The sequence below is a fragment of the Eubalaena glacialis genome, unplaced genomic scaffold (assembly GCF_028564815.1).
Source record: "Eubalaena glacialis isolate mEubGla1 unplaced genomic scaffold, mEubGla1.1.hap2.+ XY H_4, whole genome shotgun sequence".
Classification (NCBI taxonomy): Eukaryota; Metazoa; Chordata; class Mammalia; order Artiodactyla; family Balaenidae; genus Eubalaena; species Eubalaena glacialis.
In genome coordinates, this window is record NW_026871158.1 from 278,345 (window position 1) to 350,433 (window position 72,089).

General features: G+C 43.0%; 1 protein-coding gene and 1 pseudogene across 1 annotated transcript; one reads left to right on the plus strand and one right to left on the minus strand.

Moving 5' to 3' along the window:
• Positions 1-25,019: 25,019 nt before the first annotated feature.
• Positions 25,020-34,733, minus strand: LOC133083030 (RNA-binding motif protein, X chromosome-like). Its single transcript, XM_061179691.1, has 8 exons — positions 34,625-34,733; positions 33,810-33,916; positions 31,672-31,855; positions 28,337-28,480; positions 27,072-27,186; positions 26,003-26,137; positions 25,842-25,930; positions 25,020-25,321 (listed from the first exon to the last, which is right to left on the minus strand). The coding sequence occupies exons 1-8, from the start codon at positions 34,731-34,733 to the stop codon at positions 25,020-25,022; spliced, it is 1,185 nt and encodes a 394-aa protein (XP_061035674.1).
• On the plus strand, positions 29,050-30,023 carry LOC133083024 (protein SET-like; annotated as a pseudogene).
• Positions 34,734-72,089: the final 37,356 nt, after the last annotated feature.

Sequence of the window (72,089 nt, forward strand, 5' to 3'; positions counted from 1 at the left end):
CCCTTTCTTTGTGAAATATCAAGGGAAGTTGCAGAGGAGGGAATCCTTGGGGCTCAGAGCGGGCCGCCCAAGATATGCTTCACCGGCACGTTGATTATTTTGAACGGAGGCTACCTGGGAAACGGTCAGTGAGGGGAAATGATTGAAAACAACAACAAAAACACTCTGGTCCCCTCCCTTCCCCCAAAGTGGTAACTAAATCCATGTGACGGTATCCTCCCTATGACAGGAGGCTAGAAAGCATCCTTGTCACCACAGTTAGGAAATTCAAGGCTAAGAAAGCTGGATAAACGAACGCTGACACTTCTTCATTAGGCTGCTTGCCCAAGCACAAGCCTCTTTGTTTTGTCAAATGTACAAAAATATTTATTTGTCCAAAACTAAATACATTCAGCCTGCTTTGTTCACTTCAGGCGGTCCCATTTCTATGAGACCTCTGTGTACATGAATTAAATTGGTTTATTTTTCCTGTTAATCTGTCTTGCGTCCACATAATTATTAGGAGAGCCAAAAGGACCTCAAGAGGGGTAAAGGAGAAATTTGTCCGTCCCCGTGTTGCTAGACAAGGTCACACACAATCACGGGCTCAGAAGAGATTTGAGGAGACCCTAAGTTTTCACCTCTGGCTGATCTTTAGTCTCCAAGTGTACTGGGTGGGAAAACTTGGGAAAATGAAAATGGTGTATACAGTGATGAAGCTGTGCACCCAGCCCCAAGGTAATCTGCAGAGCCCAGGAGAGTGGTTTTTAAAATTTGTGTTTTCTTGTTACCTCCCCAACCCCCCTGACCCAGCACCCCGGCGGTTTAAAAAAAATAATAATCTGTTGTGTCCACCCACGTAGTGGAACAGAAACACCAGAGACTACACAGCACACGGCAAAGAAAACCGTCTAACCAAAAACAGTTCGGCATAGTAACGGAGAGAATCAACTACAACCAGCAGCCACAAATGAATACGAGGGAGAAAAACCTCCTCCCCATTTACTGCATTCCAAACTTCAAAATCTCTAGTTTTCAACACCACTTACAAGGCATGCAATGAAACAAGTGTGTATTTGCCCCGTCACAGGTCAGATAAGCAAATTAATAGAAACTGTGCATGAGGAAACCAAGTACTTTAACTTTGTAGGCAGACATTCAATCAAGAGTCATACCTATGCTCACCTGACAAAGGAAACCATGGAGCAAGAACTGAAAGAAACCAGGAGACCAAGGTCTAACGAAAGGGAGACTCTCAACAAAGAGACATTTAAAACAGAAACAAATAGGAATTATGGGGCTGAAAAACCACAGCATGTGAATCAAAACCTTCAGTAGAGACTTCAAAGGAAGGTTTGAGCAGGCAGAAGAATCACAAAACCTAAAGTTAGGTTAATTGAAATCATCCTGGCTGAGGAGCAGAAAGAGAACAAAAATAATGCAGAAAATGGAACAGAGCCTAGATTATTTGCCAGACTCCACTGAGCAATCCGAGGCATATGTAATTGCAGTCCCAGGTGGAGACAGGAGAGAAAGGGGCAGAACAAGTATTTCAAGAAATCATGCCCCTCACACTCTTCAGATATGGCAAAACTCATGAATCTACACATCAAACTTCCCTTTCCTCATACCTCTCTCTTCCTGAAGCCCTCACATTCCTTCAGCACCACCTGATCCTCTGGGTGAGGTGCTCGGTCCACGATTTTCTATTCGGTATGCCCGTATTTTGTTCATGCACCCCCCCTCACTGGGTCAGAGGAGGTCACCGAGGACAAGGATTCTCTAACAACTTTTCTCTTCACAGAAGGACTAGCCCCAATTCCTATCGTCTGGGTGATGCTTTATTAAAAATCATGAAAAAATTGTGCCTACATAATGTCGGTTTAATGACCAACACAAGAATAAAATGGGGAGGAATAAGAGTCAATTTCCTTCGCTCCTGCACTAGTGTTTACAAAACACTAACAAGTCAACCCCAAACGTTCTCCTCCTGGAAGATTCCCTGACAAATGCATTCCCTCAATGTCCTCGTCACCCTCTGGGGGCCCTAATTAATATTCTCACCTCCACCAAGATGTTCTTGTCCGTCGGTGATTTGCCATAAGTGCGTGCCTATTCCTCTGTTTCCAAAATGTGTGTCACTGCTAACTCTACCTGCAATAAAGCATTTCTTGTCGCTCACAAAGATAATGGAACTCACAAAAAAGTCCCAGTTCAAGGTGGTGGAAGCATTTGATGCAGGAATGGAGGAAAGGGTCGAACGCAGGCACAGACCAACTCAGAGACACACACTGTAACAAATAAGTAAGTGAGTAACAGCAACCCAGAGCATGTGTATCGAAACAGGTACATGAAAAGACTGAGACAGCTACAGCAATAGAGGTGTGCATATGGGCACAGGCACGGGTGGAAGATCAGAGAGATGAAGGCATGGGCAAAGCCAGAGGAAGGAGCACCAACTCACGCTCAGGGTGAGAGATCATGGGCAAACACAACACAGACACACAATCTTCATTTTAAACAGAGGAAAACATGAACACGTCCAGAGACCAGGAAACACCAATGCGGCTCAGAGTGACTGAGCCAAAATGCTCATAGATTGATCAGTAATCTGCTGGGCCTCACATGCCCTGAAATTCAATGGAAGAAAACCTTAGGCAACATGTGCAACTGTGCATTCAATCTACTCGCACCTAGATATTAGGTCCCACGTGAAAGCCCTTAAGAGACCGGGTCACACCTACGTCTAAGCTCTGTAGCCCAGGAGGAAACTCAGTAAGCTATAGCCTCTGGGGCACACATCATGCCAAGTCTCCAGAGAATGACAATCAAGCCAACCGTCCACTGTTTACAGTTCCGCTACCTGTTCCATGAACGTCTGCCCCGCTTCACTCCAGGACAGGTCAGACCTAAGCATAGCCTTGGTACCTAAGCACTGGCAGGAGATATTAGGAGTTGGGGGACCCTGTTCCAACCTTTTCTTTGGTGTTTAAGTCCTTTGCAAGACCTTACCAAATGTTCTGAATGTGGATAAATATCCTGGAGTCCTTAGAACAAGCCCCGTCTGAGGTCCCCTAAGACCACGCACCAATATGCTGTCCCACTCCCACTGCAGGGTTATTAGAGCATAGTTTATTTTTACCAGCACCAGGAAAGACAGGGACCAGCAGGTGGGAGCCCCAAGGGTTCCTTGAGGTTTACAGTTCAAGAAGCTGAGAAGACCTGTTTCCACAGTGTCTGTGGGGTGGTTGTGGGGACAGCAGCTGGCAAAGGCCAAGCCTTGCCTTCTAGACCTTCGGATGTCTCCACTGTAGAAGGGGCATAGCTGGGGTGTAGATGTTCAAATACCTGACACTGAGCAGGCGATCTAACTCAGTGCACTTTGAAGGGGACATCCGTGGCTCCATGAACTTTGATTGTCAACCCCTCGTCCTGGAAAGAGCTGGGGCTTTTGGGAGAAGGCTCTTCTACCAAAAGTTGTGGAGTGAGAGCTCAACATGTGGGACGGAAATGGTACTGTCAATACGCCACCCTCAGGGACGCCTGTGTTGGAGCCGCTGTATCTGGGAAGAGAGAAGAACACTGGGGGGACAAACATTGAACATTCCCTGCTCCGTTTGTGGCAGAGTCTGTCCTTTGCCTGGTCCAGAGACAGACGTGCTTCTGGGAAGCAGCCAGCCACTTGGCAAGGAGCACCCGAAGCGCTCACCACTTCCTGGGTGAGCTCAGTATGCTCTAGGTCTTCCCATTGGCCTCAGGGGCACAGAGTGCTGGCAAGGCCCCAGAAGAAGGACAGTGCCTTTGTGGTTGCAACACAGTGTGTCCAGCCATTCAGCGAGGATGGGACACCTCTACCAGAGTGTTCATGAGAAAACTGTTTACTTTTTGGGGACTTGGTCTGAAGCGGGCCTTGGGCAAAGGGCTTAAGCCTGTCTGAAAATAGGGATATTAACCAGTGTGCCGTCACGGGACAGAGAGCACACAGCTGGGTGGCCTGGCACTTGCCTGTTTAACATCCCCAACTCCCCACTCCCCTCACCTCGCACCTCTCCCCGTGTGCCCTTTGTACCCAAACTGAGTCCGCCGGAAAAAAGAACAGAGTTCACGTGAGCTCACTCAGATGTGAGGGAATCTGTTTTTGTTTGCTTATCCGTTTCCCAGCAAAGTTACCTTTTCCCCTGGTCACCTTTGCCAGAGCAAACTAACACCCTCACTGCCTTCCCACCCGTGTCTCTCTCACCTCCCCACATGCCCTCCATATACCTTATACCCCCATGTCCTAAGATGTTGTCTGGAACCCTAGCCCTGAGAGGCTAATTGTCTCAGCAAAAGACCCTGTGTTCATATACACTAGAAGGGCATCTGGTCCAACAGTGAATTAAATGTTAAGGCTTCCTCCCATTGTATCCCATTAAAGTGTCTGATGATATGCAACAGGGAGGTTACATGGAGGACCACTATCCAACAAAATTAACTTCCAGCATTTCAATCTCAGGCCCTAGCTCACCAGCCCCTTTCCTTGAACTTCCACATTTCCCTTGGGAAAATGACAGGCCCCAGTTAACCAGCCCTTCTCTTATTTCTCCTTCCTCCCCAACCCCCATCCCACAGGAAGAACTGCATCCTCTGACGCGATCCCAAAGTATGATTTCCCCCCGCCTCTACAACTCTCCATGGACTGGTAACTCCCAGGCAGCAAACTGAGAAGCCTACCTGTGGCTGATGTATCTACCCAGAGCCCCTGCGCAAACACCACACAAACACATACAACTGATGCTGTTTATTTATCTTCCGGTTTTATTCCAGGTTTACTGGTGTCTCCCTCTCTGTACGTTTCACCACCAGACCTCTCTTCATTTCTTCGTGTGCATGACAACCATGTTGACCGTTCGCCTTCATCTGAAGCAGCTTCTTAGGTCAAGGGTGATGCTCCATCACACGCATCTCAAAATCGGCAGTTCCTTTGGAAACACACACAGACACACACATAATAACCCATCCTCTCTGAACAACGCTAAAGACCGCTTTAACTTTTTAAGGCCCTGCCCAGGAGACAGAGTCACATCCCCTGTGATCTCTTACATTTCCTCCAACCACATATTAGAAACGATTCTTCATAATCTATGCAAGATGGCCGCTGTTCTCACCATAGCCATGGGAGGTGAAGGAGATGCATAAGAAAGTTAAAAGGTGACTGTGATGATCAAAACAGAAAAAAACGAGGGGACAGCGGGGTAAGGCTTTGCCCAAAGGGGACTCACAGACCTTTGTGGAAAGGGGGTGGTGGGGGGAACCTGAGGCAAGCCCAAATTTAAGGGGGCGGTACAGGAGGCCTGAGGGTGGGGTTGACGGCCGTGGAATGACAGTTCAGAGACGTGCACCTTTGAATCTCAGTGACTTTGACTCTCATGCTGCTTCACTTGCCTAAAGCTTCCCTAGTCAGAACCAGTTCTGCACTGCAGTTTTCCAGACGTGCTGTCTCACCCTGATGCCCTCACGCCCTGGTGTCACTGTATGCCTCTGAGCCTCAACTTCTCCATGAGTGAAATAAATGACCCAGCTTACTCGTTTCAGCGCCCAGCCCCTGGGCCCCTCACCTACCTGTCCTCTTCTCACTTACCTGTCCCGGTGGGGCGTTCTTCCCTGGGGTAGTAGCGCAGGGGATTGGGCCACAGGTCCTCGCTGATGATCTGGTAGGGGAAAGGGGCCCGGTCGGGACAGGCCAGGCCAGGCCAGGCCCACACCCCTCCCCCCGAGCAGCCAAACAACATCGCCATTGCTGAGGAGGCCCAGAGGCACCCCACCTCAGCAATCCTGCTAGATCCTGCAAAGCTGTGGTCAGAGAACCAGCTGAAGAAGTCAAGGCTGCTGCTGTGCTGCCTGCGGCTATACGCCTCACTTTCAAAACGCTGGTGCCACTGAACTGGAGTGGAATGAGATGCCATATATCCTGTGGGAAAAGGAGCATGGGAGAAGGGCCTAAATCATGTTTCAAGTTCACCTCACCCCATCTGCCCTCCCCCACAATCCAGGGAGCTGTCTCTTACCAGTGACGTTAATGAGATACTCCTTAACAACCACTTCATTCTGGAAATAGCGGTTGTTCCGGAAAAACAACACGATCTTGCAGCAATCACTGGGATATCTGAGTTCCTCCACCTGATGGGACAAAGTGGAGGAGGAGGGTGAAATCTGTCTCCAGTAGACCTGCTCTTTCCTGCTTTCCGGGATAAATCATTTCCCCTCTCCTCCCCAGCCTCAGCCTCCCCAGCCTGACCTTCAAGTTGGTCATGTAGCTAAGCATGTCTTTATCTAGGTCACTCATCGTGGCCGACATCTGGGGGTGGTTCACAAACTGCTTTACGTCAAGGAGCCTCTAGATGCCGGAGGTGAAAGGCCTACGAGCACAGAGCGAGCCTGGAGAGCAACCTGGGAGTGTCTGATCTCAACTCCCCACTAGTATCTAGTCCTATTCCTTCAATACAGACTGCATGAAGGCACAATGAGCCCCTCGGGGTGTGCATATCTGTGCACGGAAACAGGGAGCCTCCGTTTCTGAGAGGGAGGCCCTGATCTCCATCTGGACAGAACAAGCTTATATCCACACAGCAAACACTCCTGGCTCTAACTAGGATGAGCATTCATAACTCCCCGCTCTCACCCCCATTTCCCTTGACGGTTATTCCAAGGAGAACCTGTGCACAAGACAACTCTTTTGTCTCAAGAGGCCCTGGTACTAATGACAATACCTTTTTGGACCTCTGCAACTAAAGCCCTAGTCTTGTTCCCTGCTATGCAGAAAATCAGCATGCCCCCACAATTTCAGGATCACATTTCCATGAGTGTGCCCACAATGCAAAATCCAATGGATACATTTTGGTACCCAAACGGCCCTCTATGTTAGGTGTCTCTTGCTGTAGCCCAGCCACAACGTGGTCTCTCAACTACAAAATTAAGGATACAACTTTGACCCAGAAGCCAGGGATGCTCTGGATGATGGTGCTTCTGTGTTCTAGATAGGTCTTCCGCCTCCAAAGTGTTCTGCGCTTGGCACGAGAGTAGGCTCGGCGGCATTGCCTATTCAGAGGCTCCAGCTGTAACTGCACGGCCTCCAGCGCCTCCAGCGGGGGCAGGGCGCTCTTCGGGGACGGCCCTGGCTCTTCCTGACCCTCCTCCTGGGGCTTCTCCTCCGGCTCTTCCACCAGCATCTGCTCCTCCTGCTGTTCCTGCTCCTCCTGCTGTTCCTGCTCCTCCTCCTCCGTCACCACCTCCATCTCTTCCATGATGTCCTCCACAGGCAGCCAAAAAACCTGCATGATCCGCGCCAACTCTCCCTACAACCGGGCCGCGCCTTGCAGGCACCACCTCCCCGCTAAAGATGGCGGCCTCCTCGCCGCACCCATCAGCTAGTGCCGGCACCCTACCCACCTCCCGCACCACACCTGGGGACCCGCGGGCCCCTGCTTCCTGAGGACCCCCTCCCACACCTAGGATGACCCAGGGTCCCTGGGCAGTGCCGCCTTCCCCGGGCCCCGCCTTACTGCCCATGTGGACCTGGCTCTGAGCTGGGGCAGTGGCGAAGGTGGGGCAGTTGGAAACTCAGCACGTGGGCGGCAGAGAACGCAGGACCAGCGACTACAGTCACGCTTCCCTGCGGACTAAATCGTTCCCTGGAGCCTCTGCGGTGAAGAGGCCTGAGACGCATGCGCAGGAGCTTTTTATACCAGGCACACGTGACCAGGTGGCAGGAAGGAGCTGCAAGCCATGCCCAGGCCGCTCGTCCCCATCACGACCAATCAGCGCGAGGACAGTGGGCGTCACCCTCGTGTCCGGCAAACCCACCTCTTTGCTAAAGTTGATTTCTTTTGCTCAACAGCAGAAAAGCCATGAAGTGAAGAGCTCCGTCTGAGTGTCTGTCTCCTCTCGGCCTTTCTGTGTGGATGTGTGTGTGTGTGTGTGTGTGTGTGAGTGTGTCTCTGGTCCCTCCCTCCGTGGCCCACTCTCCTGGGAGCTCTGTCCCTTCTGGATACTTAAACTCTCACACAAAGAAAGGTATCTTGCCCGGAACCAAATGACCTCTCCTACTCTATAACTGGCACACATGGGTGCTCGGACTTTCTGCATCCACACGTTTGCATACTGCCTTTTGGATGTTTGAGTGGCGGTGAACATTTGCCGTTCTTCTAGCCAACATAAGGTGACAGGCGTCCCTCCCGCAATGGACACTGACATTGCACGAGACGAAGGGGACTTGGCCATCCTGTCTTTACAGAGATGGACAGAGGGACGACACTGGGGGAACACTCGCAACACTGTTTGGACACCAACACAGTGAGGTGCTGAAGACTGCACCCAGTCAAGCGCCACTACACTCGCACGCAAACCTTCACCACTGCCGACTCGAGGCATTGAAGTCTGCCTACCCCAAGGATGCCCTTTGAAAGTGGTTCTGCTCTTGTCCACCTTCCAAATGAGATCACATCCCAGCCCAGCCCTTTGCCCCAGGCTTGTGGGACAGGGGAGCAGGGGTAGAATCAAGCTAAGCCATCAGGTCCATAATCCTGAGCCACAAAAGTTGTCAGAAAATAAAAGAGTGATGTTTTAAACTATCAGGATAAGTGTGAGGCAGTCGGTTATGCCTCGGTGTGGGTCGGTCTGCCAAGCCTTATCACAAAAAAGGCAAGGTGTTTCTCAAGGGCCTACACAGGCGTGGGGGGAAAGGTTGCCCGTGCACTGGAGAAGGAGATAAAGGTGGCTGTAGCTGGGATGGGAGTGGGGCTGGGGGAGGGGGTGGTCTTTCCTCTTCTGGGCCTGGGCATCGGGCCCTTTATGATTCTCATGTACTTTGCAACCTCCCTGTCCTTCCACAGGTGCTTTCTTCCTCCCTCTAGTCTCAGCCCCTGGTCGAGGGTGCTGGCGAGTGATGCCACTTACACTTTGCTCCAGGGGTGGATCTCTGGGCTGGATTCCCTGGCTTGGGGGCTTCACCTGGCCCACGGTTTATATACATTCTATAAGCTGTTTAAGCTTTTCTATGTCCCCGCGTCCACCCAACGTCCATGCATGCATGACAGTAGTCGTGCCTATCCCTGAGCATGGACATGCACACATGTACATACACACACACACGGGCATGTACCTATGCAGAACTCCACATGTACGTGTCTCCACGAGAGAGGATTTTGGTCTGCGCCCCCTTGTTTACTGTCCCAGTTGCTTTCTGTCCCCCACCTCCCCTCTGTGGATCAAGCCCATGTGCACATTTAGCTCCACGGGTCGTTCTTGGAACGATACAAACACCTGGGATTGCCCTGCCTATGGGACGGTGTGGTTGAAAGTGGGCACAGTGGGAGGCTGAGTCACGTGCACCTGTGTTCTGTTTCCTCCCGGTTGCCTTCGACAGGTTGACCGTGGGGAGCACGCAGGCTTGATTCCATTCCCCGTGCCCCTGTCTGTGGCACCATACAGGAAGACAAGGTGCTAGGGGCCCAGCCGACTTGGGACACGCTTTCCTCTTCCTGCAGCTCTCAGGTTCGTTCGAGTGTCCCCGGGCCGTCTTCTTAGACAGGTGCTCCTGGGCTCCCTTTGCTCTGTAGGTGTTGGCCCTGAGCTGGTTTCTCTTTCCCCCTCAGGCAGCTGTGGGAGGCCATTGGGAACCAGGTCGTGGCTACGTGTGTGCTACAATGTCCTGAAGAAAGTGCAGATGGATCCAGCACTTGGGTGAAGGAATTAGGCTCTGATGGTGAGGCTGAAAAGAGGAGGTGGGCTCCCTTCCCGTCTGCCCTACTGTTTACTACTAAACACGCACAGAGCCCCCACCCTGATGGCCACCCTGGGAATCTTGCCTGCCCCGGGGGCCACAGTCAACCCGTCCCTGGTGCAGAAAGCGGCACCCTCTTCATTCGCCGGGAGGCCCTCTGACCACTCGGGGCCTCACTGACTTCCTCAAGGACAAGGCTACCTTTCCGTTCCTCTCGGTAGCTCCTCTGTGTTGGCTGAGCCTACCGCTCAGCTGTCCCCAGCAGCTTACACACCCCGTGGTCCGCAGACCCCCTGGTAACGGGTTGGCCAGGTGACACTGAAGAGCCTGACTTAGAAGCCGGGGGCCCTGTCAGTGTCACCTGGGGCAGACCCCCTTCAGGTTCTGTGTGATACACAGAGAGAATGTGCCCCCAGCGGCACCGGGCAGAGACGTGCCAGGAGAGAAGGGCATAGGGACCGGAGGATGTGATCGCTTTAGACAGGCAGGGAGGCGGGATATCTGACAGAGGGGCTCCCGGCCACAGTCAGAGAAAGAGACACAAGCTCACGCGCGGAAAGGGCAGAGCCCCCAACACGGGCAGGGCTGAGCTTAGAAGCTGCCTCACAAGGGACAAGGACACCAAGACCCTGGCCGACTTCAACACATAAACCGTCTTCACAGAGACTGAGCCTGCGTGCTCCCTCCTGAGTGGATGAGGGAGATCCCCGCTGGACAAGAAGTCATACGCCTCAGGGCCCCGACGCCCCGATATGCCAAGGGACGATGCGGTGAGGGACAGCATGGAGGAAGTGGGCCCTCCACCTTGAACCACCCCTACAGGGGAAGCCCTGCGTGCCGTGCCCCAGCGGGGCTGACAGGTTTCCACCCTCAAAGCCGAAGCTTTGTACCCCAGGGTGAATCTCAGTGAGGTGCATCCACTGGGTTGGACCACGAGGCCCCGGCGGCGGGCACCCGGGGCCACAGCGGGCAGTGTAAGCCTTCCTTCCCCACCGGAGGAGGGCCTGACCATTTCCCCCACATCATGCCCGGGCAGGCGGGCCGCACCTGAACCCAGCCACGGCGCCTTACGCGTGGGTGGCCCAGGACAAGCTGTGCGAGGACGCTGTCCAACCTTCCCTCCAGCCTTTCATCCTTGCCAGGCCCCTCCCAGCAGCGCCGACCAGGGCAAGAGGGCTCAAGGGACTTGGCCCCGGCTGAGGGTCGGAGGTCCCCCGCTGCCCTGTGTCCCGCGTTCAGCCGCAGGGCCGCTGCACGTAGTTTCCCTTTGCCTCCACAGTAGGGAACCCTAGGCACCGGAGTGTGGGAGCCACGAGGAGGCTCCCTTCCAGCTTAAGGATCACGGAGCTGAGGAGGGACAGAGTTCCTGTCTGTCTGTGTGTCTGTCTGTCTGCCTGAGAGAGGGGACAGCAGCCAGAGCGGGGCAGGCCTTCCTCTCTAGGCCACGGCTGTGTGCCACCCTAGTAGTGTACACCACGGCCCTCAGGGCTTCAGATCGCCGAGGCTGATGCACGGCAGGTCGCAGCCAGTGCAGCTGGGAGGCGAGGACGAGGATTCCTGAACCCGCCCTGGTGCTGCAACCCTCCTCGGCCTTGAAACAGCTGCGGGGGTGCAGTGGGCACGCACGTGTTCTCAGGAGTCCAAACAGGCAAAGGAAGGTCAGCGTGGTACCTCAGGGACAGAGGTGCTCCCCTTGGAACCAAAGTGCAGGCAACGGGGAGGGAGCGCGGGGGCCCACGCTCCACTCTCCCAAGCCCAGCTGCCGCAGAGTCAGTCCCGGACCTTGTGCGCTGGACCAGAGGTGTGCCTGGAAAGCAGCTGTCCGCTCAGGAAGGAGCACTCCCGGTGCCCGCCATCCCTTCCCCTCACCCGCCCCGGGCCACCCCCCATGCCCCACCCCGAAACGGATCCCCGGGCCTCCCGGCCCGAGATCTGTCTGCTCCAGGCCTTTCTCTTTCCCGAGGCCTGGCGCACAGTAAGCTGAGGGCAGCCTGCCACGTAGAGGGGTCCAGACCTGCCGAAAGGGTGTGCGGATGGAGGCTCCCAGAGGACGAGAACTGCTCAACGGACTGTTTCCTGAGGAGAAGTGTGCTCCTCTTGGGCATTAGTTCCGCTAAGCGTCCCACCCCCTCCGCTCCCTAGGGCAGGCTCGGGTAGAGGTTTTTAGCCTCAGTGTAGCAGAGACTGAGCAACAGTTACGTGCTGCCCCTCGGATCGCCGGGGCGGGAAGAAAGGCAGGCGGCACACCTGCGGTTTGGGAAGGCAGGTGCCCTTCAGCCCCTTCCCCTCAGCCCTCAGCCCTCACCTTTGCCCCTCTGCCTGTTGCATGCAAGGATGAGACCCCAGGAAAAGGAAGGGATTCACGGGCGGCCTTCCGCTCACGAGGGAACGGGGCTTCTCTCTGGCAGTTCCTCTCTTCCCCAGTCAGCAGAGCCTGGAAGCCAGCAAGCCGTCTGCCTGCGCCCGCAGGCATCGCTCTCTGTCACTGTCCCAGGGTCCCTGCATGCAAACAGCCCGGCACCCTTCCTTGCCTGCTCGCTCGCTCGCTCGCTCCCTCGCACGCACACATTCACCCTCGCCGCCACCGGGGCACACACCTACACGTCACGCTGGCGTCTGCCTCACGCGTCCTTGGAACGCCGCCCCGCGGGTTGGGCTGCTAGTGCCCCCAAGGATCCCACGCTCCCACCCTGTGTGCTCAACGGTGAGCCTGAGCTTCAGGAGTCACCTGCCTTGCATCGTGCCAGTGTGTGCCAGACGTCCTGGACGCAGGCTGCTGGCTCAGGCACGGAGCCTAGGCGGCACCAGGCCATTAGGCCCCTGCAGGCCAGGGCCCTTCCCTGTCTCCTTGCGCTGCCTGCGGGGCAAGTCTCCAGTTAAGCAGGCTCTCTTTCTTTGCCTCCTCCTCCTCCCAGTCCCTGCCCTGTTAGGAAGGCCCTGGGCCTCTCCGGAATCCCACGTCGTCCTGCCCTCCCCACGTCCTCCACTTCCACAGGCCCGCCATCTCGCCCACAGACAGGGAGGTCTGCAGGCACGGGCTAAGAAGCCCCACACCACTTGATTCACTCGTGAATACTCCACGAACCCCCGTACCTATACACACACACTGAGACAGGAGCACTTGTGAGCGTGTTTATGTCTCTCTGGGTGTCATTCCCGGCACGTGGGGCCCCGCTCTCCGGAACCTTCACCGGCCATCCTTTCCTCGTTTCTCCTCTGGGCACCCGAACCGCGTAGGTAGACACCTCCACCCGTCTCCTGCATCTGTAGACGTCTCCTGCATCTGTAGACGCCTCCTGGCTCTGGTGCTCTTGGCCAACCTCTGAGGCTCCCCCGGCGCCTTCATCTCTGGGTCTGGAGTGCGCCCGACACACAGACGCATGCACACACAGGAGCACAGGGACAGGAACACAAACAGGGAGCACGAGGCCTTTCAGCAGGGGACACTGGCTGTGTCCAGCAATATGAGACATGGCGTTGGTAGGCGGTAGGCCCGGCCCTTTTGTGGTCCCTTGCCATTTCCTGCCCCAGGTCCTCAATATTTTCCCCAGCTAGCCTTGTGCCGTTTCCAGGACTGTCTGTGTGGTGGCGCTGGCAGGCTCAGGGGTGGACGTGAAAATTCAAAGAAGACTCGGGAAAGTCAGCAAACAGGCGGGAGGAGACTCGGAGTGAAGCTCCTCAGCATCTGTAGGCCTTTGCCAGGAGGGAGGGGCCCAGGTGATCCCCAGCTGAGGGCAGGCTGAAGCCAGGGACTGGTGATTCACACAAAGGTGCCTGCTTAAGGAGGTGCCTGCCTCTTTCATAGACACCCGGGGCACTCACTCTGAAAGCTTAGCTGGTTAGAGTCCTGCTACCCCGTGTGCCCTACAGTCCTCCCGGCTCCATTCTCACCTTCTCACCCGCTGCCAAGGCCGGGATGACCTGAAACCCAGCTCCGCCCACAGTCTGCTCTCAGCCTGAGCCTTCCCATTTGGGAAAAGGGAGAGCCCCAGTGTACCCGGACCACACTCGTTTCAGCGCCCAACCCCTGGGCTCCTTACCCACCTGTCCTCCTCTCACTTACCTGTCCCAGGGGGGCCTTCCTCCCTGGGGTAGTAGCGCAGGGGATTGGGCCACAGGTCCTCGCCGATGATCTGGTAGGGGAAAGGGGCCCGGTCGGGACAGGACAGGCCAGGCCAGGCCCACACCCCTCCCCCCGAGCAGCCGAACAATATCGCCATCGCCGAGGAGGCCCAGAGGCACCCCACCTCAGCAATCCTGTTAGACCCTGGGCAGTTGTGGTCAGACAACCAGCTGAGGAAGTTAAGGCCGGTGGGGTCCTGCCTGCAGCTGGGAGCTCCCCGTTCATAATCCCAGAACCAACGGATGCGAGTGGAACGAGACGCCCTATATCCTGGAGGAAGACAGGGGAGATAGGAAAGGATCACAGTCACGTTGGCCCAGCATCCACGCCCTTCCGCAGCCTCCCCTCACCCCCCAGCCCCCCCGGGAGCCCCTCCTACCAGCGATGCTAAGGTGATACTCCTTAAGGATCACGTCATTCCAGAAGTAGGGGTTGTGCCGAAAGAAAAACTTCAACTTGCAGTGGTGCCTCGGATGGCCCAGTTCCTTCACCTGCCATGCCCAAGAGGAGGAGAAGGGCGGGAGCTCTTCTAGGGGTCCCGAGCTTGCCTGCTTGGCAGCCACGAACCATTTCCCCTTCCCTTCTCCTGCTGCTTACACCCAACCTTTAAGGACAACCCCGCCCCCTCCCTACCGGCCACCCGCCTCCACCCACGAGGCCCCAGTCTCTCCAGACTGACCTCCAAATTGATCATGTAGCTAAGCAGGTCTTCATCTTGGTCACTGATCACGGCCGAAATCTGGGGGTGGTTCACAATCTGCTTTAGGTCAAGGAGGCTTCACATGCCACATGTCAGGGAAGGAAGAGCCACAAGCCACAGAGCCAGTCCCCAGACCAGCCAAAGGAAGAGACTGCGGCAGGACATCTGCCAGATCCGTGAGCGCTAATGGCCGTCCGGCCCTCAAAGACGTCCTCAGCCCCTGCCCTGCCATCAGACGTGCTCTTGCCTGTGGCTTCCTTGGGGCCCAGTGCACCCACCCAGGGGAGGGCCTGTTTCCTGGACGTACCTTGTCTCTCCCTGGCCTGTGTGTGCTGGGTGCCGGCATGTCACTTCTTAAGCAGTCTAGATGCGCTGTCGCTGCCTCATGCCTTCTCTTACGCCGTGTGTGCGTGTGGGTATGTGTGCATATGTGTGAGTGCCTGTGTGTGTGTGTGTACGCGCGTGCGCGCGCGCACGTGTGTGTTCACATATGAAGCCTTGGGCCTTTGCCCTGTTTCCTGTCTTCAGAAGGGGCTGCGTGGGTGTGTCTGGAGCTCTGCAGGACTCACAGGGTCCACGGGGAGGTCAGGTGCGTGCCTGCGTGTGTGTCTTCCACAGACTCGAGTGTGCTGGTGAAGGGCCCGTGGAGGTAAGGATTCTTGCCGGCCCAAGAGTGTGTCCGGGGTCCTGGTGTCCGGCCAAGGACCGCTGCCCCTTACAGCTTCACCCTGTGTGTAGGCAGGACCTTGTGCTTTTGCACTGAGGCAGCTGGAACAACTACACGGGCTCTGACTGACCAGGACGGGTATTGGGACTTCGGCTTGTCTGCTGCCAGTTTCCCGGGATAATGCACACTTCCAATAACTGCTCTGTGTGAGGGGTGCTCAGGGCTACTCCCAATTGTGACCTTGCCACGGGCTCTTCCCCCCACCCTGGGGAAGTACTGCTGTGCACGCTGCAGGCCAAGAGCATTCACCCAAAGTTTTGGCTCAGACACCTACAGCTGTGGCCTCAGGCCCACCCTCTGCTCCCGCTGCCTCTTTGGAGCCCCCCATGCCATCCTGTACCCACAGTCCTCAGTCCTCTGGGCCTGCGCCTGCGCCCACCGCTCCCCCTCCCCCACCCCCACCCCCGCTGCTCCTACGCCTGCTCCTCCTTCACCGCAGCCAACCCCAAGGGACCTCTGTAAGGATACGGCTCTGGCCCAGAAGCCAGGGATGCCCTGAATGATGGCGCTTCTGCCATCCAAGTGAGGCTTCCGCCGCTCACAGATCTTGCGCTTGAGCCCAGTGTAGGTCCTGCTGGCTTGGGTATTCAGAGTGCTCAGCTCTAACTGCAGGGCCTCCAGAGCCTCCAGCGCCTCCAGCGGGGACGGGGCGCTCTTCGGCGACGGCCCTGGCTCTTCCTGACCCTCCTCCTGGGGCTTCTCCTCCGGCTCTTCTGCCAGCATCTGCTCCTCCTGCTGTTCCTGCTCCTCCTCCTCCTCCGCCACCACCTCCACCTCTTCCATGATGTCCTCCACAGGCAGCCAAAACACCTCCCCGATCCGCGCCACCTCTCCCTCCAACCGGGCCGCGCCTTGCTGCACCACCTCCCCGCTGAAGATGGCGGCCTCCTCGCCGCACCCATCAGCTAGTGCCGGCACCCTACCCACCTCCCGCACCACACCTGGGGACCCGCGGGCCCCTGCTTCCTGAGGACCCCCTCCCACACCTAGGATGACCCAGGGTCCCTGGGCAGTGCCGCCTTCCCCGGGCCCCGCCTTACTGCCCATGTGGACCTGGCTCTGAGCTGGGGCCGCGGCGAAGGAGCGCAAGCTGCAAGCACAGCACGTGGGCCGCACAGCACGCAGGCCCAGCGACTACAGACACCCTGTGCCCGTGGACTTCCGTGTGTAGGGGGAGGGCGGTAGAGGGCACAATTCCGGCGGGGCGGGGGTGCGTGGGGGGGAGGGGACGCATGCGCAGGGGCATGAGAAGCCGTGCCTGCCTCAAGACTTGGGGGGACGGAGGGTACGAGCTCCGAGCCACGCCCAGGCCACTAGTCCCCAACACCACCAATCAGGGCCAGGGCAGTGGGCCTCCCCCTCGGCTGCCCGCGCCCCTCACCCTGCGGGAACAGGCCAGCCTCCAGGACTCCATGTTCCTCCGAAACAACGCTCCGCCCGCCGGTCTAGCAGCCCAGGTTCCACAGGGAGCTCGCCTCCAGGGAGGCCTCCGGCCTGCCCGGGTGCCCTGCGATACCTATTTTGGCCTGTGTCAGTTGGAACTAGGAGTTCCCGCTTCGAAATCAGAAAATCAGAATCCGGTTTCCCTCAGGACCTTTAACCACTGGGAGCTCTCAAAAACTGTACAAGGAGATGCATGGTGGCCAAAGTTGCTAGATAGTTTTCTTCCAGGGGACAGAGAGCCCGAAGCTCTGTGACATGAGAGGCGAGTGTCCGGCAAACCCAGCTCTTTGCTAGACTTGAATTCCTTTGTTCAAGTGCAGAAAAGCCATGGAGTGAAGAGCTCCGTCTGAGTGTCTGTCTCCTCTCGGCCTTTCTGTGTGTGTGTGTGTGTGTGTGTGTGTGTGTGTGTGTGTGTGTGTGTGTGTGTGTGTCTGCGTTCTTGTTTCTATATGTATCTGGTCCCTCCCTCCGTGGCCCACTCTCCTGGGATCCCTGTCCCCTCTGGAGACTTAAACTCTCAGAGAAGTTTATATGTTGGTTTAATTAATACAGACTCTAAATGTCTTTAGAGTTATCAACACCATGTATAATACTTTTATTGCACTTAGGTTAACTAAAAGTCAATAACCTCATCTAGTCTGTTACAAAATTTGTCAACAACAAAAAATGGTATTGTGATATTTTCATATGTAATAAAATAGAAATAAATGGGATTAAAGCTTTTAGGTAAACTCTTTAAGAATAATTTTGTTTTATGGTAGGTTACTTAAAAATAGTTTCTCCGAACCTTTCTGGTAACTTGAATCTAGAGGTTTTCGACATTACGTTAAATGATGAGAATTCAGTGAATATCCATATAATTTCCAAAATAAAATACTGAAATATTAAATGCCTAGCAAGTCAGCTTACATACTTTTGCCTTATTAGAGAAAAGCTAAAGATGTTTGACGTTATTGGACACATCTTATACCACATTGAGGAAAGAAACTACACTGTGAGACGATGTATGTTTCTAGAGGTGGTTATTGAATATATTCATAAGTTTGCCAGTTAGGAAATGCTGATATGACAGATGGTTACCGATTACTTCTTGGTTTTATCTAGACATTGGAGTTTTAATGGTTAAGAATTTTAATTAATATATGTAATTGGATCTGCTAGAAAATAATAAGGGAAATATATACCTGCTTCTGATAACAGATTGTAAATTTTCTTTACTGTTAAGTAATCCATTTTAAATATCTGTGTTTACCTTTGAAATTTTTCACTGCCACTTTGGTTGAGTAAATAGCTATTGTTTCATAGCAACTTACCATCCTACTTAAGTGTTGTCCCTGCCCTAAAGTTCATTTGTAAAAGAAGTACATTAATGATGTATTTCTGCAAAATAAGAAACTGAGAAATGATAAACTATGAAGGAACAATCCTTGGTTGTATTAGTATGTACGATCTCTATTTAAAAAGATGGTGACACAGGGAATGTATTCACTAAAAGGGAAATTTAAGCTGAGACGAAGAAATACAGGAAACAACTAGGAGTAGGATGGGCATAGAGTGCTGGTAGTTTCCAATCAGACATACATTACCTGTAAATGCCTCATGATAGAACAGAGCATAATTTAAATGCTTTGATAGGAAAGGTATATACAATAATATACAATCTAATGAAAGGAGATAGTTGTAAAGTAGAATATATATGATATGTTTCTCCTTAGTATGAATATACCCTTGGTTTGGGTGTATAATCATTAACAAATATCCTTGGCTATATATACTTCTCTATCTCCATTGCAAGTAATAAAAACCAAAAATTGTCTGAAAAGTACTATCTGGCTCTTCTGGGGCAGACACTGTGGAAACATAATAATTAAATAACCACTTAACCCATTACTCAGAATTCATTATTACCAGTCTTGAGTACTCAGCATATATTGAAGATGTTGGGGAAATAAATTTATCAAATCTTCCTCTATGGTTAGTATCCCAGCAGCCATACACATTTTAGAGATATTAGTAGTTCCTAGGATTTTTTAAAGCCTACAGGTCATTAGGAGAAGAAACTGAAAGAGGTCTTCTTATCTAGAATCACAGGGGCAGGCAGAAGACCTGCCATACAGTAAGATGTTCCTGTCAAATGTGAGATAAGCAATAAAGTACTGGTTCTACAAATCTAATACTGAAATACAGTTACCTAAAAATCATAATACAGAAAATGTTAGCTTCCTTTTGCTGTTGTACGACAAACTTAGTGGCTTAAAACAACATAAACTATCTTATACTTATGGAAGCCAGTCTGAAAGAGGTCTTAGGGGGCTACAGTTATGGTTTCCGCAGTTGCTTCTGGAGGCTCCAGGAGAGAATGTTTGTCTTCCTTGCCTTCAGCTTCTAGAAGATGTCTGCATTCCTTAGCTCATGGCTGCATCACTCCACCCTTTGTTTTGCTTTTCGTATCACCTTCTTTGATTCCCTCTTCCTTTTGTAACAACCCTGAGATGACTTTAGGTCCCCTTGGATAACCCAGGATAAATTCCCATCTCAAGGTCTTTAACCTAATCAAATTGGCAAACCATGTTAGGTAGCATATCCATTCTCATGTTCTAGGGATTAGAATATAAACATCTTTAGGGGCTATTAGTCTGCCTACCACAGGACAGACAGAGATGAAATTTCTGAATCAGTTAGTATAAAGACAAAAAGGAAAATCCAAAATATGCGTTTTTAAGTAGGATTCTTTTCCTCACAGATTCTTTCCTATGAAAGATCCCTAAACACTATTTTGTCCGGGAGATCAAGGCTATCCAGGGTACAATAGGGAAATACAATTTCTTAAAAGTCGTTTTAGAAAGATCTGTGGTTTTAATGCTTTGCATTGGTAGTTTCTTAATCTTATATTAACCATTATTATTGAGCACTTGAGAAAACTATGAAAAGTGTTCCTGTAAACACAAGTTGATCAGTTGATGGTGATCAGTTAGTATTTATTGGGACACTTTCCATAGTCTAGATAGATAACAGCTGTATGCATTATACAAAAGCTGATCTTTAAATCAGGCAAAGTTATAATTGTTCCCTAATTTAGGGGGTTTATGGTTTCTACCTAATATGTAGGCCAACCAGCAGCTTCCAAGCAAGTCTACTGGAAGGGACAAGTTCAGTATATAGGGGGAAATCAAACAATTTTTATTATTTCAATAATTATTGTTTAATATTTTAATCCTGTAGTTGACAGGAAAGAAACACTAGAGAGGAAAAACAATTGATGTTAAATCTCAGACGGTGTCTGAGAAAATGTTACAGAGGTTTGGATATCACTCATTCATGAACAAAATTAAATCTGGCTGTTAAGCAGTAGAGCTAAAAGTCTGTTTCATGCCATAAGTGTGTTTTTCAGTGACTGCAATGCAATTAAAGGACTGTGAGGTTAAGACTACTGCAATTGCTACAGCAGGCAAGTAGCTAGATATGAGCAGAGTAATGGAAGAGGGGCCAGGTGGCAGGAAAGCAAGCATCTTGTAAACAGCAGGGGTCCATGGGCAGACAAAGAAAAACAGGAACCTCCCAGCTGACAGGAAACTGCACATTTTGGGTGGTAAGTGTCCTGAAGGCAGACAAAGAAAGATGAGCAAAGGCAGGAATCTCCTGCTTCCAAATGTAACCTGTTGCTCATTATGCTCTCCTTATAATAAAATAAGCCTTGCAGACAAGAAGCACACACCATGCACTGAGGCCATGACACTTCTGATGAAGCTAAATAAGGACAAAAATCCCTTCTGGAGCTGGAAAGAAACAGGGAATACGACCCCCAAACTCCTGCATCCCCAATGAGTATGCCACCCCTTCATTTGTATGCCCCTCATAACTGACTTGCCAATGGAACCCAGGGCAGCAGCTCCTCACCTATCTGCCTGCTCTCCCTCTGAGAGCGTATTCTTGCTTAAATAAATCCTCACTTTACTTCCTTAACCTCGCTGTCTCATGGCCAAACTCTTTGCATGAGCAAGAACCTTAAATTCACTGGGAACACAATGAGTATTTTACACATGAGGAAGAAAGGAACAAATACATTTCTCTTAAAAACTAGTGGAGAAATACATATTTTCTGTTAATAGGAAAGACTGGGTTACATAAGCAGCCATGAAATTGAGAAATGTTTTAAAAGTAAATCCAAAGATATCTTTTAACAATTTTGCAGCAAATACAACTCAAAGTTTAATTCCTCAGGATGGAGGAAGAAAAAAAAGGATACAGATCAAATGACAAAACTTCTCTTTAAAGGATGGACTATGTAGAAAATTCCAGAGAATCTAAAAAATATTTTTAATAAAGTATCACTTGAATAAATGAACTTTAAAACCAAAAGAACACCTATTCATCAATTATAATTCACCCAAGATTATAATTGTAAAAAGTATCATTCAAAATCTAAACATTAGAAATTACCTTAGGAATGCAGCTAAGAAATGATGTAATAAGGGCCTTTCCAGACAATCTGTCAGGTATTAAAGGTCTGAATATAAGGAAAGATGGGTGGGAAAGCTCAAGACATTGAAGTCAAGTTTCCCCTAATTCATGTATAAATCTAAAGTAATGTCAGTCAAAACTCCAGAAATAACTACGATAAAAATGAACAGTAAACAAATTACTTGCATTAATGTGAAATTCTTAAATTATTTCTAACAATCATATAATGTAATGTGGTATTTGGCACTGTAAGAATGAATAGAATAGGTAGCCTAGAAAAAGACATGTGCATATTTACAAATTAACTTTCACGGTATAAATCAGTGGAAAACTTGGTCTCAAAGAAATGAAAGTGTCTATCTTACAACACAGTAAGAAAAAAGGAAATTACAGATCTAGGTGTAAAAAGCCAAACTTTAAAGTAACACTTTTAGAAAAAATATACAACTTTTAAATTTCAAGATAATCGTTAATTCTTAAAATTCTTAAAGAATTCTTAAATGAATTCTTAAAATTCTTAAGTCCACAGGGACTTCCCTGGTGGCCCAGTGGCTAAGACTCTGCAATGCCAATGGAGTGGGCCCGGATTCAATCCCTAGTCAGGGAACTAGATCCCGCATGCTGCAACTATTATGAGTTCAACTGCCCCACAACTAGAATATCCCGCATGCCACAACTAGAGATCTCACACGCTGCAATGAAGATCCCGTGTGCCACAACTGAAAGATCCCGCGTGCCGCAACTAAAAGATCCCGTGTGCCACAACTAAAGATCCTGCATGCCACAACTAAAGATCCTGCATGCTGAAACTAAAGATCTCCCACGCTGCAACGAAGATCCCGCATGCCACAACTAAGACCCAGAACAGCTAAATTTTTTTTTTTAAAGTAAACTATTGTCTAAAAATGTTGACAAGACATAAAACGGTAATTAAACTGCAAGTGAGAAAGGTTTTCTCTAACATCTATAAAAACACAAAAGTACCAAAGAAAAACAAAATAAGCAGTGCACAAAATAAGCAGTGTATGAGATAATCCCTTTAAGCAAATAAATTTTCACGAACATCGTTCAATCTCTGGCTAAATCATAGGTGATTTCAAATTCACTGTATATGAAACACAGACTAAACATAAATTATGTCCTACTATGTATCCAGAGTGTTGAGTGTCAGCTCCATTAGAAGATACACATCATGAGGTAAGATCTCATTCACTGCCTTTAGGTTTAGCACATGGAACAAAGCCTAGAATACTGACTGCTGAATCAAGGAACAGAAGAAAATTTCCTTGTGTAGGTTTTTCAATGTAGTTTCTGAAGGCAACTTGATATGCTTTAACATTACAAACCAGTTTCAATGACTCGAGTCAACAGAAAAACATTTAATTCTTACAAATTTTTTCAACAGGAAATTTTACATTTTTGGGTTAAGTACCATTTTTCAAAACAAGCCAACTAAGGTAAACCACACATAGGACTAATTTTAAAATTATTTATCTCCCTGTATTACTCTCATATGTAAAACATACAGAGAACTTTAAAAGTTAATATCCTTCACAGCACTCAAATTTAAGTAAACTTATAGTTGGCATTTACTTTTTATTCTCTGTACTGCAAATTTGTTATGTTCCTACAAAAACTTTTAACAGGACAGGCCTTAGCACTGCTTACGATTTTCAGCATTTACTTTAACATGTTCAAATACAGAATTCTTGTTCCAAGGTTGAGGAGAAATTTTATCTTCTAGGTTACTCCTTTCATCTTCTTACAAATATTATCACTATAATAAACAGAATATCTTGTCAAGAATCTTTTGGTTGGAGTTCAAAATTCCTAGGGGCAAGGTATCATAGATGCTATTTCCTGTGTACCTGTTGTTACAGTACAAATAATGCTAGGAAGTTTATAGTCTTCTCATTCAACCCTCACAATCCTACAGGATAGGTGAATGAAAACATGTCTCTGTAAGTTAACTTACAGTAAGGAATTCACCAAAATACCAAAGTTGGCAACCGGTCCTCTGAAATATACTTTCATCCTATTTCTGGTTTCTCAATCAACTAATCTTTCCTGTTCTTATTGGGAAACCCCAAAACCATGACTTGCTTTACTCTTCTGGAACCAAACCCACAATATCCCTGTACTTTTAAGATCACCCAACTGTTAAACATTTAAGAGTTTTATGGGTTTTTCATGAACATGTACTCAGGAAAAGTAATCGGTTCAGTTTTGGGTTCGAAACTTGGTTTGCTTTACCCTTCCTTTTAAGGATTTGATTCATCAACCTGATATGTTAGATACTAAAAGCAAACCTTTGATGTCCAGTAGGATTTTATGAAATATGGTACTTTAAGGCCAGCCAAGAAAAATTAAACATAAAATTCTGTGTTCATTTGGACATCCTCACTCCCTTCCTAATGTCTGCATTACACATTAGCCAGAGTTCCTCAAAGACAGAGTGCCTTCCTGATCATAAAGGTCAATTATTTTTACTTTCCTCTGACACTTACGGTGTAACTTCTTAAAAAGAATACTGTTCTTTCCCAGCTCTGTACTGGGATCATGTTGACTTGCTGCTCACTTTGTACCTGCTTACCCAGACTACGTATCCCTGGTGATCTTCATGTAAAATATCTGTATGTCACTTTGATGTGATACACTGTCCTTTCTCTTCAAAATGTATGTAACTATGCCTTTGACTTCTAACAGGTGGAACAGTCCTCAGAACTTTCTGAGTCTGTCTCCTGAGTTATAATCCTCAGTTTGGCTCAAATAATACTCTCCTTCGCCTTAACTTCATTTTTGCTGTTCCTTTAAAAGGAAATTGCAGATTTCTGTACTAGTTTTGCAGACTCCAATTTGGCTTAAAGTTTTTACACTCAAGTTTCTTCCCAAATTTAAAGCATTACTAATTAAATGTCACCTGAAGTCACTGACAAAAAACCCTTAACCCTCCAGATAACTCTACACTTATGAGTATATTACTAAACCCTTTGTGTTACATCAAGTACGCCAAAATAAAGTTCAAATCAGTATTACTTAAAACGTTTCCCAATGTTTTAAAATCCAGGGGTACTAACTTTCACTAAGATATATAATCAGAAAACTTAACTGGTTCCATTTACATTTAAGTGGAAAATTGGTTTTATTACCATTATTCCCACGTTGGTCATCAGCCACTTGAATATGGATCAGAAAATAGATACTTAACCTCAACATTTCTTAAACTCTTTACAGTCACATGGCTAAATTTTCCTTTCATTTATACTATTGCTTTAAAAGGATAAAGACACATAGAATTTCAGTAATAATGCAAACATTGTTTTTCAGCCTTTTTGGAGACTTCTCAAACCTTTTATACATTTAAGCTTTCAAAAAGGAACATTTAATTTGTTTAGCCTAATTGGAAAACAGTCACAGCTTGCGATGGAGAAATAACACATTGCTTAATTTTGAATACATTCATGTTCAAAGACACACAGGAAAAGTTTAGGCAAACAGCACTATTCACCCTCCAAACAAAAGTTTTATGCTTGTTCAACTCAGCAGTATAATCGACAAGAAATATTTCATGAAATTTTTTTACTCTGAAAATTTTGAACCTTAAATTTTAAATACAACTTCTATTTTTCAATTAATATTAACTACGAAAGTACTTTGAATAATTCCATGTTTTCATTTTGTCTGAAAATTCATAGAGGAAAAGTTAATATATGCCTCTTCCCCCAAACCAACATTTTTCTTTTAGTAGTATTCAAGCATCAATTAAAGAAAACAACTTAAACTTTTCCTTTGTAAAGAACATTCGGTACATAACTGAGTGTTACTTTTAACATCTGCTTTGGCCCTCTCTTTCATATTGGCTTCCCGCATTACCTCCTCTGGAAGCCCCCCAACCTGAGCTACTGTATGACTCACGAGGAGCAAGGTACCCCTTATTCACAGAGGGTGAAAACCCTCGTTGTTCTTTTCTTCCAGGCTCACGACCACTTGAATAAGTATTACTTTGGCTGCTTGAGTAACCTTCCAGACCTCCTCTATATCCATCTCTTGTATTGCTATAATCATAGCAACTGCTTCCACCGTAAGTCACAGGGGCCCTTCGTGCTGCTGGTGCACCATGGGAGACACCTGTGAAGTTAATGATTGATAAAATTTAAACATTACAAATTTTTCTGGTATCATATAACATGACTTAAAGTGCTAAATATTTGAAAAGATAGGCTTTGTCTGTCTCTGCTATGAAAATATAAACTATGTCCCAACAGTGAAGGACTTTCACATTTATTTAAAAGAGCGAGCAATATTTTTCAGCCTAAGTAGTTTATTTTAAAGTAAATTTTCTGAAAATGGACTGAAATTCTGACCTTCACAATGTTCCTATGCTTCATACTTTTAATAGCACTCTGATTATTTTTAAACGTTAAAACAGTTTTTCTGCAATGAGAAAAAAAGATGAGACTGCCAATTTACCCTTCATAGCATTTTATTTTAAGTGAGCTATCAAGAAAATAATTCAAAGATCTTCAACTTATCAAAAAGGCCATGCTAAACACAGTTTTACCTTTGAGGAATCAGAAGTAAAATTAGAGTAAACAATGATCTGGTTAAGTCTAATTCTATGATTTACAAGTTGTAACTGGACTCTTACCGTAACTCTCATATGAATCCCTGTGAGAGCTTCCACTTGGATATTCAGAATAATCTCTATCACGACTTCCACCATAGCCATCACGATCACTAAATTTAAAAGAATGTCATAATTAAGAATTTCAAGAAGCTATTTGATAAAAACACAAAATTTTATATTACCTATGTTCTCTAGAGAGATGATCATTCCGAGAACTTGAATGTCCATAATAACGGTATGCATAGACTCTGCTGGACTCTGGTGCTGGAGCATAATCCTTTTTGTCTCGGGAGCTTGGATGATCTCTGCTTGAATAACTTAAATAAAGCAGATAAAATTTTAAATGCAACTTATAATATCCAGAATATATAAAGAATTCAGACAACAAAAAGACAAAAAATTTTAAACGGGCAAAGGACTTGCATATACTTTTGTTCAAAGAAGATATACAATGACCAACGAGGACATGAAAAGCTGCTCAACGCATTTATTAGGGAAATGCAATTCAAAACCAAAATGAAATATCTACTTTGCACCTATCAGACTGGCTATAATTAAAAAAAAACAAACAGAATATATCAGTGTTGGTGCAGATGCAGAGAAACAAATCATGTATGTGCGTGGCAGAAACGTAAAATGGTACAGGCTCTGTGGAAAAGATTAGCAGTTCCTTAAAAAATTAAAGAATTACTGTATGTCCCAGGAATTCCACTCCTAAGTATATATACACTCAAAAAGAATTGAAAACAGGTACCCAAATGCTTGTACAGGAATATTCATGACAGCACTATGGTGGGAATAACCCACACAGATGGATAAACCATGTTAACCACACAGAAAATGGAATATTTAGTCAGCCAAAAAAAAAAAGATCTAAGGTACTGATTCATGCTACAGCATGGATGATCCTTGAAAACATTTATGCCAAGGGAAAGCTGGATAATAAAGGTCACATATTGTTTGATTCCATTAGTATGATATATTCAGGATTAGATAAATTCATAGATAAGGACACAGATGGGTACCTACCAGGGACAAGGGGGAGAAAATGGGAGTGACTGCTTATGAATTTTATTTAGGGGTAATGAAATGTTTTGGAACTGAACAGAGTTGGTGGTTGCATAACACTGTTAAGTGTACTAAATGTCACAGAATTGTTCACTTTTAAATGTTCAATTTTGTGTTAGGTAAATTTCAACAAGAACAACAAAATTAACCATGACTTAATTCATATACTGTGTTTTTTCTTACCTATCTTTAATAGCATAACCACCATCTCTTGATGACATATAGCCAACTCTCCGAAAAGGGACTGGCTCTCTATGAGGAGAACCTCCATTATTTTTTCTTCCACGTGATTCTGAGCCTTTAATTTAAAAATGCTTATGTAAGTATCTCAAAATTGACAGTAATGTTTCAAAGAAAAATTCAAAAGACTGATATCCTTCCTCTCTCCAAAATCATTTTAAAAAACTACTCCTTCTAAAATTCCATTTATGCACATTTTTGTTTCCCTTTAAATGTTACCACTGAACATTCTATTTTCTGACATCTCCCGTTCCCTATACATTTTGCATAACCTTTAAATTACCAGTAGTAGGGAAAACGTCTCAAAATTTGAGCAAAAAAATAATTTTTGGTAACTACTGTCACATATTCAATCACCAAGTGGTTGGCTCTCTCCTTTAAGTGTACAGCCTTAATTATTGACCTTTTATGATGATAGCAATAGTGACTTCTACTGTTTATTAGCAATACTTAAAGGGCTCATTTGAAAAACACTGTACCACTTCCAAAATATGAAACTATCTCCCATAAATAATGTTCTCTTCATGTGTTAATTCTTATTCCTAATTCCTAGAGGTCAACCTTTCTCTTCTCTTGTTTGTTCACTAGGCTAACCATCTAATAACGGAAAGGGTAGGCTTCTTAGCTTCTTTTGTATTTTGAAGTGAATACCGTGCTACATTTGGTTTCATTAATGTTCTACACATAAAATGGCAATTTGATAATGACTGTTTCAAGTCTGTACCATATTAAGGATCAGAAAACAGTGCTAAAAAAGTTAAGAGCACAAAGTACAGTTCATATGGCAAGTTTCAGTTACTGTTTAAAATAATTAAATAAAAAATCAGGTGGCCAATATACATAGTTAAACTACTCTACAGACCAGAACATTCTCTCCCAGGACATAGTTTTCATGAAAATTCTGATATTGAAACTATGTGATAAAGAAGCCTACTAACCAAAAAGTGTTAGCAGCAACTTAAACTAAGAGGAATTCTATAGCAAACATGGACTTACAAGCAATGTTTTCCCCACTGCAGTGCTAATCACCTACTACATCTATAATTAGAAACTGAAAAATTATTTCCCAACCACAAATCAATAAATAAATTAGTGATCGGTAAACATGTTCATATACTTCTCACTTTCCATTTTGCTTAAACATTCTGTTTAAAATAGCTCACTTTCATTAATAAGAAACAACTGTCTCTGCATTACGTAGCATTTACCTTGTCTTCCCATCCTACTACTGCTTCGTCCTTGAGCAGATCTTTTAGGAGGAGGACCTCCACTTCTCGAAGATGGTCCTCTTTTAACTGGAGAGGGTCCCCTGGAAGAATTCGCCTTGAGACTAGGAGTATGTCCACCACCACCTGTGTTTAAATGAAATCTTTTTAATTAAGTAGAATCAACATTTTTTCATTGGTCAAGTTTCATTTATTGTTATAAATTTTCACTAAACAATTACTCCAGTCTTCAGCTTTCATATTTGTCTAAACCAAAAAGATTGTTTCCTCATATGACACATAAGTTAGTACAGTTCAAAGACTTACCGTAAAAGTCAGTTTGGAAAATCTAGGAAAAAATTCAAGAACCACTGGTATGAAAGCAGTTTGGGGAGAAGGGAGAGAGTACAGAAAAACCTGGATAAATTAAATGTAAAACTGAATTTTTGATCATATTAGGAGGAAGATGGTAAGTTATTAGTTATATAATTCTGGTGTCAAGGAAGCTTTTTAAAAACACAACATCCTAGGTATAAATCACAACATTAAAAATAAAAAATGCATTACCTAAAAGTTAAGTATATACATACAAACAACCCCCTTTGCAGGAGAATATCTGCTTATAACTTTACAGTTGGCCCAGTATCCCTGGGTCTGCATCCATGGATTCAACCAATCTTGGATCACGTAGTGATGTAATATGTATTTATTGATTTGTTAACCATCCACAAGCGTCTGCACTGCGTGGGGAGGAGGATGAAGAGGCGCTGTATTATTTGACAAGACTCAAAGTGACAGAATTTGAAGATACTAAATCAGGTTACAGAATAGATTTGTATTTTGATGAACACCCTTACTTCGAAAATAAAGTTCTCTCCAAAGAATTTCATCTGAACGAGAGTGGTGATCCATCTTCAAAGTCCACTGAAATCAAATGGAAATCCGGAAAGGATCTGACAGAACGTTCAAGTCAAACGCAGAATAAAGCCAGCAGGAAGAGACAGCGTGAGGAACCAGAAAGCTTCTTCACCTGGCTTACTGATCATTCTGATGCAGGTGCAGATGAGTTAGGAGAGGTCATCAAAGATGATTTTTGGCCAAATCCATTACAGTACTACTTGGTTCCAGACATGGATGATGAGGAAGGGGAAGGAGAAGAAGAAGATGATGATGATGAAGAGGAAGAAGGATTGGAAGATATTGATGAAGAAGGGGATAAGGATGAAGGAAGATGAAGGAGAAGATGACTAATGGAACACTGATGGATTCCAACCTTCCTTTTTTAATTTTCTCCAGTCCCTGGGAGCAAGTTGCAGTCTTTTTATTTTATTTTTCTCCTTCTCCTCTTGTGCTCAGTTGCCCTGTTTTTGAGGTCTCTTTTCTCCTTTATACCATGGCTCACAATTTATTTTGGGGGGAAATACCTTGAGCAGAATTCAGTGGGAAAAGAATCTCTACGCCTTTCTGTTCCAGATTCATTTTTATCCCTTCCTGTCTCAACAGAAGCTTTATGGAATCAACACCACCATGGTCTGTGGGAAAAAAGAAAAACCTTCTGCTCCCTTAGCTCTGCTGGAAGCTGGAGGGTGCTAGGCCCCTGTGTAGTAGTGCATAGAATTCTAGCTTTTTTCCTCCTTTCTCTGAATATTGGACTCAGAGATTGCACTGTGTCTCTCTGTGAATATGGACAGTTAGCATTTACCAACATGTATCTGTCTACTTTCTCTTGTTTAAAAAAAGAAAAAAGAAACTTAAAAAAATGGGGTTATAGAAGGTCAGCAAAGGGTGGGTTTGAGATGTTTGGGTGGGTTAAGTGGGCATTTTGACAACATGGCTTCTCCTTTGGCATGTTTAATTGTGATGTTTAACGGACATCCTTGCAGTTTAAGATGACACTTTTAAAATAAAATTCTCTCCTAATGATGACCTGAGCCCTGCCACTCGATGGGAGAATCAGCAGAACCTGTAGGATCTTATCTGCAATTGACATTCTCTATTGTAATATTGTTCCTGTTTATTTTTAAATATTTCTTTTTGTTTCACTGGAAAGGAAAGATGATGCTCAGTTTTAAACGTTAGGAGTGTACAAGCTGCTTTGTTACAATAAAACTAAATGTGTAAAAAAAAAAAGAAAAAAGAAATGCACATTAAATATTGAAAATTTGTTTTACCTTTCTAACCAGAAAGATGTTTAGATATATTCCAATTCCCCTGTATTGCCACAGGCAAGAAAAAATGAGTATTCTTACACATGGGAGAATATGAACTGGTAAACTTTTCTCAAGATCAAGTTAGCGGGAAAAGAACAAAACTATGTTATGTTAAAATGGGCACACCCTTTAACTGAACTTGCAAAAAACATTTCCTAAAATTCACACATCTAATTATCACAAAAAGAAGCTAAATGTTTTATTTCTGAAGACTGGTTATGGTTAATAGATGAAGCAAAGGTTGTTAGATATATGGAAGTTTTTGAAATGCAAAGTGCTTTTCCTCCTTTTCTTACTAAGTAGAAAACTTCTCTGAAAAAGTCCAAAAAATACATTTTCAAAGACTTTCTCCTCTAATACACACACAAAGAAAACATACATATTTCTGAAGCAGAGGTTTTTACTCTTTTCCTGAATCAAAGACACCTTGTAGAATCTAAAGCTCTATTTATTTCCCTAAGGTATTTTCCCAAATGCAAACAACAGACCCAGGTAGAAAAGCCTCATATCAAAATGACAATGGAGAGTTGCTTAGATGTCAAATACTGCAAGGTGAAACCTAAAATATGAAGTGTTTATCCCTGAATTGTGGATATTCTGAGTGACTTTTATTTTCTGTTGTGTAGTTTTCAAGATTCTCTAGTATTTTTTATGATGCAATAAGGCTACTCTCAGAATAAAATTAATCAATGTATTTTTAATAGATTATGAATGAATCATTGATTTAAACTCATATAAAGTTATTGGCCCTAAAGTGAAAAATTCTAATGTATGATCGATAGTAGTAAATTCTGTAGAAAAGTTCTTGGAGAAAAGAAACAATCAGTAATAATGGTAAAAGAGACTGAATTTAGTTTAAAATTTATGCTAGAGACTGAATTTAGTTTAAAATTTATGCTGTTTCCCTGTAAGGTGATTAACTTTTTGCACATTATCTAGTTAAGTCATTTTATAACTACAATAATTCTTTACCACTTAGAAATACTTCTGACTATCAATGTAATTCATCATCTAATAATTCTTAAAGACTACTTTGCTCATAAAGGATGGAATAAAAATTGAGATGTTTCTATACAGTTAAACTATTTTTCGGTCCTATGGCTGCAGCCTTGTATTTTAAAACATTACCCAAGTGTCCTCCACGTGAGGGATGCTCTCTTGCTCTTCCATTTCCTCCTCTTCCATATCTCGGATTTCTCGTATTTCTCAGACGGCCCCTGTTTCTTGCAGGAGGTTGTGGTCTCTGTTTACCACTGCTTTCAAAAGATGGTTTTTTGGCTTGCTCTACTTTAATTGCTTTTCCATCCAAAGACTAAAAAGATTAAGTATAACATTAGTAACATTACATCAAATTTATTTACTACTGCACTAGTTCAAGATCAGTATTTTTTCCCCAAAGCAAACATTTTCTTCTGAAATGACTGTGTCCTTCACCATGCCAAATAAATGAGACTTAATTAGTAACTGCCTTTCATTAAGTCATCCAACACAAAGTGCATGTATTGGCAATTAGAGCGCCCTGAAATGTCCTCTGGTATTAAAAGAAGATTAATACCTCTCACTTATCATGAGAGAATATACCCTTTTATTTTCTATAATGGATAACTAAACTCACTTCATTTCTGTACTTCTACCATTCAAAGTTTTCAGTGCCCCAAGGATATATAAAAGTATAAGCGTCATTTAAAAAATAAAATTATTCAGTTATTTATTCAAAATGGTTATTCCTACTCTAATTATTTTTAGCATTTATTAAAAATTAAGAGAAAGAAAATTTTCCAACATGATTGCTGTTCTGTATTTACTCTACTTCTAATAATTTCCTTGATGTTTTTTTAAAATAGAGCCCTTATTTGGTCCTTAACATTTCTTGCCTTATTCAATTCTTTAAACATGTCCCCAAAGAGTAATTTATTATAACAGTACTTCATATTCTTATGTTTCAGAGATGCTTACATTTCCTAATCTTCCAACAACTTCCTAAATTAACCTTTTATACAGACCAAAGTGATTTTTGAAAACATAATTCAAATCATAATATAATTGCTCTACATAAAACACTCTGTTTCATGTTATTTTTGGAAAACAATTTTAAATGCTGAATTCCTACTAAGACTTCTGGTGGATATGGATGGGCCCTGGCCCAATACAAACAGCCTCAACAGCCATGTGTTCCCACTTTAGGGCCTCCTTTTCTGTCTCTGGATCCAAAATATTTTCCATAGACTTACGAATGGCTGCCTCCCTCCCAACATTCAGGATTTAACATTCTTAGATCTATATGTATAGAAATAGTGTCCACCACTCCCCTTAAGCTCTAATGAAATTACCTACTTTATTTTCCTTAATAGTTTTGCATATGAAATCGTATTTATTTTTACTTGTACGTTTCTTATCTTTCACCCTAGAACACAAGTGTCCAAGAAAATAGGTATTTTGTCTTACCCACAACCATTAATCAATTGCTAAATCAATGCCTGGCAATAAAATATCTGTTGAATAAAGAATTTAAGAATAATGTCTACACAAACTATGCATTCTTGTGCTTGAAAACAAAAAAAAAACGGGGGTGGGGGTATCACCATCAACTATTCTTCATAACACAAATTTATCTCTGCACCCAAAATAAAATCATGAGTCAAAATCAACTTTTAGGTACTACCATACCTTAAAATATGAAAGTAAAGTAAAAACATGTCAACATGTGCCAAGTGCCTGCAGCATACCAGAAACCAAGCTATAGGAAAAAGGGAATTAATGTATGTGTTCCACACCATGAGAACTGAGAAACACTGGAGGTAATTTTAACAATTAACAATTCACAGTATGATGAATATAGAAAGATATTACCTGCAATATGAAATGGGAAAAATATTACCTACAATATAAAAAAAAGTCTTGGAGCAAATATGCAATTAAAAGTATAGTTTTAAGGGACAGATGATTATTTGTAACACTGACACATGGAAGAGTGACTCTTAAGTACAAATAAGCCAAGACTTAAGAGTAACAGTATGGGATATTGGGGAGAGCTGTACAGGCTAGAACTTACTTACTTTTACGTTTGAATGCTAAAACAGGTTTAAAATATATTGTTAAAGCTAATGTTAATTTCAATCTCTTTCCAACCAGACAATCCAGTACTTATGTGACAAAAAGGAGAGTGAAGGCTTATATGGCATTATGTTACTTTAAAATATTAGAAAAAAAAAAATCTAGAAATAGTACTAAATGGAGAACACAAAATATTATTAAAAGACTCTTACCTTTCCATTCATATCTTTGGCAGCCTCCTTTGCATCTGCAGGATTCTCAAAAGTAATAAAAGCAAAGCCTCTAGACTTGTTTGTTTCCCGAGCCTTCATCAAAATAACTGTAAAACACATAAATCTTTTTAATTTAAAATTTCACATAAAATTGAACTTTTCATGTTTTCAAAATTATCAATCCTTTGACAATTTCTCATAAGGCCTCCTTAACTTAATTTGATGTTATGGACACAGTACAGTAACAACCTCCCAAAAGTTACTTAAAAATGAAACAAAAAACAAAAACAAATAAACCAAAAAAACCCTTTTCATTTTATATCACTTCCAGTATTTTAAAAACAGAGTCAATAATTTCAAACATTCTACAATTAGCATATCTCATCCTATTTCATGTCCTATGACCACAGTATATTGAAAAAGCCCTGGGACTTCCCTGGCAGTCCGGTGGATAAGACTCCACGTTCCCAATGCAGGGGACACAGGTCTGATCCCTCGTCAGGCAACTAAGATCCACATGCCGCATGCCACTCGGCGCGGGCTTGATCCCTGGTCAGGTAACTAAGATCCTGCATGCCACAAAGCGCAGGTGGGGGGAAGAAAAAAACGCTGCTTTTTTCCCTTCTCCGTAGTAGGAGACCCTAAGGTGTACACTTTCCCTCATTGCCCAGTGCTTTCCTGATAAAAAATAGAAACTTAAAAAAAAAGTGCTCATGTGTTAAGAATAGAAAAAGCATTTTAACTTAGCTGTTCAATGGTGTATATTTAATACACATTTGCTTTGAATAGATACATATATTGGTTCTAAAAATTACCTTCCGTAATGCGACCATATTTCCCAAATACCACTTCAAGAGAATTTTCCCTGGTGTCAGCATGGAGACCTCCTATGAACAGTTTCCCAGGCTGATCTGCTTCTGCCATTTTTCTGTAAATAATTAAAAATATATCTTTATACATGTAGCAAAAAATAAATTATAAGCCAAAAGTATCAAACTTTATTACACCTGTTTAAAACTCAAGTGAAGTACCCTGTATCAGTGAAAATTTCTGCCGTTTCTTACTTAAAAGAGAGGAAACTTGTAACACAAAGCAAAACAAGCACTGGCGTAACAAACAAATGCTCCATTTTTATAGATATCTTACAAAAACCTGTATGTAAAAATTAGATTAGAAGACAACTATAAATTCTTTTGAGCTGCAGGGTTCAAGACTTCATTTCCAAAAAACAACAAAAAAATAAGCAATAAAAAATGGTCCCAGATTCTACACATCTAACAGTTAATACGTTTTATGAAATGTGCAGAAAATACCTTAAACATATTTTCAAATTTTTCCCATCTACTTACATTTTTCTTGATTACACATCAAATACTGTTTAAAATATTTTTTTTCCACAAACTTTAAAAATGGTAAGTCAAAAAAGCAAAGGAGGGAGTTACATCCTTTATTGAGGGAAATTTAAACTGTGTTTACTTATACTGATATACTTTAAGAAACACTGGTCCAAAGCGAGTAACGTAATTTATATGCAAAGTTAAAATCCGGCGGTTTTGGTCAAGTGAATCAACAGCTTGACATTTGATAACTAAAATTACAAGTTTTAAATCATTTAAGTTAAAATAGTTAGGTATCTTGCCTGTATTGTTCAGTACCTCTGCTTTCACAAAGAAAACCCGTAAGAAAAAAAAAAGTGCACGTGGAACAAAAAGGCACCCCGGCGTCCGCTCCACTACCGGCAAGTGAGAGAAAAAAACCAAGTTGAACAGCAAAGAGGGTACGCCGCTAATCAAAGTTAAACTATCTACTCAGTATTCCGTCCCACAGCATTTCAAACCTATCTCCGCCCCTCCCCCCGCCCTCTGAATTCACGGACAAAATCCAGGAACTTCACGGGCTTTCCATTGCTGCCTGGGGAACTGATTCTCCGGAAGAACAAAAATTAAACGTACTGTTCAAGAACAACTGATAGACTTCTCGAGACAGTGTATATTCATACATATTTATACAAACACAACTTACTCGGCTATTAACTCTTACAGTAAAAGCCTGAGAGAAAAATCAAAACCTGAATTACCATGCTTTCTCTGGCAACAGGAGAAAATATAGGTATCAACTCTTTCTCCGGAGGTATAAATTATTCTCTCCTCCCTAAAATGCCGAATTCCTTACCTTATTTTGTCCTCTTCTTCAGAAGTCTTCCGTCCACGTCTCTTCAGGCGACGGCTAGCTAAATTAACGGTCGAGCGCCAAGTGCTCCACTTATAGAAAGAGGCTAAGGAACCCGGATGTAGCGGTTGGTGGGGGAAGGGATGAGCCGCAGGGGAGGGGGTGCGCCGCCGAGGAGGTAGGGAAGATGGAAGATGTAGCGGTGGGGGAGGGGTGAACAGAGAAACTCGCGAGAGACACTCGCGGGAGACACTCGCGGGAGACACTCGCGAGAGACACTCACGAGAGAAACTCTAAAGAAAACTGGAACAGCCGAATGTGTCCTCTACTTTTTTACTGCATACTTTTCCCAGCTGCTTTAATTTAATCAATACAAAGGAGAAAAGCAAAATTTTACTATCAAGTATTCAGTCATAATTTATTCTGCTCCCAAATGTTGCCGATATGATCGCTCTCACATGGTGTCCGCTTTAGTATTTTTTTAAAACGGGCAAAAGGAAACTAAGTAATAATAAAAGTAAGGAAAAAACAGTAAGAGAAAAGACTGAAAATATTTAAAACATTTAGGAATCCAAAGCCTAAGTATCTTTGAAATAGACATATTTGAAATTTTTAATCTTCACTCTTCTCATTAAGCAAATACGTGTGTTTTGACTAAAAATTCCAAAATTAACAAAATGAACAAATCCACTTAAGACAATTTCTCTCATCTCAATTTATGTATAATAAACATAATTTTTAATTAGTAACCTGAAATAACCTGAAAAAATACTGTATTTGCTGACAGATTATTTTTCCCTACTATAAAATTATTCCTTCTAGGAATTAACTTGCAAACTCAAATCCAATATTAGAATATACATCTAAATAATAACAGAATACAACTAAAACTTATTTTTTCCTGAATTTCTCTGGAATTTGTCTACAGTTTACATAGACATAATATGGATCAATATGTATATTAAAATTCACAACTCTTAAAAAACAATATTATAGCTTCCATTTTCAGTGCTTATATTTTATTTTAACAAACTGATGTCTGCTAATCTTTGTAATATTTCTCCAGTTACGAAGCACTTAGAATTTCCGCATGTACTGTTATAAATAATATAGTGCTGATCATTTCTGCTAAAATATTAATTTATCTTTTTAATAGTTTTCCTTTAGGTAAACAGCTCGGCACTGAAATCATGCACCAAAGGTTAAGCTATCTTAATACATTTATATATAGTTTAGAAAATTGTTTTTGAAATGACACTTACTAGTCTCTTAGCACTGGTATTAATTTCTTGCTGATGAAAACCACTCTAACAATATATCTCCATATTTATCACATTCTTACTAGAAAGACATTACTTTTCTCATGGCTTTGTTGACATTATTGATTACTCTTTTTCATTTTGAACAGGTAAAATGGGCCCTTTGTTTTAATTTAATATCTTTCTGGGAAAATAAATACTATTGATGAATTTTACTGATAATGCAGTAATTAATGCTATAAAAATTGAATGGTGTAATCAATTACAATCAACTAATAATCAATTGATAATCCAAATAAAGAATTAATACATTAACCATTGAGAGGACACCATCGGGAAAGCATTATTGGAAATAATGCATTATTGTAGGTGCCATAAAAGGCATGAGAAAATGCTCCAGTGATTTAAAAATAATACACAAAATAGTGACTGTCACTTTCTAAACAGTTATCAGACTCAATCAGCCATTTAGATAAGAGGTCTACATATATTGTATTACCTAGTTAATTTTTAGAACTCCTATAACAATATTACTATTATGTCCATTTTCAAAAAATGGAACAAGGTACAAAGCTTTAAAACTTGCCCACATTTTTGGGAATCTATTTCCAGAAAAAATGATTTAAATGTAGTAATTTCCCCCGATGTATTGTTGTTATAGAAAACCAACTTTTAAAAAAATATATGGCAAAAACATTACTGAGATGTATTTTGAGCAAGATTTGAAAATGTACTGTTACCTATTTGGCATACTACTTAAGGAACCTGTAGGCTGAGATAACAGTATTTGCAGAGGCCTGGCATTATTAAAAGCAGTGGAGGAGAAGAAAAAGGAGAACAATATACAATGAGATTTGCTGGGAAGAATGTACAGAAATATGTAATGTTAAAAGTAAAAGGCAAATTGGGGGAATAACGTGAATTTCCATATAATCAGTAGGGAGAGTTCAGGGATTTTTTGATAGGTGAAAAATGGGGAGGACCAGATCATGAAGCATTTTGCTTGCTATGCAAATATGCTACTTACTTTATTTTTTAGTGGAACTGTTAAAATAATTTTAACCAGAAAACATGAATGTCTACAAGATATAGTGCATATGGTGATTTAATATGATACAAAGTCAGGCGGACAAAAAATAATCTAAGCTTCAAAATTTAGTAGCTACATGAAACTGGGTAAACTACCTAAACTCTTAAATTTACCCAGTCTACAGAAACAAGATGATAAAGAATTATCAGATAGGGTTATTGTGAGGTTAAATGATGTACTGAGCACATTGAGCACAATGCCTAAAACATAATTCAGGGTTCACAACACAAGTGTGGAAATATTGTAATTACTTTTATATTAAGTGGGAGCCTGAGGTTAATTTGTAATCCTGCCTTTTTTTAGAGACTGGTCAAAATCATGAAACTGGTTTTTTAAAATTATGTTCCTTTGCATATTTTGCATAAAGTAAATTATCATTGTATACTTTCACTAATAATATGCCTAAAAGAGCATAGGAAGACATGACGGAACACACACACGATTGTAGTGAAGAATAATTAATAATAAAAAGAAATGAAAAATAATTATTAGAAATCTTTGGTGGATAACAAATGATTTAACAGAAGACAGTTTACCAATAATTATTCAAGAAGAAGTAGAAACCCCAGATGTAATTTATAGTGAATTCTAGGGGATAGCTGAAATTTTGCTAAAAAGCTAGTATACTGATGATAAACATAAATAAATGCTGTTACTCAGATGACAAAGGTTGTGTGTCAATACTGTTTACAGACATAACCTCTAAAGATAGCATGCACAAAATGTATGACAATACAAATGGTAATGAATTAGAAACAGGGCCACTTCCTTTATGGGAATAAATACTGCAGACTAACTGGTCAAATAAAAATATCTAATAAATATTTTGTGCTGGCTACTATAGAAAGTGCTTCATTTACTTATGAATTTAACTATCTCATTTGATTATTGCCACAATTTGCCACAATCCTATTGACTACTATTCTTATCCTTATTATACAGATTAAAAACTTTTTTTCTCAGGTATGTGCAAGACTTTTTTGAAGAAGAAAACAGTAAAATTCTTTAAAATACATGAAGAATGACTTGAGCAATTGGAGATGGATGTTCTAATATGAGTCCAATATGACCTTAAATAATATGTAAATAATATAAATAATGTGAATGAAAATTATAAGGTTATCATATGTATACATGTATTTAGGTATTTATGTTTATATATGTATATATCTGTATGTATATATACATATTTACTTACATATAATATGTATATACATATTACGCATATTGCATTCTCAATTAGATTTTGAGAGTTTATTTCGAAGAATTAACATTCAGAAATCATTTAGAGAATATTCTAACAAAGGGCCTCCTTTCTGGATATTAAAGAGGATTATAAAGCCATGGTAAATGAAATGATTTAGTGAACACAAAAAAAGTAATAATCAGAAACCATGTCCATAATAATAAAGGAACGGGGCTTCCCTGGTGGCGCAGTGGTTGAGAATCCGCCTGCCAATGCAGGGAACACGGGTTCGAGCCCTGGTCCCGGAAGATCCCACGTGCCGCGGAGCGGCTGGGCCCGTGAGCCACAATTGCTGAGCCTGCGCGTCTGGAGCCTGTGCTCCGCAGCGGGAGAGGCCGCGATAGCGAGAGGCCCGCGCACTGCGATGAAGAGTGGCCCCCGCTTGCCACAGCTGGAGAAAGCCCTCGTGCAGAAACGAAGACCCAACACAGCCATAAATAAATAAATAAATAAAATTAATAATAAAGGAACAACTGGTAATTTTAAAGCATTCTTGATAAAACAGAAGCCAAAGCATAATCCATACATTTTGCTATTGATTTTTTAGGAAATATTGTGTGTAGAGGAACATGTTGAATGAGACTGCATGGATAGATTCAAGAAGCAAAATTCAGACTATAGGAGACTAGATGGGATAATCAATCTGGTTTTATAATAAATTGAAACAAAAATAAAGAATTGAAGAGGAAAACTGTTTTAGAAAACGATTAAAAACATTTGAACAATTGCAAAGTTCAAGCCTTATTTGGATTTTATTTCAGAGAAACTGAAAACATTTTTAGTTTGCCATTTATGAGAAAAATGGAAATTTGAACATACTTGATATTTAATGATATTTTAGAAATTATTAATATCCTTGTGGGTCTTTTTCTAGTAATGTGATGGCCTACAATTGTCCATTACATATATACTGATTTGGCTTGACCAAACTTTAATCAGCCTTCTCTCCTCCTCACAGTGTGCTAAACTTTGACCTGCCCCTCAACTTCGGGGAATCACTAATATACTAAGGTCAGAACATATTCCCTAACAGCTTATTCTGAGAATCAGCTGGCAGAGGAAACATTTTCTGTTAAAATACCCCTATTTTACCTCCTGTTCACCCCTCTGCTTCTGTCCCACTAGGTTTCTGCTAGCCTTGCTCATCCTTTACTCTTAAAGAATACTTTTTCTACTTGATTTTGAAATACTTGCAGATTCTGAAATCAAAGTGTTCTATTCAATCGTCTTTTTGAATAAACTCTTTCCTTACCTAGGTCTTAATTTGTTTTTCAGTTTTCTGGTGCTATGACGCAGATGAAGTGTTGAGAGCCTTTTGATCTTTATCATCCTGACTAACAAGTGCTGCCCAAACTGGAGGGGTTCCAACCCAGGATTTGTGTCTCTCAACTGAAAAAGTGTAAATGTTACTCTTGAGTAGAACTGCACCCTAACTGAGGCCTTAAACTGAGGTGTTCTCTCTCTATTGCCCAGGAGTGGATAGCACCATGAGACAGATAGTTCTTGATAGATAGTTCTTGTTTCCTAAGAACATGGCACCAAGCAGGTGACATCAGGAGTTGGTCAGCTTCTACCCAAGACACTGGAACAAGGTCCCCAGCCTCCAGGAGTTCCTTATCTTTCTACCCTCACCATTTTAACTGTCTTTCTTTGATGATCTTTCATCTCTGTCCACTCCAGCATCACTTTTGCTATCCATATAACTGATCCTATTACAACTGTAGCTCTCCATAATAAGCCTCACACTGTATTACCTATTTTTTAATTAATTTTTCATAGGAGTAGAGTTGATTTACAATGTTGTGTTAGTTTCTACTGCACAGCAACGTGAATCAGTTATATATACACATGTATCCACTCTTTTTAAGATTCTTTTCCCTTATAGGTCATTACAGAGTATTGAGTAGAGTTCCCTGTGCTATACAGTAGGTCCTTATTATCTGTTTTATATATAGTAGCGTGTATATGTCAATCCCAATCTCCCAATTTATCCCTCTCCCTCCCTTCCCCCCTTGGTGTATTACCCCTCTTTATCTTCTTCCTTACATGAGCTGTTTCCCCTGTAAGAATTACTCTGTCCCTCCCAGGAGCCCCAGATGTATAATATTCTTTCACATGATTCAGAGCTAAATCTCACAGTCCTACTTCTGATTGATTTTATCTACCCACTTTCCTTTGGAAACCTGCAGTTTTCCCCAAATTCCCATACTGTCTCAGGTTTAAGGGCATCCTTTGTGTTGACACTTAGTGGGGGGACCTTTAGATTTTCTCTCTAGACTAAAATACTTTTTAGAAAAAGCAATGCATATTTCCACTGTAACATAACCAACAGCGGTTTAAAAGATCTAGGTATTTTAAATTATACTACTTTGCCACCAATACAAATACTTACACTATTATTATGGGGGGGTCAAAGTACATATTCCTTACCTTGTTATTTTAGTACAGTATACTGAGAAGGCCCTAAATATAATTTAACCTTTACTTGGAACTGTGTCCTGCCATCCAAAACTTGGGAACTTTCCTCTTCCAAAATGGATGGGACAATACTTTCATCAAAAGGGTCATATGAACTCTGAAGTATAAATCCATCTGACAACCATTTTCATGCACTCTAGGTAACTCCTAATGAGACAGATTTATGACAACTTTGCATATTAGTATCTTTCTGCCAGATGGGCCGCTATCTGTTATCTAGCTAATTAGTCCCTATCAAATCTTTAACTAGATTATCTTCTTTTCTCACTTTAACTACATTTTTACCTCTGATTTAAGTTTTCTAGGAACTTGATGAATCTACAAAGACATGTGACAACTACAAATTAGGTGCAGAATTCCACCTAACCATGGATGTGACCTTTCTTGCTCAAGAGGTTCTCAAGAAGCCTTAGAAAAAGAGAGTAAGAGATTGAGAGTTAACTTTAAAAATTGACTATTGCAGGCCCGCCGGAGAGCGCCGGAGAGCGCCGGACGGCGCGGAGTCGCGACCGATGCCACATTAAGGAGCGCGGATCCCGGGACACCGTCAGCGGCGGCCGCGGCCGGACGCGGCGTAGCTGCGCGCGGACGAGGCGGGCGCGGCGCGGCGGGGCGTCAAGAGAGGCGGAGCCGGCGGGCGAGCGGGGAGCGAGCCAGGAACGGAGTCCACTCGAAGCAGTACGGACAGGGCCATACCAAGCCCTGCTGGCCACCCCTACAGCTGCCAAAATACAAGGCTTTACTCCTTGGATCCATATGTCACGACTAAAGGCAGCCCCTCCTCCAGGGGACAAGAATCCTCAATCCAGCAGTGATTCACCAGATGCCTCGTGGTTGCGAGCCTTTGGACAGCTTCCGCTTTCTCTTCAAAAGACAGGTGATGCCCCCCCCAACCCTCAAGCCTCCATAGCCTGATTTTTTAATCTTGTCACCCTCCTTTTCTTTTTCTGGGCTTTTTCCCTCCCATGGGTTATCCTATTCTACTCCTGTGGAACTGCCTCTTGGTATTTTTGTCTTAACTCAAATATCCCAAAGGTGGTATAACTCTAATTCCACCTACACCATCCGCTCCTAATTTAAATGTGCACTATGAGTCAACTCCTCAGTCTAACCTTTTCGTCGTCTCCCTCCGATTGGCCTCGGATTTCTGCCTCAGCACTCTGCTTTTACTGCTCCTTATTACAAGATATAAACCTCCAAAACCCCCATCTATTGAATCTAACCCCAACCCAACAACGACAATACATATATCAGTTAGCATGGGACAAAACCCTCCAAGGAGACTTTGAAGATTATACCCTGGACCAACTTTATCAATACTTAAACATAGCCTCCTAAAAACCGTTCTGATTCTTCTCCCTTTTTCCATTCCTGTGCATACATACAGTCGACACCCATATTTACCGCCAGTTCAGGAAGCCCTCAAACTCCTCAACCAGTCTTCACCAGGTTCATACAGAAACTGTTGGATATGTACCACTGTCTCCCGTCAGTACGGCCTAAAGGCAATTCCCATTCCGCCAGATGAATGGAACCAACTTGAATCCTATTTAGCCCCCTCATATTTCAATAGACCAGGATGGGCCGTCAATTCTAGAGTAATACCTGCAGTGGACCATATACTTCTCAACCGCATACATCAGAGGCCTCACTATAACCTTCAAGGGCCCATATTCTCCTCAGTCTCTGTGGCACAACCGGCTCCTCTATGTGTATCCTCTCTCTCGACCAGGGCCCCCTGTAGGTAAATTCCTCAGTATTTCCCAGGCCTGTAATCATACATTCGCTCTTTCCCCTACTCAAACATGGGTTTCCCTCGTAACTGACGACAAAACAAACTATCCCCATACTTACTATTTTGATTCCCCTTTCTACAGCATGTACTTCCCAAAACCTCCCAATGTCACCACCGATTGGACACAGGCTAGCTATTTTGGGACCTCCATCTGCCCCACCCCATCCCCAAGTTGTCCCTATCAGAACCACAATTTTTGGTTCCAACCCTCTAATATTAAACAAGAAGACTACAGAAAACTCAAGACACCCAAGGACTATGACATAGGGTGGAACCCTACTATTCCTTCTTTTCACTGGGCTTATAACTTTTTTCCCGTTCCCCAAAGATTGCTTGCCTCTCCCCTTTAGCTGGAATGACTTTAGCTACCACCTATGGGGGCATAGAACATTCCTGTACTCATTTAGGGAAACCCTACTTCAACATCACTTTAGACATCTGCTTAGACCCTACAAATCAGCACCTATTTCCTTTGCTGATCCAATGCTTATTTATGCCTTCCAGCCAACTAAATGGGGACCTGTACCCTTGCATACATTATTCCTAACCTTACCCTTATGAGTGACCATATCCTGCTTCCGTTATACTCTCAATCACATAAACAAAAGCAGGCAGCCCTCACTGTAATATCAGTCCTAGGGATTATCATTGGGATAGGAACAGGCTCAGCTGGACTTTTAAACTCTATTTTCACTGCTCGACAGCTCTCTCGAACTCACACAACAGATTGTCAACCTAGCAGCTCAAATTAACACTCTACAGGAACAAATAAATTCTCCAGCAGGAGTGGTTGTACAGAATAGGAGACCTTTAGACTTACAGCTAACCAAGGTGGGACCGGTGCAATGTTAAAGGAGGATTGCTGTTTTATTTGCTTATTTAAAGAGAGGGAGAAATGTGGTGCTCCGAGTACAAAGAACAAGATAAACTCAGAGGGCCAACATCGCCGGAACAGAGAGTTACGGGACTCATCACTCTGTCACGTAGCAACCATTACATCTTTTAGCCTTCCGAGGCATTCTGCCCTGCTCCTTTCCCGTCCCATATAAGGAAGGGTATTTGTCCTGTTCTTCCCCCACTCTGCACACTGGAAGTATACAAACCTAACCCAATCAGCAGATGACTCGCAAGTTCCTTTGTTCCCTGGCTATAAAAACAGACAAGTAACCCATGCTCGGGGTCAGCTCTCCCTATCAGAAAGTCAGCCCGGTGTTTTGGCAGCGACCCTTCCCTTTAATAAATTCTATCTTTTTTACAAAAAAAAAAAAAAAAAAAAAAAATTGACTATTGCAGCAGAAGACAAACAAGCAACCTTTATTCTTGGAGCTTGTGCTGTGTAGGCCACTCAGGAAGGTCACCAAAACTCCTGCATCTTCCACGTTCTACTTTAGTAAATAACTATGACTGTGGGCAATCTTATCAAAACTACCAGCATCATCACCAGAGAACTCCAAAACTCCAGTGAGTAGTCCTTAATTAACTGACTGGCATTGAACATGATTCTGGCTTCCTGCCTGTGGCCATTCTGTTGTAGCTGGAAGTACCTTCTCTGCATGTTTGCTGAAACCTCTCTGATGTCTATGCCATCACCAAAACATTCAGACTACAAACTGGAAATATCATCAGATAGGTTATCCTTAGTGTCCTCATTCTGCCATGTAAGGTCACTTTGGGCTTCACGTCTGAAAATTTTATCAGTTGACTCCCTTGAAACTCAGTTGTTGGTTTTTACATTCTTTTTCACCTTAAATAATCATCCTTTTATTTATATTCCTAGGAAAGCTTTTCATTAACAGCTGTTAGTCCAAAACACACCCAACAGATGATGCAACTAATCTTTTGAGGGCAAAAACATGTGGGTCAGCTGAAGTGAGTTCAGGGCTCCTAAATTGCATTTAGGCTCCTTGGGGTGGGAATGGATATCTTCAGAGCTGAGGTAGGTCTCTGGGGCCAGTGGAGTGTCTAGGGTCCCCTGGGGTCAATTTGGGGTTACCAGAACAGGGTCCGGTTCCCCTGAAGTGGGTTTATGCTCCTCTGAGGTGGGTCTGGCAAATTGTGAATTGCTTCTGGAATCTTCTGAGCTGAGTGTGGCCCCCTGATGGATCTGAGATCCCTGATGTGTTCCCTGAGATGCCTGGAGTGAAGCTGGTTCCCTGATACAGGTTTTTGTTCCCTAACAGTAGGCCTGGGGATCCCCGATGTGGGCCTAGAATCCCCTGAAGCGGTACTTGGGTCTCCGACACTGAGGCCAGGTCTTCTGAGTTTGCTTTTAGGTCTTCTGAAGTGAGTCTGGATCCCTTAATGTGGTTTTGGAGTTCATGGTGGTTGTCTGGGCCCTATGAGGTGGACAGAGGTTCCTAGGTGTGATTTTGGGCCCCATGAAAAGAGAATGGGCCTCCTATAGTGTGTTCTTATGGTGTTGGGTTGTGTCTGAATACCTGACATGGATCTTGGGTTTGGGAACTTAGTCTTAGAGCACTTAATTTGGTGATTTAGGAATTTCTGAATTGGATTTGGGGCTTCTGAATTAGATATAGAGCTGTCTGGAGTGTGGTCTGGTGATGCCTAAGCTGAATTTAAGTCTCCTGATGTGGGTATGGTGACCCATTGAGGTGGGTCTCAGATCTTTTGACCTGAATTTGAATCCTTTGAATTGGGTTTGGGACCTGGCGTATTGTCTAGTAGGCCTGAGCTGTGTTTTGGTCCCTTAATTAGATCTGTGATCCCTAGAGTTTTGTCAGGATGTGCTGCGCTGAGCCTGTGTGCCCTGACATGGGTCTGGGAACCTAAGAGTTTAGCCAAGGGTATTCTGAGTTGTGTATTGGGCCCCCTTTTGTGTTGTCTGGGGATGCCTGCAGTGTTAGAAGTCTGAGTTGGGTCTGATGTCTCTCTCCTGATCAGAGTCTGGGTCTACTGTGGTCTTTTGAGTTGGTCTTGGACCCCATGAAATGAGTCCAGGTTATCTTGAGCTAAGTGTTGGTCTGCTGAGGTGGGCTTGGTATCACCTTTGGTAAGTCTCAGGTTCTGCATGTGGGTCTGGGTCCTCAGAGGTGGGTGTCTGGTCTCCAACCTTGGGTCTTGGGCCCTGAGCTCAGAAGTGGGTCTGGGGGTCCCTGATATAGTATGGGTCTTCTGCTGTGGTTCTGGGGTCCAGTGAGGTAGGTGTGGAGTCCCTTAAGATATGTCTAGGGTCCCCTGTGTTTAATAAGTAATTAGTCTTGGTCCAGTGACCCAGGTTCAGCTGATTCTTGAATTGAAATTAGACCCTTGATGTGGCCCTGGGGCACTTTATTTGGCTGTGGGACAAACTTGGTGTATTGTCTGGGGATGATTGAGATGATATCTGGTCTGCTTAGGCAGATCTAGGGTCTCCAGAGATGGGTCTATGGCTTCCTGAGCTAAGTCTAGGTTTCCTAAAGTAGGTCTGGGGTCTCCTAAGCTGAGCCTGATTTTCCGTAAGTGGGTTGTTGCTTCTCCAAGGTTAGTCTGGCATGTCCTAAAGTGGTTTTATGGTCTCCTGAGCTCAGGGATCCCAGAGGTGAGAGTCTTGGGTTCTAGTGTACATGTAGGACCCTTGAGGGTGTCTGGCACTCTTAGGAATTGTCTGAGGCTGTCTGAATTGAGGCTAGATCCCCGTCTACGCTTCCATGATTTGAGTCTGGAACTCCTAAGTTGGTTCTTGGGCCCACTGTTACGTTATTGAAGATGTCTGAGCTGAAATCTTGTTGCCAAGATGAATCTGGTGCCCTCAGAGATGGTTCTGTGGTCTGAGATGACTCTGGATTTCTTGAGGAAGTCTGGGGGTCTCGAGCTAAATCTGGATCACTTGGTATACATTAAGAGCCACCTAAGGTGGATCTTAGGCCTTCACAAATGTTGTATGGGTATGCTGGAGTTGATTCTGGGCACCCTGAAGTAAGTTGGGTGTCTTTTGATGTTGGACTGGGGTCCAGGTGGTCTGGGGCCACTTAAGGTATTTCTGGATCTCTCATGATGAATTGGGGTTCCTCTCTGGGTTTGGGTCGCCAGATTTTATTCTAGGTCCCCCTAATGTGAATGTAGGGCCCCTTGAGTTTGATAAGGGTCCCCTTAGGTGGGTCGAGGACTCCTCAGGTGGACCTAGGTTCCCCACGGATGGAATCTGGAAGTGTCTGAAATGAGTCTGAATACACTGACATAGGTCTAAATCTCCTGAGCAGAGTCTGTGTTGCCTGATTTTGGTCTTTGATCTTCTGAGGTGGGTCTGAGGTCTATCAGGATACATACGGCTGGGTCTGTTTTCTCCTGAGCTAAGTCTGGGACCATTATGGTTGTTGTTAGGGAACACGTACGTGAATTCTGAGCACACCAAGATGTGTCTGGGGTCTCCTGAGCTGAGGCTAATTCCTCTGAGATTTGTCTAGGTTCCCTTAGGTGGAGTCCCTGAAGTGGATCTGGTGCCATCTAGGGTGTTTTCTGTGATCTACTGAGCTGAATATTGATCTCCTGAGTTTGTTTGGTGACCCCACAGTGAGTCTCAGCCATCTTGAACTGCATCTACATCACAAAAAGTGGACTGATGTTCCCAGATGTGGATATGGGTCTCCTTAGGATAACCTGGTATTCCCTGAAATGTGTGAGGTCGATGTGAGATTTTCTGAACTGAGTCTGGTTTTCCACAGCTGAGTATCAATTCCCTTGTGGTTGGTTAGCGTCACCTGAACTGGCTGAGAGGTGTTTATAGCAGCACCGAATGTGTTGTCTGTGTCCCCTGAGCTAAGTGTGTGAGTCCTGTGAGGTTTGTCAGGGATCTAATAAGTAGGTCTGGTGTCTCCTGAGCTGAGTTCAGTTAAGTTGTGAGGGGCTGAGGTATCTTCAGATGGGCCTGGGTTCTCATGTAGGTGACCCTGGGGTATTGTCTGGGGATGCCTAAGTTGAGTCTAGCTCCCCTCAAGTAGGTCTTAAATGTTCTGAGATCTCAGTCACCAGGGTATAGGGTTCACTGTCCTGGATCTGGACCTCTGAATTTGGTCTGGGATGTTGTCTTGGGGATGCCTCAACTATCTCTTTCCCTGAGATGAGTGTCAGTCCCCTGAGCTGAGTCTCTGTCTCCAAAGATGGGTCTGGGATATAGGGCCCCTGAAGTTGGGTCTGTATCCCCCTGGGTTGTTGTATTAGAATCCCTGAGCTAAATTCCTGAGATAAGTCTTAGGTCTCTTGAGCTGAGTCTGGTTGCTCCAAGGTCAGTCTAAGGTCTCTGGATGTGAATAGGTAACCCCTGATGTGAGTCTTGTAGTATTGTATGAGTTCTCCTGAACTGAGTTTGGGTCACTTGAGTTGGACCTGGGTCCATTACGTGGGACTAGGATACCCTGAGCTGGATCTGTAATCTCCTTTGGTGGGTCTGGGGTTTCCTGAGCTATAATGCTCATTTTATGGTGAGTCTTGGGCCAACTGAGATAAGTCTGAAGCCCTTGAGATATCTGGGGCTGCTGAGGTGAATCTGGGGTACAGGGAAGTAGATTATCTATAAATGCCTAAGCAGAATTGGGACTGCTAAGGTAGGGGTAACGTCAACTGTGGTGAAACTGGGTTCTCCTGAGCCAAGTGTGGGTCCTGTGGGGAGGATCTAGTATTTCCTGGAGTGTTTTCTTGGGGTTTCTAAGCTGCATATGTTGCTAGGAGTGGGGTTTTCAGTCTGTTGAACTAAGCCATGTCCCTTGACAAGGTCTGAGTTGTGCCTGAAAACATTTGTTCCCTGCTGAATGTATGTGGCTTATGGAGTGGGTCTGGGAATCCACTGATTGTTTCTAGAGATGAGTGAATTGAGTCTAAGTCCTGTGTTGTAGGTCTGGGGTCCACTGGGGAGGATTAAGGTCTCTAAGGCAGGTCTGGGTTCTTTAAGTTGAGTTTGAGTCCCTGAACTGAGTCTGGATATTCTGCTTGGGTATTAGGGCCCTGAAAAATGTCTAGGGTGTCACCTCGGATGTTTTCTGGGGATTCTTAAACAGAGTCTTATGATTCATTGGAGTATAGAATATCCAGAAGTGTGTCTGGTTTCTGTGGGAAGAGTCTCAGTCATTTCTGTGGATACTGAAGCTGACTGTTGGTTCCCAAATATAGGGAGCCCTTTGCTCCCTGAATAATGTGAGATCTCATAGATTGTTTTCTTGGGATGACTGTGTTGGATCTTAGTACCCTAATGTGAGACTGGATTCCTCAAGGAGGGTTTGTGTGCCATTGGTGGGTCTGGGTTCCCTGACTTGAGTCTTCATAAACTGAGTCTGATACCCTGAGATGGACTTGGGACCCTGAGTGATGTTTTGCATTCACAAGTGTGTTATCTGTTAATATCTGAGTAATCTGAGTCAGGTCTCTGAATTGGGTCAGGATTGCCTGGTGTTGGCCAGTAGCTTACTCAGGTGTTTTATGGGAGGGCTAAGCTGAGTATCTAAGTCCTGATCAGGTCTAGGGTCCCTGTGATCCTTTGATGTATGCTTGGGGGTCATTAAGACAGGTTTGGTGTCCTTTGAAGTAGATTTTTACTCCTTGGATTATTATGTAGCATGCCTTATGTGAGTCTTTAAACCCTGAATTGTGTCTGGGTTTTCCTTAAGTGGGTCTAGGTCTGCAGAATTAAGTCTAGGTTTTCTCATATGGGTTTGTTTTCCTTTGAGTTTGGCCTGTGCCACTCCAATTGTCTTGAGGAACTCCTTAGCTTCTCTGAGTTCCCCAGATGACGCTGGGTCTGTTGAGTTGTGTCTCCTGAGCAGGGCTTGGAGGGTCTGGTCTATGGTTTCCTGAATTGGTTCTGATATCCCATATGCTAAATGTGGGCCTGTTAAGGTGTTGTTTATTCAGGTATGAGTCGAGTCCTAGTCCATCAGGTGGTTCTGTTGTGAGGGGAATTGGCCCCTTCTTTAGGGCTGTGACTCACTGAATTTGGCCTGGGATTACCTGTATGGTTGACTGTGGTCCCTTGAACTGAATATGAATCTTCTGAGGAGTGTCTGAGTTCTCCTGTGTTGAATATGGGCCCCCTGGTATATTGTTCAGGGGTGCCTGACCTGAGTCTGGGTTCTGTACTGAGTCTGTGTGTCTCCTTAGGTGGGACTGGGATCCATTGTGGGTCTTGAGCGCCTTTGTCTGGGTTTGGGGCTGCGTAGAATTCGTCTGGGTCCATCTGGCATGATGTCTAGCATTCTGTGAGTTGAAACAGTGTCCTCTGAGGATAGCTGGACCCTCTGAGGTGGGTCCTGGTGGGGATGACTGAACAAATTTGAGATCCTCAAGTGGTTGTAGTGTCGGCTCTCCAAGGTCTCAGTCTGGGTAGCTTAGTCTGGGGTTCTTTAGGAGTGTCTAGGTTCCCTGAAGTATGTTTCAAGTGCAGGAAATGCCTGAGTGGCATTCTTGTGAGGTTCTGAGACCAGTAGGGTACTGTTTGGGAATACTTGAGCTGAGTATGGACCCTTAGAGGTAGCATTCAGGCCCAGAAACTGAATCTGGGTCATCTGAGTTGGGTCTGGGGCACCCAGAGATTTGTTTATATTCTCTGAGGTGAGTCTGGGTCTCATGGAGATAAGTCACAGTTCCTGGTAGTATATTAGGTATCTCTAGAGTTGGGTGTTTCTCACCTGAATGAAGTCTGGGTGGATCTTGTCATGGGTCTGAGCCCTCTGTGGTTTGTTCTGTGTCCTATATATCTTGTATATTGTTACCTGAACTGACTCTGGGTGTCCTTAGGTATGTCAGAGGTTCCTGAGTTGGAACTGGAGTTCCCAGGTGTACCTGGCTCTCCCTGAGTTGTGTCTTAGATTCACTGAGGTGGATTTGGGGTCCTTTGAGGGGAATATTTGCACCTCTGTGTTATTTGTGTATGTCTTACCTGTTATTTCCTCACTTGAACGGTGTCTGGTTTCTCCTTTGGGCGGTCTGTGCCTCCAGAAGTGAATCTGGATCTTCTAATGTGTTTCTGTGTTTTTTTGAGTTCGTTGTTGGATCTGGAATATCCTTAGCTGAGTATTGGACCCCTGTGCTGATTCTAGACTCTCTGAGGTAGGTCTAAGACCCCTTACTCCTAGTGTGGATTTTTCAGAGTATTGGTGGTGGTTGCCTGGAGTGAGTCTTAGTCCCCTCAATTTGTGATTTTCTGTGGGAGGACTTGGCCCTTTCTTTGCGTCCTGAACTCAGTGAGTTTCTCTGGAGTCACCTGCTGTTTTCCCAGGGCCTCCAGAAATGAGTATGGGACACGTGAGGCATGCCTAGGGTTCCCTCACATGCATCTGGGGACCCTTTGGGTGGTCTGAGTTCCTTTCTGTTGAAGGTTGACTTGGTGGGGTGTCGTTTGGGAATGCGTGAGTTATGTTGAGTCCCCTGTACTTAGTATGTATCACTTTGGGTGCATCTGGGATCCCATGTGGTGGGGTCCTTAGCTCCTTCATTTAGGTCTCAGACTCCCTGACTTGGTTTTGAGGCTAGCTGGCATGTTGTCTGTTGCACCCTGAACGAAGTCTGCATCTCTTGAGGAGTACTGAGTCCCTGTGGTGGGTGGGCTTTATCTGGAGATGCCTGAACAGAGTTGAGTGCCCTAAGTGGTATGAGGTTTACTGTAGTAGGTCTTGCATCTCCTGAGCTTAGTCTTCTATGGTATTGTCGCTTGTTCCTTGAACTGAGTCTGGTTACCCTCAGGAATGTGTAGGTCTCCTGAGCTGAGTCTGGACCTCTGAGGAGGGTCTGTGTCACCTAAGTTGGGTCTAGGTTTCCTTGTGTTGAGCGTGAACATGTTCAGGTATTGTTTGGAGATAACTGAGCTGAGCTGATTGGGTCCCTGTGCTAAGTCTAAATGTCTTATGTGGATTTGTCATCTTCTGTGTTAGTTTTTCGTGCATCTTTATGTAGATGGAAGATCCATAATTTGAGCTTGGAGCCACCTAGCATGAAATTTGAGGTCCTCTGATCTAAGTGTGGGTATCCTGATAATATCTGGTTTACCTGCGGTTTTTCATGGGCCCAGTAGGTTTTGGTTCCCTATTATGGGTATGGCTATACTGTGGTGGGACTGGGTCTTCATATAAGGGTCTAAGACCCCTGTGATGTGGCCTGGGCATGCCTTAACTGAATCGGGGTCTCATAAGGTGGGTGTGGGATCTGTTAACGTAGATCACTGGCCCCCAAACTGATTCTGCGTCACCTGACTTGCATCTGCAGTAACTACAGGTGCATTTGTGTTCTCTGATCGTGGTTTGGGATCTCTTGAGCTTACCTGGGGTATCTGAAGCTGTCTGTAGTCCCCTGAGGTGGGTATGTGATCCCTGAACTGAGTATGCACCCCCCTGATATGGGTCTGGGGATTTTGTGAGTATCTGAGACTCTGTGGTGTTTTCTGAGGATGTCTGTGCCTTACTGATATAGCTGTGAGAAACTTAGATGTGAAAGTGGACTCTATGGTGATATGACTCTGCATACCCTGAACTTGGCCTGTATTTTCCTGAAGTGTACCTGGGTCTTTGGAAATGATTGTGTTCTATGATATGGGACTGTGCTCTTTTGAGGTGACTCTGCACCCCTCTGGTTTGGGTTGGAGATCTCCTTAGCTGGAATCTGAGTCTCCTCAACTGAATCTAGGACTCTAGAGTGAGACTGGATCCCACAGGTGGGTCTGAGGATCCTATGTGGAGTGTGGAGCCATTGGTGTATTCTTTGCAGATGCCTGAGTTGAGTCAATATATCCATAGGTTGATCTGGCATCCACTGTTTGTGGTTTTGGCTCCTTCATTTGAGTCTGGACTCAGTATAGTCTGGGACTACCTGGTACGTTGTCTGGGGTCTCCTGGTGATTCTGCCCCCTCTCAGCTGAGTCTAGGTCACCTAAGATGAATTTAGGTCCCTTGTGAGTCTAAAGTCCCTTAAGGTGGGTCTGACATATGTTTTGAGTGTGGGGTATTAGGGTGTTGTTTGGGGATGCCTCTGAAGAGTTGACATCCCCTGTACTGAGTCTGTGTCCCATTAATTGTGTATGGGATCCCTTTAGTGGTATTGGTCCTTTCAGTTTGGTCTGAAACTCTGAGTTTGGTCTGTATCCACCTGGCATGTTGTCTGAAATCCCTTTGCTGAATCTGAGTTCCTGAGAAGGTTTGAGTTTCCTATAGTGTCCATGGCTCCTTGGGTTTTAGCTGGGGATGACTGAACAGAGTTGGGTGTCCTAATATGGGAGTGGTTCCACTGTGGCTGGCCTGGTTCTTTTTACAAGAGTGTAAAACCCTGGTAATGTTGTCTTGGGTACCTTAGCTGAGTCTGGGTGTAATGACAATTATCAGCACTCTCTTGTTGGTTCTATGGTCCATGATGTATGTCTGGGTCCCCGGAGGCATGTTTCAGCCTTACTGAAGTATGTTTGGGCCCTTTTTTGGTATCTTTATATACCCCAAGTGATGTCAGTGAATGCTGTATCTGAGTTTGTGTACCTGAATTTGGTCTGAGTTATCCTGTGTGGAACTTGGGAAATGAATCTGGACTTTCTGATGGGAATCTATCTTTCTTGCTGGTTGGTGTGCCCTCCTCTGAGATGGATTTGGATACCCTTATGGTTTGGGGTAGCATCCGGATTACCTTAGGTGGATCTATGGTCCCTTGAGGCGAACCTGAGCACCGCTGTACTGAGTGTGGCATTATTGGAGTGTTGTTTTCACGTACCTGAATTGAGACTTTATCCCTTTAGGTTGGTCTGAAATCCTTGTATTGCTTTTTAGGACCCTTTATTTGGATCTGACACATCCTCATTTCTGCCTTGAACCTCATATTTTTCAGATTTCTCTGAACTTAATGTCCCGTCAGCTGAATTTAGGTCTCCTGAACTGAGTCTGTATATCTTTAGGTGGGTGTGGGTTCCCTGTGGTGGGTGGTATGTCCTTCCTTTTAGACTGGAATTGTAGTTTGAGTCTGACATTGTCTTTGGTCCTCTGAGCTGAATCTGGGTTCCCTGAGTTCCCAAACATCCCTGAAGATGTTTGAGTCTCCTGATGTTTGGGTTATTGGCCCTCTGGATACCCAGGGATGCCCGGGGAAAGCTAAGTCCACTATGATGGTTGCAGGTGTAGGGGGGTCAGGTGTCTTCTGAGAGTAGTCTGAGTTGCCTCTAGAGATCTGAATTACCTAGAGTCACTGGCTGCCTCAACTGTTGTGTGGGCACACCTGACAGATCTTGAACTGTTTTGTGTCTTTTAGTAGATCTGGGTCTCCTTGTATCTGAATCCCCTGGAGATTTATGAAGTACCTGAGCTGAGTATTGGTCCTATACAATACTGGGTCTATACAATACTAGGCCTAGGGCCTAAAACTGAATCTTGATCACCTGAGAAAGGTGTACCTGTGTACCTGCCAGGTGCATTTTATTTCTCTAATGTGGGTCTAGGGTCTCTAGAACTGAGCCGGGGTACTCTGAAGTTGATCTGGTTTCACTGAGGTGGATCTGGCATCTCCATGGTGGGTCTGCAGTATTCAAATGAGTCTGCTCACTTTGAACTGAGTATTGGGTCTAGGTCTGCAGAGGTGCATCTGCATGTCTTGAGCCTATTTCATGTCACTTGTGGGGTTTTGGGGACAATCACACCATAAGTGTGAAGTTGGTTAGAGTTTTCTGATAGTGTCTGGGGTACCTATGGTATGTTTGGGGTCTCTTGGAATGTTACTTGGGGATGTGTCAATATATACTGTGTCTGGTGTCCATGAGGTGATCTCCTGATTTGAGCCTGGGTCCTATGGGACCTGAGTCTAGATACTTTGGGGTAATGTTGGTGGATATTTGGGGTCATGCTAGGGAATCTGGATTCCATTATGTAGGTCTTGGATCCCTGGGGTGGGTCTGGGCCTCTTGAGTGGATGTCTGGGCGTGTGTGAGTTGAATATGGGAACCCCAGAGGAGAGTTTGGGTGCTTGACATGATTCTGTGTTCCCTGAGTTGAGTCTGTTTCCCCTGACCTGAGTGAGGTTCCTTGAGGATGGTTCAGTCCCATTAGGTAGGTTGTGGGCCCCCTGTATTTTACCCTGAGTTGGGGCTTAGACCCCTATGGTGTATTTTGAGTTCCCAAGTATATTGCCTGGGGTGCTTGAGGTGAGTCTGAATTCATGAAGTGGATATTATTGCCCTTAAAGAGGTTTGGGTATCTGAGGTGATTCTAGGCTACCTGGAGCCTGTAACACAAGCTTGAAGGCACTGGGATATTGTCTGGGAGTGACTGAGCTGAGTCTGAACAGGATGATGTGATGTATACCAAAGGTCTTCTGAGTTTGGCCTGGCGTCCCTGAAGTATGTTTGCGTTTCATTGAAGTGGGTTTGGGTCTCTTTCAAAGAGGCTCTGTGTACCCTAGGATAATGCTTTTGATGCCCATTGTGAATCTGTGTAATCTGATTTGGGTCTTAGGTGGGTCTGTACTCTCCTAACTTGGATCTTGGGCCCTTTCATTTTGATCTTCAACTCAATGAGTTGAATCGGAGACCATCTGGTATGTTGTATGTAGTCTGATGAACTAAATCTGGATCCCTTAAAGAAGGCTGGGTTACCTGTTGATGTCACAGACCTCCTGGGTTTTATATGGAGATGACTGAAGAGAATTGGTAATCTAAATGTGGAAGTGTGGCACCCTGTGGTAGATGTGGGTCTTCTTGTGAGGGAATGAGACCCCTTAAGTGTTTAGTGTGGATGCCTGAACTAAGTCTAGATGACCTAAGGTATTTCATTGGTCTCCTGAGTTGAGTCATGGGTGTGTGTCTTTGTCCCCCTGAGGCACCTTTGGGACCTTTCCCAGTTATCTTTGTGCATCTGAGCGTGGTATCTATGGATGCTATATCTGAGTCTTCATATCCAGTATTTTGGCTTGGTTCTCTTGACATAAGTATGGACTTCCAGAAATTAATCTGGGCTGTATGATGTTGGTCAATGCTTATTTCTAGGTAGGTGTGGGCCTCTCTGAGCTGTATCTGTGTCTTGGCTTCCTGTGCTGAGTGTGGGTCCATTAAGTAGGTTTGTGGTCTCTAACTTGGGCACAGTATCTAGTGCTGAGTGTGTGGTCGTTAAGTTATTATTTGCAGATTCCTGAGTTGAGTCTGTGTACCTTTAGGTGGGTCTGGTATCCCAGTTACACGTCTCAGGCTTCTCATTTGAAACAACTCAGTCATCCTGATTTGTGTCTAGCACCATGTGCCTACTGTCTGGGTTCCCCTGAAATGAGTCTGGATCCTTCAAGCGAGTCTTGTCTTTTGAATTGAGTCTAGTTCCCATGAGAAGACTTTGGAGTTCTTCTGTGCTGATTGTAGAACTACACTAATGGTTTTTTTCCCCAGAGGGATGACAGCTGATTCTGGATTTCCTGTGCTGTGTCTGTGTTTCCTTAGGTGGGTTTGAGGTCCCACAGTGTGGTCTTGAACTCTATATTTTGGATCTGGAATTCATGAGTTGTGCCTCCAGATTCAAGTGTACTGTCTGTGGTCCCCTGACCTAACTCTCTTATGTGGGTTTCCGTATGTGGGTTGTGGTCTTTTTTCCCCACTTTCTTCTTTTATTGGGAAGCATACATCTGGATACACCTGGGATGCCTGACTTGGGTCCCTTGACGGTTATGGAGTCTTATGTGGTGGATCTGTTGTCTCCTAAGCTTAGTGTAAGTAACTGAAGGCATCTGGGTTCTATAGTACTGTTGTGGGTTCCCAGGGCTGTGTGTGGGCCTGCCTGAGTGGTATGTTTGTATGTACTCTGAAACAAGTCTTGGACCTGTAGGTGGATCTGAGTGTTCTTTTGAGTATCTGAGGACACTGCTGTTGTCTGGAGATGCCTGAGCTTAACCTAACTCATTCCTATGAATTAGGTATAGGATCCCTGAGGTGTATGTATGGCAATGAATATGGGTCACCTGAGATTATTCTGTGATACCCCCTGATGCATTTGGTTTCTCTGAAGTGTGTCTGGGTCTCCAGAGCTGAGCCAAGTTACTTTGAAATTGATCTGCAGTCTGCTGAGGTGGTTCTGGCAATTCTGAGGTGGATTGGGACTATTCAAACTGAATCTGCCTCTCTAGCTTGGGTCTGGGATTTCCAGAGGTGAGTCTGAATGTTCTGAGTTGACTTTGGATCAACTGAGGTGTTTCTAGGCTTTTAATATGTTGTCTGTGGAAGTCTGTGTCATTGAGATGGATTAGGACTGGCCAGTATCAGTTTGGGGTCCCTGAGGTGTGTCTGGGATCCTCTAGAGTATTTTCTGGGGATGTAGGTGCTAAGTTTGGTGCCCATGAACTGATGTCAGCTTTTCTAATCAGAGTCTGGGTCCTGTGGACAGAGCCTGCATTGAATTTGGGTCTGTTTGAGGTGAGTCTGTGTTAGTCATATATGTCTGAGGCCTCCTGGGGTGGGTCTGGGGACCTCATAGACTGATAATCTGGGAGTGTGTGAATTGAATCTTGATCCCTTGATGTAATCTGGGGTCTCTAGAGGTGTGTTAGGTTACTTGAGAAACTTCTGGTTTCCTTGAGTTGAATCTGTGTCCTCCAAACTGAGTTTTGGTATCCTGAGGATGGCTTGATTCCTTTAAGTAGGTTGCGAGCCCCATATCTTTTACCCTGTGAACTTGCAGTATGTTTCTGTTTTCCAGGTCTGTTGCTGAGGAATGCCTAAACTGAGTCTGGATTCCTGAAGTTAGTCTTCTTTGCTCTGAAGTGGATCTGGATCTGAGGTACTTCTTGTGGATTTAGAGCCACTTGATTATGGGTCACTTGAAATAGATTTGTTTTCTCCTAGTTGGGTCCGATGTCTGCAGAACTGGGCCAGTGTACCTTGAAGTGGGTTTGAAGTTCCCCTACATGTCATAACATAAATATATGTAATATAAATAATAAAATATTTATGTGTATAATTATATATAAAATTATGTAATTATCTGTAAAACATATACTTTTATATAAACCTTATGATAACCATAAAGCAAACACCTGCAGTAGATACACAAAAGATAAAGAATGGAATCAGAGCATACTACTACAGAAAATCAGCAATTTACAAAGGAAAGCAGCAAGAGAGGAAGAAAGGAACAGTGAAACTACAAAACAGCCAGAAAATAATAGGACAGCATTGGTAAGTGTTTACCTATCAGTAATTAATCTAAATGTAAATGGATTGGATTATCTAGCGAAAAGACATAGAGTGGCTGGATGGATAATAAAACAACCAACTACATGCTGCCTACAGGAGACTCACTTTACCTGTAAGGACACACATAGAATCAAAGTGAAGGTATAGAAAAAGATATTCAATGGAAACCAAATGAAAGTAGGGTAGCTATAATTATATCAAACAAAGTCAGCTTTAGCCAAAACATTAATGAGACGAAGATGATCGTACTTTAGCCCAGCGGTCCCCAGCCTTTTTGGCAGCAGGGACTGGTTTCATGGAAGACAATTTTTCCATGGACTGGGAAAAATTGGGGGGGGGTTTGGGGGGGGGTTTGGGGGGGGATGGTGCAGGCTGTAATGCGAGCGATGGGGAGCAATGGGGAGTGGCAGATGAAGCTTAACTCCCTCACCTGCCGCTCACCTTCTGCTGTGCAGCCCAGTTCCTAACAGTACTGGTCCGTGGCCCAGGGGTTGGGGGCCCCTGCCTTAGACCACCTAAATATATCAAGTAAGTACTAACAGATCTGAAGGGAGAAAAACACATATTACAGTGATAGTAGGGGGACTCCAGTACCTCATTTTCAACAGTAATAGATGATCCAGGCAGAAATTCAACAGCGAAACATTGGATTTGAACTATACCTCAAACAAATGGACCTAACAGACATTTTTCAGAACATTCCATCCAACAACAGCAGAATACACATTCTTCTCCAGCACACACACAACATCCTCCAGGACAGACCATGTGATGGGTCACAAAACAAGTTTTAACAAATGTAAGAAGATTAATATCATACCAAGAATCTTTTCTGACCATAATGGTATGAAACTAGAAATGACTAACAGAAGAAAAGTTCAAAAATTCACAAACGTGGAAATTAAGCAACACATTTCTGAACAAACAGTGAGTCATAGAAGAAATTTAAATATCTTGAAACAAATGAAAATGGAAACATATATCAAAACCAGTGGGGTACTGAAAAAGCGGTTCTAAGAGGCAAGTTTATTGCAATAAATGCCAACATTATGAAAAAAGAAAGATCTCAAATAAACAAACACCTCAAGGAAATAAGTACAAATTAAGACCAAAATTTCTAAAAAAGGAAGGATATAACAAAGAGTAGCAATAACTGAAATAGAGACCAGAAAAAAAAAGAAAAGATCAAAGAAACTAACAGGTAGATTTTCAAAACGATAAAGAAAATTGAGAGGCCTTTAGCTGGGCTAACTACGAATAAAACAGAAAAGACTCAAATAAAATCAGAAAAGAGAAAACATTACAATTGATACCACAGAAATACAAAGATCCTAAGAGACCAATGTGAAAAATTTTATGACAATAAATTGATAAATTCTGAAAACATACAACCCACCAAGGCTGAATAATGAAGAAGTAGAATATCTGAACAGACGAATAACAAGCAAGGAGATTGAATCAGTAATCAAAAGCCTCCTAACGCAAAAAAGCCCAGGACCGTATGGTTTCACTGATAAATTCTACTAGATATTTAAAGAATTAATGCCAGTCCTTTTCAAACTCATTCAAGAAATTGAAGAACAAGAAGTACTCCTAAACTCATCTCATGAGGCTACTACTCTGATACCAAAGCCAGATAAGGACACTACAAAAAAAAGAATACTATAGACCCATATCCCTGATGAAGATAGATGCAAAATTTCTCAAAATATTAACAAATGGAATTCAATAGCTCATTAAAAGGATCATTCACCATGATCAGGTGGAAATTATCCCTGGGATGCAAGGATGGTTCAAAACATACAAATCAGGAAGTATGACACACCGCATTATTAATGAAAGATAAAAATAATGTAATCATCTCAATAGATGGAGAAAAAGCACTTGACAAAATATAATGTCTTTTCATGATAAACATACCTAATAAACCGGGTATAGAAGGTATATACTTCAACGCAATAAAGACCATATACAAAGCCAGAGATAACATCATACTCTAGGCAGAAAGGGTAAAATCTCACCACTCCTATCCAACATTGTACATCAAGTCCTAGCTAGGACAGTTGGGCAAGAAAAAAAAATTAAAGTCATCCAATTTAAAAGGAAGAAGTGAAATTATCTTTGTTTGCAGGTGATTTGGTATTATATGTAGAAAACCCTGTGGAGTCCACCACCAATTGCTAAAACTAATCAACAAATTCATTAAAGTTGCAAGATACAAAATTTACATATAATTGCATATTTGTACACTAACAACAGAACATCTGAAAAACATAAAATGGTCCAATTACAAAAAGCATCAAAATAATAAAACACTTAGAAATAAATTTCATGCAGGAGGTGAAAGATCTGTACATTAAAACAAAAAGGCTTTGATGACGTTAGGAAAAATATCCCATATTCTTAGATCAGAATAATTAATTGAATTTCCCATACTATCCAAAGCCATTTATAGACTGAATGAAATCCCTCTCAAATTTCCAATGGCTTTAAAATTTTTTTTTGCCACGCCATGCGGTGTGTGGGAGCTTAGTTCCCCGACCAGGGATTGAACCTGTGCCCCCCTGCAGCGGAAGTACGGAGTCTTAACCACTGGACCACCAGGGAGGTTCCTCTGATGTCTTTTATAGAAATAGAAGAAGCAATTCTAAAATTTGTACAGAAGCACAGAAACCCTGAGTAGCCAAAGCGATACTGAGAAAGAAGAACAAAACTGGAGGCATCACACTTCCTGATTCCAAACTATTACAGAGCTAGAGTAATCAAAAGAGTATGATACTGGCATAAAAACAGGCACCTAGATCAGTGGAACAGAATCAAGAACTCAGAAATAAATCTCCCAACTAATATTTGACAGGGCAACCAAAATGCTCAATGGGGAAAGAATGGTCTTTTCAATAAATGGTGTTGGGAAAACTGATAACCACAAGGAGAAAAATGAAATTTTACTCCTATCTTACACTATTCACAAAAATTAACTTGAAATGAATTACAGATTTAAGTAAGTCTATAAGAACTGGGACCGTAAAACTCTTAGATGGAAACATAGGGGAAACACCTCCTTGATAGTGGTGTTGGCAATGATTTTTTGTATATGACACCAAAAGCACAATCAACAAAAGCAGAACTTAACAAATTGGATCACATTAAACTAAAAAGCTTCTGCACAGCAAAATAAACAACGCATGAAATGGCCATGTATGGAATGAGAGAAGATATTTGTAAGTCATACATCTAATAAGGGGTTAACATACAAGGTATGTGAAGAACTCATATAACTCAATGCCAAAAAAGTAAATAAACAATGTGATTAAAAACTGGGCAGAGGAACGAAATAGAAATTTTTCCCAAGAAGACATACGATGGCCAACAAGAGCAGGTAGAGATGTTCAACATTGGTAGTCATCATCAAAATGCAAAACAGAACTACAATGAGCTATTATTGCATACTTGTTAGGATGGCTATCATCAAAAAAACAAGAGATAGCAAGTGATGGAGAGGGTGTGGAGGAAGGGAGCCCTCCTACACTGTTGGTGGGAATGTAAGTTGGTGTAACCACTATGGACAACAGTATGAAGGTTCCTCAAAAAATTAGAAATAGAGCTACCATATGATCCAGTAACTGAGTTTCTATGGATATATAGAAAGAAAATACAAAGCAGTATCTCCAACAGTCAAGATATAGAAACAAGAGTCGAGATACGGAAACGGCATTTCCTGGTGGTCCAGTGATTAGGACTCTGCGCTTCAACTGCATTCAGTCCCTGATTGGGGAACTAGTATCTTGCGTGCTGCATGATGCAGCCAAAAAAAAAAAAAAGAGAGAGAGGTGGAAACAACCTATGTCTATTAATGGGATGAAAGGATAAAGAAAACGCTGCATCTTTACCCATTCATCATGTTATCTATCTATCTACCTATCTATCTATCTATACAGTGTATTATTATTCAGTCATGAGGGAGAAAGAAATTCTGCCATTTGGCAAGGCAACATGGATGAACCACGAGGGTATTATCCTAATTAAGTCAGGCAGAGAAAGCAAAATACCATAACTGCTTATACATGGAAACTAGAAAAACTGAACTCATAGAAACAGATAGGGTTGTAGTTACCAGGGGCTGCGGGAGTGGGGAAAATGGGCAAATGTTGGTCAAAGTGTACAAACTTCCAGTTATAACATGAATTAGCTGTGGCAGGATCAAGATACAGCATGGTTACTGTAATTAATACTGTATTGTGCATTTGAAACTTGCTAAGAGAGTAGGTCATAACTGTTCTTACCACAGAAAGAAATGGTTAACTATGTGACATGATGGAGGAGTTAGCTAACTCTTTGTTGGGAATCATCTCTAGTATATGTGTATTAAATCAACACATTGTACACTTTAACTGTATTTATTGTTATATGCCAAACAATCTCAATAATGCAGAAAAAATAAACTGTCAAATAAGTCCAAAGATTTAATTTCTGAATGGTTGGTTTTTGGAGATTTATTTTGTTCCTTTGAATAGGCCATGCTTTCCTGTTTTTTTTTTTTGTTTTTTTTTTGTCTTGGTTTTTGTTTCTTTGTTTTTTATCTCTTTTTTGAAAATCTGGCATTTGTAATAAACATTGCAGTCTGGGTTGGTGCAGGAGAAGACATTTACTAACTATTATGGAGAGAAGATTTGGGTCTTCTCAGGCCTTTTCTGGGTATGTGGCTCTGTAGGCTTCCACGTGTAGTTTTTCTTCAATTGTTTCCTATATACATCTACTTTTACAAGCCTTATTTTTCTAAGAGGCCCAGTCTTGTTTCTCCTAGGGCCTGAGATGTTCCATTATATTCCTGTTCCCGTAATCTCTTGTACTCAGCCATTTGCAGGTCTTTACTCTTCTGGCAGTTTTCACATGCTGTGCACCTGCCATTGTTCAGTGGCCTCCAGCCTATATCCAAACGATGCTTCCAAACCTTTCTGAGCTTTCAGTCAGTGAGGACAGAAAGCAACCCTTTGGCTATCATCAGGCCATAAAACGGCAGACATTTGGTTTTTTTTTTTTTCCTTCCATCCTGTAGGAGGAACCAAGGATAGGTTGTTTCTTTCCAATTGCAGGGTTTTGAGACTGGGAGGAGTTGGGCCAAGAGCAAACAAAAATGCTGTGGAATTTCGTAACATTCTGAGTGTGGATTTTTCTGATTGTGCATTTGCTTGGTTGCTGCAGATCCTGACTGGTTTCTAGAGCTCCCACAAAGGTATTTGAATTAATATATTATTGTTGAGTTGGTGTTGGAATGCGGATGGGATCCTGGCGCTTCCTAGTTTGCCATCTTGATATCACCTCAGTCCTTGAATATTTTTCTGTTACCTTTAAGAATAATTAAAAACCCAGTATAAAAATCCATGACCACTGCTGGAAGAAGCAGGGGCGCTGAGAATTTCTCACAGGGGTATACTGAGTAAGTATCTCCTTCTCTGCCCTTATGATGCTTCCCCCTCTCTTGTTTTTTTTTACTTTCTTTTAACTGGCTCTCTTTAAATACCTTGGATACCACATGCTTTGTTTCCTCTAAACAAGTTACTTAAAGAGTAGTAACTCCCTTCTCAAATTTTGTTTGCTTGATTTTTACTCACCCTTCAGATTTTAATTCAAGTGTAAGTTTAATACCTATAGTTTTTCCATAGCTCATTATTATAGCATTGTGCTCCTCTCGTTTGTGAGTGGTCATTTTTACAAATTTATTACTTTAAAATGTTTCTGAGTGTTATTGTAAAGCTGAATTGATAAGAGTAGTGCCTTGCACAGAGTACGAAATAAAGGGAGAAATACAATGGGGAGCATTGGAAGTGTCAAAAAAGGCTACTTATTGAGACTTAAATGTCTGACTCAGCTGGAAGGTAGGAGATTTTGCCCTATTTCATTTCTTCTCTGGAATAGAGAAGGCATCTTTCAGTCATCTTGAGGATGGATGTCAAGCACAAAAATTTCCAAGCAGATAGAATGAACTCAGATTTCTGATAAAATCGTAAAGCTGACTTGGCTGCTACCTCATGACTCATATGATACGAAATGTAAATTTATTCTTATATAATTGATTTTATATTGGATTGGCCAGCAGAAATTCACCTTAAAAAACATATTCTTCCCCTAAATTGAAAACTCAATTAGGGTAAAAGCTTCTTTCCTCATGTTTATGTGTTCCATATATAGCACATTCTATATGAGGGCTTTGGCAAATAATGATTGAATAGTTTCTCTTTGCCCCAGATTGCCATCATAGAAAAGTGAATTTAGGTCTTGAGATAATTTTCTACAAATTTATACGATAAGTATTTCTGAGTTGAGAGTGATGAGTAAGTAGGTATGGGCATGTGAATAAGTGTATAAATAAAATATGCTATCATTTGTGTATTCTGTAAATTATTGTGTAATCAATAATTACACAAATTATTGTGTATTGTGTAATCTGTAAATTATTTTAAACTATAATCAATCAATATTTCATTAACTTCTATGTCAGGTCATATAGGCCTACCTAATTCCTTTAATTAATAAGTAGTATGTAGTAGGTAAAGAAAGCCACGTGGTAATGCCCAAATAGATCATAATTTTTTCAAGGTGTGGAACTGGGATATTGCTTGTCCCATTCCAAAAATGAAAGTTAATATTGAGATAGATAAAAATTTTAATTTAAAAATATCTAACTTCATTAAATTTCTTATGTATAACATTTCTAGTTGATTAATTGTGATAGAAGGAAGGTAGCTATCTCACTAGTAGTTATTGTGATGTCAGACATTCTGTACTCTGTAATCTCAGTCTCAACCTTGAGAGCTATTCTACTAGAATCCTCTCTTGCATTCACCTACACGTGAGCCAACATGAAAGCTCCACTTTGCTTCTACCAGTTTTGGGGATTGTTTTTTCACTGATGTGGTAGTAAGTTATAGATACCTGGAAATTTTCTCCTCTTGTTTGTCTTAGTACTGGGGAAGATACTTTTGTTTTTCTTTAACCTCTTAAAATATCTTCTGTTTTTCTCATTTTTTAAATCTCATTTGCTATTTCTTATTCATTCTTCTCTTTCACTGAATCTTCCATTTTTGCAACCTTTATCCCTTCTCATTCTTCTCTGTGTTCTCCTCTTTTCCATCTTCATCAAATAAAAAATGTAGGACGACAAATCTCATTAATCATTCAACAAGATGTTGTTTTTCATGTTATGTTTACCTCTTCCCCTCACTATCTGACCCTTTTAGTACCTAATTCTCAAAAGCAGTGCTTAAGCTCATTGACCCCAATGACTGCCCCACTGTCAGCATCCAGTGACATCCCATGGCTAGTATCCATGGCTGAAACCTGCCAGGGCATTATTATTCATGAGTCGGTGGTCGATCCTCTCCACAGCCAGCTGTCTGACTAAACTTTAAGTATACCTGGAGCCATAAGGGAATCATAGTTATGTTTGCTTTTTATATTTGCTTCATTATAATTAACTATATTGGCTTTGGATTTTGATGCATTAAAAGGACTTTTATCTTCTTTGGAAAATATATTAAAAATGAAGCTTGAAGTTCTAAAACTCAAATTGTATTCAGTGTGTAATGTAGAACTTCAGTTTACAGGGATATAAAGTAGAAATTTGTTGGATTATATTGCTAAGTAAGTAAAAGACCTTATACTGGCAGACATTTTGGCTTAAATGGAAGTTTAATGAAATGTTTTTCTCACTCTAATTTTATTATGTTGTTCTTTATTTTTCTTTTCCCTTAGGAAACATTTAAACTCTGACATTTTAGGAGTCACTGATCAAGAAGGTATCTTACATGGCTATAGACTGGAAAAGATCCAGTCAAAGGAGACATAGGGGTGGTCCTCCTGCAATACCCTATCAGGAGGGAAGAAATACCGCTTTCTCACACTTATAACATCTTCTGGAAGAGCTGTTATAACTGCCAATACAGACACTGCAGGATATACCAATATCAGAGTAAGCCACCAAAGTTATGGTCTGTTGTATCATAAATGTAGTTTAGAAATTAATATAAAAAAGCAAATGAAGCAGAAAATAAAATGGAAAGTTTAAAAACTATTAATAATTAAATCCATATTACTCCACTTTACAGGGGGAAACAACTGAGTCCTTAAGGAAGTAAAGTAACTATCAGTGGGTACCATTATTCTGTGTTCTATTATTCTATTTAGCAAGGATTTGGGAAGAGCTGCAAATTCCAAGAGTGTATAATGTAAGTGTATATGAGATGAGATGGAAGGAAAGAAGTGAGGGTATTTCAGGAATTTTATGTAATTAAAAAAATTGAAAGATATACTGTAAAAATCTTAGGAGGCTATGGTATAAAATATTTAAGAGACATAATAACCCATATCTCACAATCCTTCCTATATCTATTCCTTCAGACCACGGTAACTTTGGGAGCAGTATCAAGAAGTTGTCAGTTAAGCTGGTGGACCTCTCATTCTGCCGCCATCAACATATCCACCTGACTGAAAGTAACTCATCTGGAGTCATTCAGAAGACTACTGGGTACTTACTGTGTGAGGGCAGTTACCTTTGGGGGGGCATATAAAAATGTATGTAAAATTCTATGAAATAGATATAAACTTTCATTTATGCAAGATGAGTAAATTCTGGATATATGCTGTACAACATACTGTATACAGATTGACAAATCTTATACAATACACTTAAAAATTTAAGAGGGTAGATGTCATGTTAAACAAGATAAATTTTAAAAGTTTAATATAAAGTAGACAACTAATAAGAACCTGCTGTATAAAAAATAAATAAAATAAAATTTTAAGAAAAAGAAAGTTTATTTCCACTGCAATTCACAGATGTAATCTTTATGAGGATTACATAATCATATAGATCTATGTAAACATATACCATCACTATGTAAAAGAAGATGCATAGAGACATTTATTCTTAAGATCAAAAAGAAAGCTGGATGGTACTTAGTGACCACCTAGAGGAGTGGGATAGGGACGGTGGGAGGGATACATAAGAGGGAGGGGATAGGGGGATATATGTATGTGTATAGCTGATTCACTTTGTTATACAGCAGAAACTAACACACCATTATAAAGCAATTATACTCCAATAAAGATGTTTAAAAAATAGATAAAAATAAATAAAGCTGGAATATTTTCATTGAGAAAATTTGAGAAGTAGAGAACTTACTAAAAATAATCTTTGAAACTATGGAAAGAACAGGAGGTTACGATTCTTGGATTGTAGCAAAACGAACAAAGGAAAAATGTTAAGCGTTGAGATCAAGGGGTAACAAAATAAAGCCCTTGGCCTTTACTCTGAGTGTCATTCTGCCTGCTTGGATGAGAACAAATGGTGGGATAAGGATGGGTGAGAAGGAAGCAGAAATGATAGCTTGAACCAGACTAAAAGCAGTAGAGGTAGTCTGCCTAGAAATACCCAGCTAAGGGGATAATAAGTGACATCCAAATAAAGTTGCTGAATATGTAGTTTAATTTTTATAATTTTGAAGTTTTCTCTAAATTCCCCCTACTATTTTCCTCTTTTAATCAGCGTTATGGTTATTTGTACCTAAGTCATTTAATGGACCTCCTTGAAGTAGGCACATGTTTGTCATGTCATTTGGAATTTATATGTGGTAGAAAAACATATAAACCTTATATATTTTAATGTACTTATAAACAATGTTAAGCATATACATAATGTATAAATATGATGTATCTTATAATTCATTTATATTATATACCTATATGTAATGTGGATATGTTACTTATATATTTAATATATGCCTATCTGTCTCATATATATATGGGTTATCTTTGTTTCCTTATTCAGATACAGCAGGGTAGTCCTGTTCTCTGTCTCTTTGGCAACCACTGGGAACTGGTAGGCCTGGTCACTGAGTCCTCAGTGGCCTGTTATGACCCAGTTCTTGTGATCAAGACAGCCCCCTACCTATCTTGGATGAGGTGGCTTATCAAGGCATCCCAGAAGCCACTGGATCCTATTTTTTCTCTACCCTGCAGTTTTTCTCCTGGGGTAGAACATGGTATACAAGACAGGCTTAGCCTGAACAGGGCCTCTACCATTTTGACCTCCCATGGATTCTCTGAACAGTCATGGAGGAGAAGATTAGGTACTTTCCCACTGAACAGACAGCGCTGAAATCCTCCTCCAGTATTTTTTGGGTCAAATAAGGGAGACTCTTTTCCTGGCAGTACACAGCTACGCCTTCAAAGCAGTCAGCTCTCCTCCGCTAGCACATTCCCAGTGGTACAGTCTTGGACCTCTCCTCTTGCCAAATCATGGGATCCTTCTCATACAGCTGTGCCCTGGAGTACCCCAGTGGCTGATATTTCTGATCCTTTTGTTCTTTCTGGACCTCAGAACACTCCAACACCTGATATACCTACACCCTGGAACCTTCCTCACAGAGACACAATGAAATATAAATATCAAACTATGACAGATTCACTAAGATCCTGGGTTAAACCTTTAGGTGGTATAATTGGGCTTCATACTCCACCGTTAGGTAATGCTGGTGGATCACATGTTCTGTTTTCAAGTGACATAGATGGATCAAAAGTTCATTCTGAGATTAATACTGTTCAGTCTCAAGTTCAGTCTAGTAAGGTTCCTTTCCATGGTCAACTTCTAGCTAGACCCTGGCTAGAAATTACACCTGGTGTTGGACCTTGGACCCATTTTGTGCCTGATAAAACAGGAATAGTTATGCAAATTCAGTCTAGTGAGGAGAGTGTTAGAACCCAGATACATCATGTAGCTGATAGAGTTGATGCTGTTGTTAAACCAGTAACTTATAACTTGCAACCATGGGTCCCTTTAATTGTTAATAAAATTGGATTCTGGACTCATTCCATACTAAATGAAGAGAGATCCCAATATCCTATGGTAACCAATACCTTGGAACCCTGGTTTCAGCCTGTCTTAAATATAGTTAGATCCCAAAGACCTATAGAAAAGACAGAAGAATACAGGCTTCTCCCTGAATCTAAGTCAACTCAATTTTGGACTTCATCAACTCTTAATATGAACTTTACTTGGGCTCCATCTACAGTCAATACAATTACGTCTTTGGCCCAGTATAAGGCAAGTACGATCAGATCCTTAAGTCAAATGGGTAGAAGGAGTCCACTGAATAAACATGACACTATGTAGTCAAACCCCAGATGCAGACTAAAGATACAACATGGCTTTTGTTTCATACAGTTACTAAGGTAAATGATCCTTTAATCCACTCTAAAGTTGGTACAATCAGACCATGGCCTCAGCCTGAAGCTGACATTGTCCAAACTTGGACCCAGTCAGGAATGCAACCAGGAAGACCTTTGACTCAACTAAAAGCCGATACAACCAAACCATGGGTACAGACTAAAGGAAGCAGACCCTGGATTCAGACTAAATTCCAAATTGTCAGACCCAGAACTCAGACTGAAGAAGGTAAAGATAGACATTGGATTCAGCCAGAAGCAGATGCAATCATATATTGGACCCACACTGAAATTGAAACAATCAGACCCTGGAACCATCCTGAAGCTGGTACAGCCAGATCTTGGTTCTGGACCAAACCTGATCAAATGGGAGAGAGGACCCAGGCAGCCTTTAAAACACTCCACTCTTGGACTCAGCCTGAAGTTGACGTGGTTAGACCATGGATTCAGTCTGAAGCTGGTAGTATCAAACAATGGACAAAGCCTGAATCATCTACATTCAGACTCATGACACAGTCTAAAGTTAATACAGTCACAGCATGGACTAGGTGTGAAGCTGATGCTGTCAGACTTTGGTTGCAAACACAAACTGATAAAATCAGAACCTGGAGCCAACCTGAATCTCAAACAATCATTTCTTGGTCTGAGCCTGAATCTGATAGAGTCAGACCTTGGTTGAATACTCAAATGGATACGTGCAAACCTTGGATCGAGACAGAATTTGAAACAGCCCACTCCTGGGCCCAATCTGAAGGTGATCTAGCCAGATCTTAGACTCAGTTTGAAGCTGAAAATGTCAAACACTGGTTCCAGACTCAAATGGAGACAGTCACACTGTGGACAGAGCCAGTAATCAAAACATCCCACCACTGGATACAGTCCAAAAAGGAAATAGTCAAGCCCTGGAACCAACCTGATAAGGTAGAAACTTGGATACAACATTATACTAATACAGTCAGGCCCTGGGATGAGTTTGAAGGTGATAAGGATAGATTGTGGACTCAGTCTGAAGCTGACACAATGAGACCCTGGATTCAGTCAGTTATTGCTATAATCAACCCTGGGGCAAATAATGAAGCTGGTACATTAACACTCTGAACCCAGGCTAAATCTCCAAAAGTAAATCCCTGGACACAATCTGAAACTGAAACAGTCACATTGTTGACCCAGGATGAAACTGCAGCAGTAAATCACTGGACAGAAATAGCTGATAGCATCACACCACAGGTAAAGACTGAATTTCCAGGAGTAAAGTCCTTGACACATCTTGTGTCTAATACAGTCACACCATGGACTCAGGCTGAATCTCTAGCAGTAAACCTCGGGACTCAGCCTCTAACTGATACAGTCACACAGTGGACTCAGGGTGAACTTTCAGAAATAAATCCATGGACAAAAACTATAGCTGACACATTCACATGGTGGACCCAGGCTAAATCTCTAGCAGTAAATCCCTGGGTGCAGTCTGACATTGATACTGTTACACCGTGGACGCAGACTGACTCCCTCACAGTAAATTCTTGGACACAGCCTCTACCTGATACATTTACACAGTGGACCCAAGGTGAACCTTCAGAAATAATTCCCTGGACAAGAGCTGTAGCTGATGCTACACCTTGGATTCAGGCTGAGACCCCAGCAGTAAATCCCTGGACACAGTCTGAAACTGACATAGTCACAGTATGGACTCAAGCTGAATCTTCAGCAGTAAATCCCTGGACAGACACTGCAGCTGGAACAGTTCCTCAGTGGACAAAAGCTGAATCTCTAGTAGTAAATTCATGGACACAGCCTGTAGTTGATAATAGTCACGCGGTATACTCAGGCTGATTCCCCATCATTACATTTCTGGACGTTGTCTGAAATGGATACAGTCACAACATGGACCCCAACAGAATCTTTAGC

Coding starts and splice junctions, on each gene's coding strand:
- LOC133083030 (XM_061179691.1), bottom strand. CDS start 34,733: ATGGCAGAAGCAGATCAGCCTGGGAAACTGTTCATAGGAGGTCTCCAT. Junction 31,856..33,809: donor CCAAAGATATGAATGGAAAG/GTAAGAGTCTTT, acceptor TAATCTTTTTAG/TCTTTGGATGGAAAAGCAAT. Junction 25,931..26,002: donor CATCTCTCTAGAGAACATAG/GTAATATAAAAT, acceptor TTTTAAATTTAG/TGATCGTGATGGCTATGGTG.